The sequence below is a fragment of the Amblyomma mixtum genome, chromosome 7 (genome assembly GCF_055824585.1).
Source record: "Amblyomma mixtum isolate Tamu chromosome 7, ASM5582458v1, whole genome shotgun sequence".
Taxonomy (NCBI): Eukaryota; Metazoa; Arthropoda; class Arachnida; order Ixodida; family Ixodidae; genus Amblyomma; species Amblyomma mixtum.
This window is the reverse complement of record NC_143018.1, coordinates 89,389,586-89,453,720: the sequence shown is the minus strand read 5'-3', so window position 1 is coordinate 89,453,720 and position 64,135 is coordinate 89,389,586. Positions and strand designations below refer to the sequence as shown.

Genomic DNA, 64,135 nt, shown 5'->3' with positions numbered 1-64,135 from the left:
GAGTTTAGGAGAGCAGTACACGTTGAGTATATGCAACGGCGGGTCCCTGCGGTGGAGTGGCAGGATAGTCACCATTACACAGAAATACTCGAGGTAGAGGTCGAGAACCATTAAGTTTGCTGTGTAGGCTTTGTGAACGAGAAGTCAAGACGCGGGATCCTGTTGGAATGTCGTGTAATTTGAAAGTGTGGCGCCCAGGCCTGGCTCCTGGATTGCAACCACGGCTCTTAGGGACTCGAAGGTTTCAAGGTAGAGGCGGAAATTGACCCGCTTAGTGCGGTTTTTATTAACTGGACAGTTTCATTGTGTTATTGAAGTTGACATGGCCGAATTGGAGATGACGGAATGCTTTTAATTAAGGTGCATCGCCATGATTGAAACTTTTTACAGGGGAAGTGTAGGGAGTGGCTGCCCAAGATCCAGCTAATTACGCCATCAAGGGGGTGATGACGGAAGGAGCGGGGCAGCTGTCCTCATTGTCCGAATCAATAATCAGACGGTTGAATTTTGAAGGACGGAATAACTCTATAAGGTGGGGTACCAGGTGGGCCACATGGTCCGCCGGGTTTCCGACAAACGCAGGGAGGTTACGAAGTAAGAATGACTTGCGACTGGCAAACGCCTTTGTAACCAGTCGAATTTTTTATTAAGGCGGAAGCCTTTAATGCCTCATCGTTGTAAGCAGGAGTTGTCAGCAGAAATGTCACGCTTTTCAATTGGTCGAGATAGTCGTGACGTCACAGTGCGCGAATATCAAACGGGCCATTGTACTTTGGCTAGTGACCATGCAACCAATTAAAGGGATGGTATAGTGATGCTCCAAGTAAGAGGGACTGAGGTTAGTTAATTGCTTAATTGACCAAGTAGCCTATTAACCTTTCTAGTCAGACCAGATAAATAAATAAAACCGAGTATGAAATTGGTCGAGTTGGGGAATCGAACCAGGGCTTCCAGAGTGCAAGACGAGCACGCTACCACTCCGCCATGCCAGCTCGATGGTTTGGAATGAACAAAGGCGCGTCTAGTAAATACGGTGTCTTCGTTCACTCCTTTCTTCCTCCCTTCCCGTTACGGCGAGGTTCAGGGGTCCATCGAGGTATGCGAGACAGATACATTTCCTTTCCTCAAAAACCAATTTAGGACGAGCAAGGCGTACAGCCGAACGGGCGATGACGTTCTGTGGACTCCCTGGCAGCGTTGCAAGACGCTGTCGCCTTCCACTTTTAGAGGCGAAGCTTAACATCTTAACCACACATGAATGACACAAGCAGCACCACCGCGCTTAAGCGCCCCCCTGAATTTTTTCGACTCCTTATGTCCACCTACGGAAACAAGAGGAGGATGCCCTCGAGGTCATCCTTCGCAAAATTATTAAGCTTGCCCTTGACCTACCCATCACTACCTCAAACAGCTGGCGTATGGCCCTTGGAGTGGTGAATACTTTCCTGGAGCTTCCGGAGACGCACCTTACAAACCAGTAAACGTGCCTGTCGCTAACGAAGTCGGGTCGCCGCCTTCTTGCTCGACTCCATATCCAACACACCACTCCTATGGAAGACAGGTTTCACATCTCGGAACTGTGGAGACGCGCCCTCCATGTGCGACCTCTTCCAGCCAACATGCCACACACGAAGATCGTAATGGTGGGCGTCTTGCACGGACCGAGGCGCTAGCCCTAGATTATGACAATAAAACAGGTGTATACTATGTGGACGCCTCCCGCCTTCACCACAGGGGATGGCACACGGTCGCAGTAGTTCACAACAACAACACAGTGAGCGGCCTCCCTTTCAGAGCCCGCTGTGCAACACACGCAGAAGAGGTCGCGATTGTTCTCGCGGCCTCACATTCAGATTCAAAATACACAATCAACGACTAGCGAGGGGCCTGTCGGAATGTCGAACAAGGCTGCGCTCTTTTCCTAGCCTATCGAATCTACCAAAATCGCATACGGGATACGGACCACGCGCACGGTTACCTTATAAGGGCCCCTGCTCATCAGGGGTTGGCAGGAAACGAGGCAGCAGAGCCAGCGGCCGCGCGCTCTCTCTCCGGGCTTTTTTTATGCGTAGCATATTGCAATCACTCAGTTCAGCCCTTGGGCGCGGCCGGGCAGCCGCCAAACCACGGGACGTGACGTCACGACAGCCGGAGGAAAAGCTGGGCCCCAACTCGCGCGGTCGCGCGCGGCCGCAGCCACCACCTGACTCCCGCTAAAACAAAAAAAAAAGAAAACAAAAGAAAAAGAAAATAACAAAAAGAAGAGAAGAAAGAAAAAAGAAAGAAAGAAAACGGCTGAGCATGGTGGCGGTTGCCACCGCCCCGTTTCAAAGGGGGCGCTATATGCAGCGCATTCTTGGCTTAACCAAGCTAAGCCTGGGCATCTTTTTTTTTCCTCCCAACCCGATCAGGGGCCTGAATTTAACCCGTCTATACCTTCAAAAACGTTACAACTTACAATCAAGATAGACATCGCCTTTACCCTTGCCCATGTAAAGGCCTCAAGAAGGCGAATGAGCGACTCCTTCTCCACCTTCTCACCGATACATTGCTGTGCCCGGCAGCACTAAAACATTTTGACCCCTTCTTTAACGGCAGCTGGCCGCACTGTAGAGCGGTGTCTTCGTACACCTATCACATGGCGTGGGCCTGCCCCTCTAACCCGGCTATTCCCCCCATCCCCAACCCATTCCGGGAGGGCTGGGAGGCAATCCTGCTTGGCTGTCACGGCTTACAGGCCCAACAAACCTTAGTCGGGCGCGCCCGGGCGGCGGCCACCGCCACTGCGGTACTATACTGGGGACCTCCACCTAGTGCTTGTAAGGATCGGTCCCTTAAGGGCTGATCCAAACACACCTCCTGTCCCTTCCTAATAAATGTTTTCACCACCACTACCAGGTGCCCAAAAAATTTTGGTAGCTTTTATTTCCTTCGTTTATGTATTGGCCCTTACATGCCCCGGAAAAGTTTCACAGGAGCAGTGTCTCCATTAAAAGGTAAATCTTTTAGCCGACAACCCTTCGCCAATACCAAAAATGTTTGCAATTGGTGACCTCAGACTGTGCGCCGGTGATCGAGTGTGCTCGAATACTGGAGTGCTCGAGTGAGCACTAGTGCACTGGTGCTATGAGAAAACTAGGCATTCAATCACATGATTACTTTTAACAGGACCCAGCCAGGCCTTCTAGACATACAGTTTTAGCATCAAGCCAATCTTCGCCTGCACAAATTCCTCCCCAAAACAATGTCCGATTGGAATTCCTTGTCTAAATTTTCACCACTCGTTTCCCCAATGTCGGGAGAGCTTGCGTACATACCTAGCTTTATGGTCAGGTTTGTTATGAACAGGTTTAATGTTCCAAAGTGACCCAGGCTGTGTGGGATGCCGTTAGTGGACGGCTGTGGATAATTTTGACCACCTGGGGATCTTTAACGTGCACTAACATCGCACGGTACACAAGCATCTAGCACTTCGCTTCCATCGAAATGCGACCACCGCGGCCGGGACCGAACCCGCGTCTTTCGGGTCAGAAGCTGAGCACCATAGCCAGTGAGTCACCGCGGCGGCTAGAAATGATTATTAGCACAGCCATAGTCTAGTTAGTTTATTCGGCAGCCCCGCCGCGGTGTCTCAGTGGTTACGGCGCTCGGCTGCTGACCCGAAAGACGCGGGTTCGATCCCGGCCGCGGCGGCTGAATTTCTTGAAGGCGAAATTCTAGAGGCCCGTGTGCTGTGCGATGTCAGTGCACGTTAACGAACCCCGGGTGGTCGAAATTTCCGGAGTCCTTCACTACGGCGTCCCTCATAGTATCAGTCGCTTTGGACGTTAAACCCCAATAAACCAAACTAAACCAGTGTTTGTGACATGTAATTCCACACTTAGTAGTTTGTTTTGTAACTGTTTATCTGTGTCAGTGTATAATTTCTTGAGCAAACTTTTGCTTAACCACACTAATGTTGCTGATTCTAAGGCAGAGTACTTATTAACAAATGAATGTATCCTCTACTGGTTGGACCGATACGGTATGCAGTCTTTCGTCATTGAAGTAAAATAAAATAACACGAACTGAGATAGCTGTTCCTGTGACAACGTTTGCGAGATCTTGTTAGAAAGTGCTGATGATTTACAGCTACGAATTATATACAAACATCATACGTCGCAACGCTTTAACTTAATACTACACGCAAATGGTTTATTCTTCGTGCATGTTATCAGATGTAGTTTATGCACTAGGATGACTGGCATGTATTTTATAGCTATAGAGACTCCATATGTGCTATATTTTTGTGGCACTGATTCCCAAGCAGCACCAAACATTCTTTCCAGAACGCAGTTTCCTGGTCTTCACTAAAAAGGAAATGACTTAATTGTGTTGCGTTCTGACTGTGTGAAGTGTATGTTAACATAATAACAGCTTTTGTTTTCAAACATAAGTTTCGCTTCGAAGTCCAGCTTGCTGGTCGCAGCGAATCACACTCGTCCGATGGCTTGTCTTCGGAACTTCATAGCGGTGCTGAAAAAAAAAACAAGCCGGAAGCTAACACTTTTCATCAAAGAAATAATTGCCGGTATGCGATTTATTGGAGTGAACCACTATATTTGGCAACTACGTGAAACTTCCACATCTGTTGTGAGGAATGCAGGTCCTTAGTGGATTTACACTAATGCATTATCGAGCTCATTTAGTGCTATATATGGAACATAAAAAACCTTTCAGCTGGAAAAATCCCAAATGTTATAAGCATAAAGCATACCCTAATGAAATATAAGCGCTGTTAAACTTTTGTCATAAAACTAATCTCTGTCGGCCATGTTTACATGTTTTTACCACATCTCTCTGACGACTACTGTTCATTCACTTCAGACTCTATGTTGAATGGAGAAATCTTGAGATTATATTCAATTCTTTTTTTGCACAACAGCTTTGCTGCTTAAAAAGCCTAATGATTGAGCTCATCACGCAAGCTACGAGCCCTGTGAGCATCAGCATTAAAGAACTATTTTGTTTCCTTGAGTAGTCCCACTACGATTTAGTTTCCCTCTCCAGTAGGGACTACAGGCCTTTGGTGCCACTTACCTCCCTTTGGTTGGATGGCATCCATCCCAATCTGCGCCACAGCGGCCAGAGGAGGTCGCTCGTGAGCTTTTGTTGGCGACCTGCCGTTAGCTCATTGCCGCCTGCGTAAGAGATTGAGGATACATTGTCATAGCCTTGTCATAGCGTTGTCATAGACTTCTCATGCCTTGCCTGTGCTAGCATGGAAATGAACGACGTAAGCGTTCAAACGGCACAAGTGCTAAGCATACGCAACCTCAGCTAAGCACTGATGAAGCTCTAACCTTCAAAAATAAGAACCAAAAGGTTCTCAGAAAGCTTTTCGCGGACAATAATTACGTGCAATATTTTTGCCCATATCAATGTGTACTCAACATGCAGCGAAGTCTCTTGCATGAAGGCCTACCGGGATTTTGATTTAAAAACCCGTATCTTCTGCGACATAAGGAAAAGTCATTTTCCAAAAATGGAATGTGGCACATTCCCACTATTCTTTTTCCGCACGTGACAGAGAGCAAACTTGTTGCAGTTTTTTTAGCATGGAATGCTTTCTGGTCACATTCTCGGTTATCTCAGATGCATAATGCTCAGGAAATGCCGAAGCAATTGACACCTAAATAAAGAAAATACAGGGCTCATTTGACAGCTTTTCATGCGAGAAGTGGAGCTCTTCGTTCCAAAGTATTGGCGGAACGGACAAATTCATATGACGCAATGGCTTTCGACGCTGAGATGAAGTCGAAGCAACGCTATCGTGGAGTGAGCAGCTGGCCGGGCACCTTACTAGCCACAACTTGCGTGCAGCGCTTGTACTAGGTGCAGTCGCACATACTGCGCCGCTGGTTGGAGAATTTCGGTAGGGGGCATTGGTGACATATGAAGCTGCATACACCGTAGGATTCTGGTGGTCATAAGCGCAATAAAGCAAGAATTTAAGGTGAAATTATTCGTAGAATAAAAAAGGTGTTTTAGCTTGTAATCTTCCGCCGAATAGGATTACATCAGAGACCTTTCAGATGTATACTCTTCAAGCATTTATGTATTTTTCCATACAAATAAAGTATTTGATGAGAAACTGGGAAGTGCACAGATAGAAACTAATATAAAAAAATGAAAACTCATCTGTGGTGAAAGAGAGATCTCAGGCGATATAATTATTATTAATAGATTCAGGAATGTGGAAAAGAGCAGCCCAGCTTGGGTTAGAAAGGCTGTTGTATGATAAAAATACGGCACAAATTCAGTGTTTGCAATGAAGTGATGGGCAGTCAGTAGGCTTGCAAAATGGCGCATGGTAGCACGAATGATCTAACAATTTGTTTAGAGGGAAGTGGTCAACATTTTAATCATCGAAAGCGAAGAGCGAGCTTGAGTGCGGCGCTGAGACAAACGGAGAAGAAGCGATGGAAAGCGAAAGTTTTCAGGCAATAATACCGATTGACGGAGGAAAGCTGGATTGTTCGCGAATAAATACTGATGCAAAATACAGATGGCATCGGAGTCGGCGGAACACCGCTCTTATAATTAGTCACTTTGCCAATACATAAGATAAAGACTGGTTTTTAACGCACTGACGCTGGTGCGTCTCTTAATCTTTTAAAAAATTTTCTAATTTCTCAAAATAAACCGCAACGTTCCTGCAGGAAGCAAAGGTTATAACGACCTGAGCCATCACAAGTGGAAAATTATGTCGTGTAAATCTCGCTCCCAAAAATTAAATTGCTAAAATTATTCTTCATGTTCCCAAGAGTAATTGCGAAATAAATTGGTAAATTGGTTTTTGAGGATAGCAAATGGCGCAGTATCTGTCTCACATATCTCGGCGGACACCTGAACCGCGCCCCAAGGAAAGGGAGGGAGGTGGGAGTGAAAGAAGAGAGAGAGAAAGAGGTGCCGTAGTGGAGATGGATGGAAAACTTTATTGAGCAAGTGAGTTTGGACCGTACAAGGTCTCAGGGTCACCGCACAGCCCTCACATTACGCGCATGTGTCCAGGCCACGTAGGGCCATGGCACTGGCACCCCGGTTCACACAGCGAAGTTGCGCGTCCGGGTCCTGCGACGCAAGGAGGGCCTCCCATTCCTCCCATGTACCGATGGCGGGCTGTCCCTGCGGGGGAGGATCGGCAGGGCAGCCGAAGAGGATGTGGTCTAGGTCTCCGGAATAATTTCGACCACCTGGGCATATTTAACGTGCACTGACATCGCACAGCACACGGGCGCCTCTTGCGTTTCGCCTCCATCGAAACGCGGCCGCCGCGGTCGGGTTTGAACCCGGGTACTCCGGCTCGGTAGATGAGCGCCTTAGCACTGAACCACCGTAGCGGGCCGAAATAAATTATTGATCTTATGGCTCGCTGGGGAAGTGCAAGTTGTTTTCTTCAAGTGATTATTTGTGGAACAGAAATGTGCACAGATTGACGCGAATAAAAAAAGCAAGAAGAAATTAAACTGTAGTGAAACAGTATTTTGAGGCGATATAATTTTTAATAAGCGTTTCCGGATTGTGAAACGAAGCAGTCCGGCTTGCGCTTCACGCTTCATGGCATTGATTTTTTTTTTCAGAAATTAGGTACAATATATAAGGTGGTAATACGCGTTAGAACATAAGGCAGAAAGGAGGTCTATTTTTTCTGCAAGGGAAGTTAGAGCAGTCAGGGAGAACGCTTAAGCGGAAGCAAAGCTCCCTCATACTCAGTAAACCACACAAGAATAAGAAAAGTACCTAAGAGAAGGCTGACTGCGAGCCCTCCAAAGTACGTGGCACATGTGCTGAAGAAGCTGCTCCAGTGTGAGGACAGCCGGAATAATGGAAACACTTGGGCCGATCTGCGCAAAACAAAAAATAAAACTTGCACTTGCTCGCAGAGCATGTCTTGCGAGCACAAGGCAAGAATGTGCGGTACGAGTGTGTTACAAGCACATAAACTGTATTTTGGGCGAAACTAGGCACCTCAGCTCAATTGAATTCAAGTTTATTTGCATCTATACATGTACAGATGACGGGAGTACCGACAAAAATCCAAATGAATTCGGCTCGACGGGGTCTGTACCCCGTACAGAAATGGCACTATAGAACTGGCACTATGTACACCTCGAAGGTTTAATAGGTTTTTTATCAAAGTTAATTCCTCCAACACAATACTTCATGAAAGTTATTTACGACTCTTTATTTTGCGGATTATGCCCCACGCATCCGTACTGCATGGGCGCTGTTCCACAGACTAGCTTTTTGTATTACTTCTATGCAGTGAATGGTACAGATAAACACAGATAAACGGAGTGAAGTAGCAGAGTTAGTTACTTATTATCTTAGATACCTTTACACGGCTTCGTTAAAGTTAAGTTTAATGACGAAGATTTACTGACGCATCTATGAACACCGTTATATTTTTTCTCTCACCTAATAATATTGACACAAATTTCCAGCACTGTCGGAGACACACTTTACGCACCCAGCGGTAAGCCTTCTAGGCTTATCAAACTTAGCTATCCTGAAGTAAAACCTCTCGGTTTTCAATGAAGAGGGACTCCAGCGCAGTACATGACACACTTATCGGCAACAGCACTGGGACGACTACATCTTTCCAGTACCTTTCCGCGTGGGTGCTGAGGGTGGCATTTCTGTTTCCTGCAGCAACCGTTGTGGCGTTTTCTGCGCAGTACTCCAAGCTGACGGGCATTCTGTCTTCTGCGACGCCGACGTTAACCCTGACAAACATGTGAGCAAGCTGGTAGGCCGCCATGAGTAGCGTCACAAAGCCGGCACCCTGCGAAAGAGTTGAACACTCCTTCTACAAAAGGAAATGTTTTTTAATAGAAATAGCAGAAATCGCAGTTAACCTGCATCGTTAGATTACCACGTTCTAATGACAAATAAGCTATTCTCACTGAAAACCAGGCTATTAATAGAGAGAAAAGATGATCAAATAAAATGCAGTTGTCGCCACCACCAGTTGTGCTTGCAAGCAAATTATGGTGACTTGAAGGCCTTTTTCCGATCGCAGATGCCTGAGGCTAGACTACTTCTCCAAGCCCTTTCAAATAGCGATCTCAAGGTGCTTTTCAGCATTGACGTCACGCTTTTCTATCAAATGGCGAGATGGCGCGATCAGCTTTTAATAAAATTCGATATGTTATCCAAAATGCCACTTGAGCTGCCGAACAAACATGAACATAATCACAAGTTGCTGTGGACCAAAACTTTTGCTAGAAACAAAACTTGGATACTGCTTTCTTCACTGCACCATAAATGTAGTGACGTGTGCGATTGCTTTGAAGTTCGCAGCAAACGCTACTACTTGCATGTTTTTGACAGCTTATGCCGCTAAGCCTTTTGGTTAGTAGGTGTACCACATCTTCTGCCCCTTCCATTTGAATGTCACTCACTCTCAGACACACCCAGGCGTCAACAAGACCGCTAACAGAACACCTTCCACAGCTACCACTGGGCCACAAAACTCGGCGGATAAAAAGCGAGTTCTCAGAAGTCTGGAGAAAAATTCACAGGATGATTACCACCGCGGTTAACGAGAGATTCAGTTACAACTGTTAAGGTAGTGGTACTTTACGATATGTTGCGGTAGAGCACGTGAGAGTGACGTACCTCACATTTGTACCTCACATTTGTATGGTTCTAGGGCGCGCTGTTTAGTTTTCCACGCATGGTCGTTTTTCGTCTACGTCGGTTCTAATGTGCTGCCAGCTGTATATCTTTCTTTTCACACTTTGGTCTGGTGGCAAAGATGAGGTTGTTTGTGCCATACGCTGGATATTGACCTCCACGTCAAGCATTTTCTGTTTCATTCCCTCTGCGTACGGCAGTCGTGCCTCTGGACGTACCTTGCTGTTGGCGAACGGGACGGTGAGGCCGAGTACGAGAAGTCCCACAAATGGGCCGGTAATGGCCGCGTTAACGGCCATGAACATCTGCGACCATAAGATAGCACTGAGCACAGTCGAGCTTAACATAACCAGATGTTTATGTAGACAAGCGACATCTAGGTTATGAGGAAAATTGAGCATTGAAATATCAATGCAGGGACGTTCACAACTTTCGCACCCATGAGGTACGACCCCTTGACCAGGTGGCGAGCCTGAGGACAGTATGCTCATCCACAGGAAGCCATAGCTACCAATTTACGATTTTCAGCCAAATATTTAGCAGGTGTCTGCACTCATGTGTTTGCAACAGGCCACGAGTCGGCGGCCAAATACTGAGCTCTGAGACAGCACATAGAAAGGGGCTCAAATGCACGCTTCTTAGGCAGCAATGGCGCGCGGAACACCGGTTTAAGCGCACGTCCACTCCCATTAAATTGTGCATTAAAAGTGCGCATCGGCGCGCGCTCCGCTTCCTCGTATGACGCTACTTGCAGCCGCGTTTTTACCACAGTTACTACGCGTGCGGAGGGAGGGCTATATAACGCGCTTGCCTACACCGTTATCGTGGTGCTCCCAGTGCACTGCGCACGAACTGCGACAGCCATGACGTCAAACAAAGCATAACTGCAGCTTTTCGCTTGTATATCCATGCTTAACCAGAGCTAAGCCACTGCCAATTTTTTTGCATTGTTAACATCGGGATCACTGAGCCTCGAGAAGGAAGAGGGTACCACTTCCCTTTCCAACCTCCATAGAGCCCCTAATTTTTGTAGCGATAGCTACACTACGCCAGTAGCTTCGCGAGGTCAGCGTGGCTACGCGCTGAGCCGTGGCACTACCGCTACGCCAGCTGTGCGCATGGGCGGAGTGACGTCATAGCGCACAGCATTTCGAGCCTTCAGCGTGGCGGTGCCGTGGCTGGTCACGTGGTTGGTCACGTGGTGCGGAGCAGCTGCCGGTGGCGCGGCATGCCGGCGAAACCGAGTAGGGGAGTAATGGAGAGGAGGAGAGGGATCACAGGAGAGTGAATCCTCGTCCAGGCACGAAGGTGAAGAAGGAACACCCAGCGAAACGCAGCGTCGAAAGACTAACTTTGCAATTCGACTGAGAGAGTTCCACTCGGCCAGCTGTAGCTTATATAGCGTCACTCCAGGTTTAGCCAGAGCTAAACAACAGCCAATTTTTCCGGCAAGGTTTCAGCCTATTAAATGCAGATTAAAGACGAATTTAAAAAATACTGTCAGAAATCTTTGAACGTCGGCACTTGAGTCAACCACCGTGCGAAAATTTCCAGTAGACTTCGCAGAGCTGGAGTAAGCGTTGATATTATGGTCCAGGAATGTGCGCGGAAATCGTGTTGTCGCGAACGTTGTAACAAGAGTGAATAGATAAGCGCCCCAGGAATCCTGTAGATCATCCCGGCGAAAGGTGGAAATGTGCGCGTATGTTTTCAGTGAACAAGTTTCGGCATGTGTCAAACGCCAGGAGACAATAGATCCGGGAAGCGCTCTACATCACCGGCAACGATGACGTTTTCATAGGCCTACTTTCGCTATCAATGAGCACATATGAATTCAGTGTTATAGCAAGTGGTAACAGTTTAATGGATGTAGGATGCATATGCGCATACGAATCGATAGCATCATCCTAAAGGCTTCAATGATGTCTCAAGCAGTTGCGTTCAGGAAACATCGGTAGCGCTGGACAGTGCGATTTCGTTTTCCTGAAAGTGTAATTCCACAGCTTCCAGTCAAGCAGCGCCTCCTGGCTACGAAGAGCAGTTACTTTACAAAAATGGCAAATGCACAATTAATAGCTCTCATTTCCATCGGCTTTGTGAAACAATGCTTTAGCTCTGCGTTTCCAGGAGCGTAATAGAGCAGGTCGAATACACTTGTTCGAAAGAAATTTTGTTTTGTTTCTCTGCTTTTACACGAAGCTTTAGCACCCCACAAGCATTCGCCGCCTTTCCTGGGCGTGTGTTGCCTTCAAGGTTGTATTTTGGGATTATTGTGAGCCGAAATCACCGTTTCAGAAGTTGTCAACGAGCCAGTAGGCGAAACCTAAAGTGTGGGTAATGTAACGTTGAGAGATCAGAACTATGCTTCCTCAACAACTCGACACTGATAAAGCAGCCGAGGTGGTGAGAGCTCCGCTGTAATACTATTTACAACGTAACAACAAATACGGTGTCAGACGTGAATTCATCGACCACAGTTCTGCGCGCAACAGTTAGGTCAGCGCGAAGCCTGCATAACACGTGCCGCGGTTGAAGAGGCTCTTCAAACTACTCTGAAACTTTCTGAAGACTGCCGACCAAAATAATGCAATTCAGACCGGCCAGCATGAAATTTTGTTTTAGTGAAGACGAAGATTTTCTTGAACAAATTCTTTTTTAAGTGATTTTTTTTGTTTTTCTCATCGCGACAAGAATTATTAAGCAATAAAGTCGAACCACCTATAACAAACTGGAAGGGGCCCGGCGAATAATTCGCTATAGCCATAACTTCGTTATAGCCCGTGTCGACCGAGCTTCCAAGGGGAATCATCATTAATTCTTTATATAAATTGTTTCGTTCAAAAACCTTTTTGTTATAATGAGGTTTTTTTATGTAAGATTTTCATCGAGAACCACAGTGTCCACTCTAACCACATACGAGAGTGTTTTACAAAGCTCTTAATCTAAAATTCATAGGGTGCGAGATGTCTCGGCTTGGTGTGAAGGCGCCAGAACGCAGATAGGAATCCGCGATGGACACGTCCCAAAGAGATGCCGGGAGTCAACTGCGTCCTGAGTGGAAAGACAGCAAAGCAGACGTGTCCAATGTAACGTTGGCACTGCTGAGAAATCGGTTTGGCTTGAGCAACTGCGGATACTATCTAGTAGAGGACCGCAGGTGACAACTACGGGTATTAGTTCATACCGAAATGCCCCGATATCAGGCTAAATTTATGTTTCGTCGCCGTTGAATAACACCATATGCCGGGTAGTTGGTTGCGATCCATATGTATGAGCAGCGCGAACACGAAACAGGAAGAAGAAGGAGAACATAGTACTTCTGTATGAACAAAAACTTAACCCTGACTTATACACGGTGTGCATATAAGTGTGGGCTCAGTTTTGTTCAAATAAAAGTTGGAAGTTCAGCGCCCTATACTATCTTCTCCTCCTTCCTGTTTTGTGTTCGCGCTGCTCATACATATGGATCGCAACCAACTAGCCCCGCAGATGGTGTTATTCAAGTGGCGACGAAACATAATTTTAGCCTGATATCGGGGCATTTCGGTATGAACTAATACCCGTTGCCGTCACCTGCGGTCTCTACCTCGCACCTCATACCATACGCAATCTTTGAAATATATCACTCCCACATTACTCAATAGTTTAGAATCGTCGAATTTCAATCCAGCATACGAACCTAAACATAGCATCAGTCTGTTTTGTCGGCAAAAATTATTATAGTTTTCTTAGATCTTGTAATCTGAGGCGTTTTCTGTGCTGTAATTATTGTACACATGTCCGTTGTAGAAATTTACTGTTGCTTCAATTTGTTACATACTGTGTCCAGAATGTCCAACACATTGTACTTCATCTGTTTTTTTCTTTGTTTTTCTTTGGAGGAGAAATTTAGAGGCCCGTGTACTGTGCTATGTCAGTGCACGTTAAAGAACCCCAGGTGGTCAAAATTTCCGGAGCCCTCCACTACGGCGTCTCTCATAGCCTTAGTCGCTTTGGGACGTTAAACCCCATAAAACCAAACCAAACCAATCTTTGTTTTTCTTTTTTTTTCTTTTTCTGAAGCGTTACAAACTATTGTTGCCTTGCAAGGCTGAATTTTTATTTATTTCTTGCGCTTGAACTATGTTGCCTTTGTAATATGTATCTGTATTTATTTTTCCTTTGTTATGGTGATGTTGTTTCTGACACGCGGCAATGCCACCATGAAGGGGGCCGGGGCCCCTGTCAAGCTGTTTTTACAGCTTTTAGTCCCGGCTCCTACCTTTTCGAAAGGAAAGGAAATAAAGAGGAAATGAAATGAAATGAAATAATCTCAGCAGTTGCTCAAGCCAAACCGATTTCTCAGCACTGCCAACGCTACATTGGACCCGTCCGCTTTGCTGTCTTTCCACTTCGTACTATCTTCACCTCCTTCCTTTTTTGTGTTCGCGCTGCTGATATATAAAGATACATATTCGTCGCCACGCTTTACATTCCGTCTTATTTTACCCACATCTGTGCATTTCCTCGTCTTCTTCTTGACCTTAATGCAGAGGGCTTACTAACTCTTTGTACGTCTCAAGACCTGCAATCAGTAACTTCGTATGGTTTTTTTTTTTTTGTAACACGGAGGTGTTTAACGTGGGAAAAAAAAAAGAAAGTTGGTACCCTTACCGACATCACTGACCCGAGGTACGGAATCAGCACGCTGCAAGCCGTCATCACGGCCCCAACTGCAAAGGCTGTTCATTCGAATAAGGTTGAATTAACTTGCACTCCAAAAATGAAACTACACAGATACCGTTGCAGCATGTTACCTAGCGCCTTTATGGTGCAGTCCACGTGAACGCCGGCAATGTTGAAGAAAGGCGTCACGACGTCGAAGTACCACACGGCTGCCTGAGAATTCACCATCGAAGACACGGTGCTGCACATGAAATAAAAAGTAAAACCAATTGCAGCTAAAATTTGAGATAGTACGTATATGTGAGCAAATAACGTGAACTTACTCCTAGCGAGTTTTGCTCCGCTAAAAATGAAGAAGAGCATTCAAAACGCGGACGTGTTTTTTTAGCAATATTACTACTTCATTTCACACAGGTCACAGTAAAAAAGTAAGGCTAGGCGCTGTCATTTAAAAAAGGTCGGGTTTTTTGGCGAACATGCCTTCAAATTCTAGATTTTCGGAATTCGAGAATTTTGAGATTTTCAATTTGAGAGCAATTAAATGGTTGAATTATTTGAATGGTGTTACCTGACTGAAGCGCTTACAACACCGGCCAGGAAGACCCCAGAAAGGCCAGGAAATCCGGGAAAGTCTTGAGCAACGTAGAAGGGCAGCAACTGTCGAAATAAAAAGAGCGCTCGGATCACTACGCTCTGATTTCATGCTAAAATGCTGGGCACAGTTTTGCCTCAAATTTCTGAATTCTCGTCAAGAATCTGTCCTTCTATTTGTACCAGGCGCTAATTGGAAAGAACAGGCGAATGATTGGGTACTTCACTGTGGAACTGATGATGAACAGTCAAGGATAAAAAATTCCCAACATGCGGGTTCACGAAAATAATTTATTTCTGCGTGCTCAGAAAATGCAGTTAACAAAAAGCCTGAAATCACTGGGGAATATAAATGTTCAATCAGCTGGGAGGATCACTAGCTGACTTGTTAGAAAATAGAGGAATAAAAAATTTTCCGTCAGCCCATAGGCCGTAAACTTTTCCCCATGGTTGTACCTCGAGGTATGTCATCTTGGCATGAAAGCCACACTAGCATCTTTCTCTTCTCATGGTAGCTTCATTTACCTGGCATCGGGATAAAGTGCAATGTGAATACCTGTCGGATGCCCAAGCTGTTTTCCGTCCACAGCACAATCTGATTCCGCTTACGTTCCAGATAAAGTGAGTCGGCTATGTATTATGCGAAGCATATTACTAGAGGTACACTACAGCCCTTCGCCGTGGTTACGCGCCGTGCACACCACGTGGTACAGTGACGTCACACCACGTGACATACCACGTGACAATTGACGTCACGACAGAGGAAGCCGGAGGTACACTACAGCCCTTCGCCGTGGTTACGCGCCGTGCACACCACGTGGTACAGTGACGTCACACCACGTGACATTCCACGTGACACATGACGTCACGACAGATGAAGACGGAGGTACACTACAGCCCTTCGCCGTGGTTACACGCTGTGCACACCACGTGGTACAGTGACGTCCCACCACGTGACATACCACGTGACACATGACGTCACGACAGAGGAAGATGGGGGTCCACCTCGCGCCGTCGCTGTGGTTGCACGCCGTGCAGACCACGTGGTACAGTGACGTCACACCACGTGACATACCACGTGACACATGACGTCACGACAGATCGCCGTCACGCGCTGGGAGAGGGAGAACGATGCCATCGCACAGACACCGGAATGTCCTCGAGCGGCATTCCCGCGCATTTCGAACGCGCGTTCACACTCGGTGTAGGTGAAACGCTCGCTCCACCGGGCAGGCGGACGCGGCTTCCGTAGCAATCCAGGCGCCCACCCAACGCGCGTCTCGGGGTTAGTCGGCGTTCCGCTGTAGCCATGCCGTTGTCTTCCCCCGCGACGAAGGCTTCTAGTGGTTGTATTAAAATGACACAGTATTCAACCAAGGAAAGCCATGTATTACCAAGCCTAGCCATCAATATGCTTCGCATCTGACCAGGGTTAACCAAGTTAAGCCTCAGCCATTTTTTTTCGTGAAACCAAGGAAATTTTATGCAGATCATTCTGCAATACGTGGAATATGGAGTATTTTTATTTGCATTTTCAATGTGTTCTTCAATGAAGGGGGCTTTACGTTGCCGGTACGATCTGGTGCAGGAAGCAGGGATTATTCAGCTTACTTCTAGCTCGTGCTACTTAATCTTCTACGACATACTCCATTCCAGGTACTCGCTCTCGCCAACGCTCATTCACACAGTCGGTTTTAGCGTCATAATGGGTGAGTCTGACGGATCCACTGGTTCGCGTGGTGAGTGCGGTTTCTTTCGGCTATCGTTTTGTGTTGTATAATCTGCGGATTTGTGTCCTGGTCATACTGTCACGTAGTGGTGACTGCAGTCCGGCGAACAGAAACGCAGCGAGAATGTCTTCGAAACGGAACTCTTTATTTGGGCTGACTTGCTCCCGCAAAGAACTGAATCACTCGGCGGCGGCGTAGTAGCCAGCGTGTTCGGCGGTCGTCGAACAGAATGACCGCCGCTGTCGGCCATGCTCTTTTTAAAGCTGATAGCGAACATTCGAGATAAAGCTTTAGAAGTTACTAGAACATTCTGGCGCAAACTAGAATCGGCTCAGTCCGAATGCGATCAATCGAGATAAATCTAGGCGCGTCTTGCGTCGCAAACGAAGCGACTAAGCGGCGCGCCGGCAGCCTTGAAGCATGAACAAACAAACACTACAAACGAACGCTACAAAGATTCGCGGCAATATGACTGAGCTACAGAAGTGATGACATTTCTTGGCGTGTCGCAATACGCTGTGACGCGTCTGAGCTTCGCCTGCAGAGCTGGTTCGTCTTGATGCGTCTAGCCCCAGGCTCACGCCGACACGCTAGGAAATGACTCATTTTGTTATTGTGAGATGAGTGAGGCGCCACAAGATCATCTGTACTTCGTCTCACAGCTTGTTCACAGTAATATGGATGCTACGAGTACGAGACGGCAGTAACCTCTGGCGTATTCTCCTCTTGCGTTTGCGACCCATACACACAGCTCTTGAAGGCGCCTCCTCGCGCTCGTCTTTATTAAACGCTTTGAAGCCATGAGACAGAGTAAGTCGCCTGTTGCCGACTTTAAAACATCATTGGTTCTTATTTGGAACTGAATTGGACCAACTCAAGAAGGGATCGTAGGAGCTGTACTTTTTGCAGTGGCCCGTGACTAAATTTCTTCAAATATACATGGCGTTTCACGTAACTTGAACCAAGGATTTTAAAAAAGCGGTACACCGCAGCCCGCTGAAACCAACGACACATTGTTCGCCATCATGTGGTGCTCCTCAGAATATTTTTGTAATTGCGCTTAATTAGTTAATTAACTAAAATGAATTATGCAAATTTTCAAATATTCATTTTAGTGCCAAGACCGCTGCGTAAGGTTGCAGAGCAGGTTTAAAAACAACCGATCCAGCTTATTGCAGCATCGTGTCTCCTACGGGGTCCTTTTTTCCAGCATTTCAAAAAAGCCCGCGAAATATGAAAAAGTACCACGTGACTACGCTCGTGCGCTACGAAATTGCAGCGCTCTCAACGGCGTTTCGAGCAAACCGAGCGTGTCTGCGGACCGTGGCGAAGTGAACGGCCGCCGCGTCGCTGCGGAAGGTGCTGACGCACTATCAAGCCGCTGCTAAGGGAATATTTGAAAATTTGCATAATTAATCTTAGTTAATTAACTAATTAAGTGCAATTACGAAAATATTCTTAGGAGTGCCACATGATGGCTAACAATGTGTCGTTGGTTTCAGCGGGCTGCGGTTTACCGGTTTTTTTAAATCCTTGGTTCAAGTTACGTGAAACACCCTGTATATGATATGCTCGTACCTGCACAACGCTCTCCGCCATTTCCACATCGCAGTCCCATATAGTACATTGTAATAAGGGAGTAATTACTCATTGGCATCCACCCCAGCGCAGCCATACGGCTACAAAGGAAAGCTATACAGCTTTCTCAGAAACTTCGTAGTTAAACAAAAATTCTTCCTGGTCCGGGTTTCGAACCCCGGGGTTTCGAACCCGGGACCACCGCTTCACCGGAGCAGTCGCTCTACCAACTGAGCTAACCGGGACGGCAAGCTTATGGTAGGGCGAGAGCGAATTGATCAACAACTCGAAGTGGGAACAGCTTTCCTCTGTAGCCGTATGGCTGCGCTTGCGTGGTTGCCAATGAGTAATTACTCCTTTATTACAAATTTACTCCCCATTGGGGGTTTCCCCTAAACATTTTACCAACACTGTTCCCACTTCGAGTTATTGATCAATTCGCTCTCGCCCTACCATAAGCTTGCCGTCCCGGTTAGCTCAGTTGGTAGAGCGACTGCTCCGGTGAAGCGGTGGTCCGGGGTTCGAACCCCGGACCAGGAAGAATTTTTTCTTTCACTACGAAGTTTCTGAGAAAGCTGTATAGCTTTCCTCTGTAGCCGTATGGCTGCCCTCTGGTGGATGCCAATGAGTAATTACTCCCCTATTACAAATTTACGCCACCTTGGGGGATTCCTCTAAACGTTTGACCATATAGTACATTGCTTGCAGCTCAGAGCACTATTCGTGCCAGTGAAGAGACGTACTTACACTTCTTTCAAAAAAATCTGACTTGTATACAGTTGCTTGTTTTATTTTTTTCGCAGCCTAGAGAGGGTTAAGTTTATCTTGGAACCGGGTTAGGTCGATGCGTCGCTTCATAGCAGCTAAGACAACAGTGAGTTGACACTGTAATAGGTGCTTGAAAACGGGCCGAGAAAGAAGCTCTTATATGCTGCCTCACGTCACATCAAAGAATTGAAAAGAATTGTGTCTTTTGTTAACCAAAAAAAAATGTCCTCTTTCTTCTACTGTGCTTCAGCTGACATGACCTGCTAATATACCTTGTACAAAGAAGCCGAATATTCACCCGTACCGATAATAACTTGCATTCATGATGCAGTGTCGTTGTATACCGAATTTACTCGTTTAGTTTCTGCATCTGTCTCAAAGATATATCACCCTTACTTATTATCCTTTCTGCAATGTAAATGCGCCTTCGTGGAGAAAGAGAGCGTGGCAATGCCCAGTTCACTTCGTGAGCTCTAAGGAATAGGCAATTCATATAAAGCACTCACCCTCTTCTCACACTACAAGATTTATTGTTTGGCTAGTTGGTGGAGCATTGTTTAACAAAAAGTAAAAACAGCGTTAAATTTAACACACACCACACAGAAAGGTGGACAGTACAGCGCCCGTCCTGTCCGCCTTTCTGTGTGGTTTGTGTAAAATTTAGCAAGATTTATTTTCATTTCATAAAAGCGAAATTCTGCACACAGACTATAATTTGGTTTCTTTTAGTATTCAATATTACTATTCTAATCCATTATAAATAGGCATGCTGACAAAAAGTGCGAAGAACATAAAGCATAACTACCAGCAGTAAGGGATTCTAAGGAAGTGCTTAAATGTTTCACAGCCTTCATACTCTAACACAGAAACAAGAAGTGCATTTACTATTTAAGTAGCATGTAACCATCATGACCTAAAATAAGAGTGAAGTCAACCAGACAACCGATAATAGTTAAGCGAGGAAGCGGTGAAGAGAGGAGATAAACAAACAGCAACAGCTTCGAAAGCGCCTTCACAACACGCAATGGCGCATTTCTGCTCACCTGGTCGAATCTCTGAATTTTCCCAGCAAGGAGGGGATCGCAGCCTCGATATCTGCATGCAAGGGCTGCTCCGGCAAAAGCCGCAAGGGCGTAGAACACGCAGGCGAAGAGTGTGCCGATTATGACGGTCCTGCAGGTCACGCGTTGCATTATATAAACGTCTTTAAAACATTTTTTAAAACGTTTTTAAAAGTTATGGCCTCACACGAATACATCCGTGCACTACACGCAACGGCTGCACAAATGGGTTTGTAATCTGCAAGAAGTACTTGCAGCTGGGCTTGTTGGTGCATATGCGTGAACGACATGAGAGCGCAAAACGGCAACACGGACGAGTAGGGTAACAGGACGAGCGCTGCTAACAGCGCTAACAGCGCTCGTACTGTTCCCTTTTACGAATGCACTCTGTAAAACTGCTCAACCCTGCATAAAGAGCACGCTCCCCGTACCGTTCGCTAACTGTACCGTCATGTATGCCGCGATGTGAATTTTCTGCCATGACCAGAATTAAGATGCCTGACAGCGTTTGAAGCGTCCGTTGCCTCCTTCTTTTCGTAAGAGTTGATGATGATGATTTTTTATGACGCAGGGGCATCTGTGGCCAAAGGGCGCCATGGCACAAGGTATTTGCTTCTACTCAAGCTGGGGTCAAAGACCCATTTCCCAAGCATTTCTCCTAATTAAGCCAAGCACCATACCAGAGGAAAGCTTTTGCCCATTGTATCACCGATGGGTACCCGGCGACACTGGCGATTGAACCCCGCACCTTCCCCATGCGAGGCGGATGCCCAGACCCCTAGGCCACCTCTGGAGTACACAGTGTAGGAGTTAAGTAATGGCAACAAGCTATCTGATTGAATTCTTGACAGTCTATCAAACGTACTGACTGACACACTTTTCGCCCTTCGGTGATTAAAGCTAGTGTAGAAGAGAGCACTGTTTACTTGAACCAAATAGGAGCTTACCGCTTGGCCTCTCTCAAGGTCCTGGAAGCGAGGTATCTCTGGGCGGTACCCTGGTCCAAGCAAATACGGTTGAAGAATGTCGGCGATGTCGCTATGAAAACCGCCCAGAGGGTTTCGTCCCTCGTAAGGTCAAAGGCGCTACTGAAATGCAGAAAACGCGGAATGTGTCAAGTTGTTCGGAGCTGAAAGGGAAAAAAAAAATAGAGGACAATGTGTATAAAATCAACTTGAAAAGCCTGGCTTTTCTCCGTTTATATACGAGCTAAGTGGAACAAAAACAAATTACAGGTAAGTCCTTAAAGGAAGCGTGGCATGGACGAAAATTAATAGGACAACTGTCGTGTTCTGGAAGGTTTCGAAATCATGGCGCGACAATTTCTGTATTCACTATACAGCAAACTAGCGAAGACCTGCAAAATTTCACATCGTAGTAGTTACTCAAGTTTGAACAGTACGAAATGTGTGTCATTAGGCATGCCAAGCCACTACACTTAGCCTGCAGCATTGCAAGCGCCTTCGAGTGTAAGATTCCACTAGAATTCGTGGGCACACCGCGACCGGGGCGTACAGCTCGCTCCCAACTGCGCTAACGGCGGAGGAGCGAACTCTGCGGCGCCTGCAGACAGGAACTCTTCTCTGTCCTGCCATAGCAAAACACTTCGATCCGAACACAGATGGGCACGGCCCGCACTGTGGAGAGATCTGCGATATCTTTCACATGGTGTGGGCATGTACTCAGAATCCTCACCTTCCCCCTTCCCCCACCCCCACCCGAGAGGCATGGGAGACTGCCCTCCTCAACTGCTCCACACCGGAGTCCCAAAGGGCTCTAGCAAAGCGGGTGCGAGACGGGGCTTCGTCGTGCGGTGTCCCGGACTAAGGATACCGACCATGTAGCGGAGTCTTGTGATCCCCAAACTCTCTCTGAATATTAAAAAAGTTTTTCGTCGCCACCACCACCCGCTCCAACTCCTTCCGCACGCCTAACCATTAAGGCTCTGTGTGACCAGTGACGCGATATGAATTGGATTCTATGCGCTGCTTCTTCAAGCATTGTGGTTTTGCCACTCTAAGCGGTGAAGCGGAAAGCAGCGGGCACAATACACTACGGACAACTACTGACGTACGGACAACGCAGAAGCGCCTACTGGCCTTCTACAAAGCTTTATTCATTGAGGCCTGCACACACGCTACCGCACAGTTGTCCGTATAGCCTGCGATCACTGCGACGGATACAAGTATTTCTTGCGTCTCACCCTTCTCAGGTTTGGATTTCTTTGCAGATTACCAAAGTGCAAGTCAGGTAGAACGGTTCGTGGCCAGAAAGAGATTCTAATCTTTTTGGGTTAGTAGAGTGCTATAAGCCTGACTTTCTAGCATAGATTGAAGTGATGAAGAATGAACTGAAGAACACGAATCGTCCACTGGCAGGCAATGCAAACACACACGCTTCTTGAGGGCGCTCGTGACAGGGGTGCAATAGGGGGCGCTCGCGACACGTACTTGAGAAAGTACTTGCGAGGATCAAGTTCGCTGAGTGGCCGTGCTCTGGTTTCTCCGGCGTCGTAGGCGACTTTGGCCGCTATCAAGACGGGAACGGAGAGAGTGAGGAGCCCCTGAAGGCAGTCAGCCCATACGACGCTGCGAAGGCCGCCCTCATTTTGAAAGAAACAAGAACATATTGCGAGAGCTCTTTCAGTGCATTGCCACCAATAGCCATGGCTTAAGAGAAGGTCGCACAGTAGCTTTTTAAATAGATGTTGAAATTTTCGACTTTTCATTTATGAAAATTCGGCGAACTTTTCGCGGTGCCTGTATCAAAATATTTTCGATCTTTTTTCGGCGAATTTTATTTTCTGCAGGTTATTTACTGCTTCTTTTGTATGATATAACTTTGTATGCCTGAGCAGTCAAAAGTCACAGTGTATTTTCATCATTTCGTCATCCCGAATCGAGACACGGTACATTCAGACCAGATAGACCACTGACGCATCGCACGTTTTCAGCCCGAGCAGCCTTTATGTGGAGGCCCCAAAAAGACAAAAAAAAAACATGCCTCCGCCTGCACGAATAAAGTTTACCCGGCTATTTATTAATTCAGAAAGATGTAAGCAATGATGGGCACGCGGATCTGCGATATGGAGCTGTCCAGAGAGTGTGCCCAGTGTTCATGCGATCCGAATGGGCCTGCGAGATGGGATGTCGAAGGTAGGAGAGGAGCCAAGTACAGATGCAGTGCAACTGTTTCTCTCACTTCACACTCCTTCCTCGTCAAGGGGCGACGTGATGTCTGTGATTTTCTTTCACTTGCCTAATTCGCATCCTAATAACAACAGCATGAGACACAGTTCGGAAATGAAAATTTAGAGCACCAAATTCCTAAATCTAGCCTGAACAGACACGGCGCACAGAGGCTTGAATCTCTAGATCAGCACGGAACCAGAAGCTCAGCTAATGTATTCAGTACAGGTGCTGTCCTTGTAGCATAGGAAGTGATTGCCGGCGAGAAGGTGTCCACCAAAGTATTGAATAGCACGAACCGGCCGAGCCATCGTCGGCTTCAGTGTGGGCACACATCTGTTGAACTAAATGGGTGAGAGGGGGCAAAGTTATGGCCGTTATTTCTTCAGAACAAAGCGAAGTAGAGAATTTGTTCGCTCCATCCCATTAGTGACGGGTATGCTATGCTATATGTCGTTTATCGACCCGAATGTGCATGTGGGCTACGATGCACGGCGCAGTCGAAAGCTTCATTTAATTTTTACCGGCGGGTGTAGTTTGCTTCTCAGGGAGAGGCTCAATCCTAGATGAGGATGGTGGGCTAAGCAGGTTGCTGAATAGTGTGGCCACCACCACGCATTCAGTCCATTTAACGATAACAGATATGGCAGCGTAGATTGTTAGGAAATTTCGTCAAAACCGTCAAATAATCAAACAAATATTTCTAACTGTTTCTTGCGCCGTAATTCCGGCTGGCCGCTGAGAGGAAGTGACAGTTCATAGTGATTCACGTTAAGGTATATTCAGCCCCAGCCTACCTAATGAGCACCGGTGAACAATTTTACCTTCGTATAACCTTCGCATATTCACCATTGCTGTGTATCCTGTTGCTGTCATTCCAATGGCGACGGAGCACCACGTCGCCGAAACTTTGAACACTGGAAAGAAAAACAACAAGCCTTGCGAATTTTTCCTAAAACGTGTGGCGCTGGCTTGTTCGTTGCACGGCACTTGGTGAGGGCAGTTCTGCAGCCACGTATTGTTTAGCAAGCCCAGTTTCAACATCTTACAAGAGCCCAATGGGACCGCCTTGAATCCGTGAACCGAGAGGCTGTGAGGACCATTACATTCCTTCCACGCATCACACCGGTCATAGCTTTGCAAAGGATTGCACAGCTCAACGCCATTGATGAGCTGGTGCAGCAGCGCCGTGATGCTCGCAGCCTTAAGGCTAGTCTATCGCACTCCACGCACGCACTGAGGTCTTATGCAACGTCACACTTCATTCTTCAGCCGCCAACACCAGTTATTCCCCTATGGAAGTTTGTACAGCTCTGCGACAACAAGCCAACAGATAATCACCGACAACATCTGCTAATTCGGCGTCGTTGCTTCGCCAGAAATTTGAAGAGCAAGATGCTTGCCAGCCTGAAGGGTCCATTGTTTTCTTTGTATACTGAAGCATCCAAGCCTGTGAAGCAACAAAAACAATCTACTGCCCGTGGAGAGCTTGCCTAAATCGAACCTCTTGGTTTCAACTTACAGAACGTCCTACGTCCTTTTTTCCTTAGCTCGTTGCAGTTCACGAGGCCGCCACAGCTATGCTCCCTGCGGCCCGCGTTGTCACTTGCACTGATGCCCTTCAAACAGTGCGGTTGCTACGACTTGTTAGCCGTTGCCCAGCAATATGTAAGGTCATCCACCGCCTCGCGGCACGCATCCCGCAGCCAGTACGTATTGAGTGGGTCCCACGGGATCTGCTCACCTCTCAGAGCCAAGCAGATTTAGTGACCCGCCTCGTGACTCTAGGCTCATCGTTGCCTCGGCTCCTTCATTGGGCAACTTTACCCTCATTTTATCTAGAAGGAAACACCACCGGCGCCGCACGCATGCTCTGATATCCCTCCGTGTGCGGTAGCCCTGCCCAGCGGTTTTACCCCTGCAGAGGACGTTGCGCTTCGGGGGTTCCAGGTCGGTGTTCCCTTCACACCTGCCGATACTCGGAAGTAGCCTCAGTATCTAGATTTCTTTCCTGAGCCTGGGTCTTCGATATGTACACGCGAGGACTTTGAAGCCGACATTCACCGCTTACTGTGGGACTGACCTGCTCTCAAGCCTACAAGGATCCGGCATTTGAAGGTAGCGGGTCTTTCTCCGCACAACCCTGCTTCATGTATTGCCTAAACACAGGGGCCGTACCATCGCTCACTACTGGACTTCATAAAATCAGCAAACTTATTCCCATTGCTTTAATCATTACTAGGTCTTTCATCACACTTTCGCCCATTGATGCCCTGAGGCAATAAATCTGGTTTTTTAAAGAGAGTGTATTATTTGGCTCAGGTTTTCATGGCAACACAATGTAGTGATTGAGAGAGTTGATGTGCTCCCCTCGGAACGTATTTCAGAGCCCCTTTAATCCACTTCAATCTATCCAATCTATCCGCACCCAAGGAAGATCGTACAGTTGCCAGTGGTCAAGGGATTGGCGCCATCCTTACTCAACGCCACCGCAGGCGCCGCTGTGTGATTTCCTGTGCAAGCTTTCTCCTTTTTTCACTGGAGAAGAATCATTCCATTACAGAGCGGAATTGTGCTTGGCGCTCGTTTAGGGCATTCAGAAATTCCGACCTTGTTTGGCCAACCGTTCACTGTTATTACCGACCACAAGACTTTGTGTTGTGGCCTGGCTCTCTTCCCTCGAGCCTTGCCTTTACCTTTACTCTAATATACATTTTCCATCCGGCAACAAATTCCATCGGCTTCACCAAGATGCATACTCCTTGTCCCATCGTTCCGTCGATCCGCGTTCCTCTACACAATGTGACTTTGACGTCTCTGTCTTGTCTATCCCTGACTTTTCCTTAAGTTTACATCAACAGCGCATGGATCCAATCCTGCGCGTCCTCATCGAACGCCTCAACGCTGACCACTATGACTCTTCTCATGTCATGTTCGTCATCAACGGGAGTACGCTGTCCTATCGCAATATGCGCCCTGGTGGCGCTGAGCTCTTGCTTGTCAGCCCACAACGCCTGTGCTCATCCATCCTCGAACAACACCGTGATGCTCCGGCCGCTGGTCATATAGGTGTTTCTTTTGTCCTGGTCTCTATCGCTCCGTCCAAAGCGATATGGCCTCTTGAAAACGCTGTCAACGCCAAAAGAAACACTCGGTTCTGCCTCCCGGACTGCTGCAGCGGATTTCCATGCCTACTGAGCCATTTTCTCCTGTGGAGCTTGACTTGCTTTGGCCCTTTCCGATGCTTGCATTGAGGAACATATGATCGCCGTCGCCACCGATTATACTACACGGCACGCAACCACGTGCGTCCTCCCGACGAGCTGCGCCAGTGACTGTGCTGACTATTCTGCACCACGTTCCACTCCCTCACCCCGCTTCCCGTCGATTACTCGCCAGCCGTGGCCGCTGCTTCCTCTCCCGAGAGGCTGACGAAATCCTTCCTTCCTTCCTTCCTTCCTTCCTTCCTTCCTTCCTTCCTTCCTTCCTTCCTTCCTTCCTTCGTTCGTTCGTTCGTTCGTTCGTTCGTTCGTTCGTTCGTTCGTTCGTTCGTTCGTTCGTTCGTTCGTTCGTTCGTTCGTTCGTTCGTTCGTTCGTTCGTTCGTTCGTTCGTTCGTTCGTTCGTTCGTTCACCGTTCGACAGAATTCACCACGTCTTACTAACGCTCAGACGAGCGTTCTTATGGAACGGCTGAACCGAATGCTCACAAGCATGCCCTCCGTTTCCGATGATCACCAAGATTAGGATGTTAGCCTACTATTGCTGGCTTTTGGCAATAACTATCCTCACCGGAATACCGCTGGGTACTGGCCCTTCTATCTCCTCTGTGGCTGAGGCCCATTACTACCCTTTGATACCTTGCAGCCCGCTGCCAACTTAATCACTAAAAGCTCCCGATATTATCGCCTGAGCGGACGCCATCCGCCAGATTGCTCGTCACAGACAGTCTTCCTCCCAAGGTTCTCAAAAAGGCTCCTGCAACAGTCGCCACTGTGATGTATACTATTCTAAAGGGTTCCTCGTACTGTTTTGGCTCCCGTACCGCTGTGTACTTCTACCTTGTGGGACCCGTTACACAGGCCCTTACCGTGTTTTACGCCCAGTGACCGACATGACCTACGAGATTACACAGCTCCATCCCAATTCCCCGACCGCTACACCACCTCCTAAAATAGTGCATGCGACCCGCCTAAAGCCCTATGACTTCCACTCCACATCGTCCGCCTAGTACTCACCGGGACTGTGACTTTGCAGCGGGAAACTGTGTCACCAGTCGACGACGAACTCACTATCGGCGCTGTTGAAGTCGACGACGCTGAAAGCGGGTGCGCATGAGTGTACTGCAAACCTCAGGTCGTTGAGTTACTCCCAGCGCTGCAGTGACCTCCCCGTAACACCATGCGTCGTTTCTTTATTAGTGTCCTATCCTATTCTTAACTTGCATTCTCTCCTGTTCACCTTTGTTTTACTTTTGTGCACTTAATCAGTGAGTGCTGTGTTTGAACTTATCATTTTTTCTTATCTCATTAACTCTTTTCTGCTATGGTCTCAGACTATGACATTGCAGTACTGAAAATGATTAAACAAATAAAGAGCATCATGTTTTTTTCCTCCTATAGGGGTACGCGTAAAACTTTGAGACTATATTAAATTTCTTATCCGTATCAGCAATAACATTGCCCTTCTTGTTTCTCAGGGTGAATATGTGATTTCTGCCAATGACTTATTTCATCTTCACCGCTGTGACGTCACCGGCAGCCCTAGTTTCTTCATGCGCTCAGAGGCTTCCATACTTAGGTGTTTCTCCCTCTCAAGTACTGACCGAGCCCGGCTAGAAAGACCTGATTAAGAAACGTCAAATTGTTTACGGGATGTTAAAGCAGATAAACCACTTTGGAGTTTCTTAATCAGGTCTTTCTTCTCCAGAAGGAACTTTCCAGCACCCTGTGTAGCTACCCTACATCCCCTTTCTATTGCGCACTCTGCAATAATATTTGTGACAGCTTCATTATTCACCTGAACACTATGATCATCGTCCTCCGATTAAGCGGAATATCTGTTCTCCAGCAGGATGCAAATTTGCCAACCGTGCCTCTTACCAATAAATATGTGTTCCTTGCTTATCTGGTTTCCTCCCTTCCCTTTTCAAATGTACGCTCATTCGAGGTTTTACCATCCCTTGATCGCTACATACTACCTCGCCTAACGCCTCCACATCCTGCATGGTTTTATTTTAGTCTCGCCATTCGGGTCCTTCCCAATACACTTCTAGCTCACCCAATAAGAGAAGGAGGTATGAATGATGTGTAAAATATTTCATTCTGCGGACCCCACTAACAACTCAACCCTGTAGAACCTATGCCATAGTTCCCGCTGTATGTTCTCATGCCTGCTATTTGCCTACTTTGCCATTAAACTCGCCTATTACTACAGTATATACTTAGTTACTTTAGTTATTGGCGATTCCAGGTCTTCACAGAACTTTTCGAGTATTTCGACTTCATGATTGCATGTGAGTGCGTACACCTGTACAACATACAACTTGTACCTATTTTAATGCAACAGAATTGCGAGGGATATGAAAGTGAAAACTCTCCGGTTGTGTCGGCGTCTGTGTCAAATCTCGACCTGTCAACCGGCACAGGTGGTGTTTGGGAGGATTTTTTCTCTCCACCTGCCTTCTGCATGCCCTCCCCTCTCTACTTGTATCAGAGAGAAGGGACAAGCTAGGCGAGGAATGGCTCTGAAAAATGAAAGTGGCTAAGAAAATTACGGGTATAAAAGCAGGCCTACGCGCAAAACAGGCAGCGTCCCGAAGAACTAAGCGAGAAAAATGGGGCGCATTGCTCGGGAAAAGAAAACTGGGTCTGACAAGCCCCACCGGGGGCTGTGTTTGAAACAGCCATCTGCCGGGTGAGTGGCGCACTGCTTAGCAGCTTCGCCAATGCGCTTGTAGTGGTATAAGGACTCACGCGATCTCCATACGTGACAGATTTTGCGCCGTTACCTAGTCGGAGTTGTGATAGATTAGGGAGTGAACGACAATGGACTCAGAATTGGAATAGATTGGCGAGTGAAAGAAAAATGGCATCGCATTTATTCCGCATCAGTCCAACTTAACGCCGCTTCTTTCTTTAATCATAATAATTACAGATGTGAGCACCTCTTTAATGCTGACAGAAGCCAACAGCCACAGAAACCAAGGGGCACAGGGGATTTTTTTTTGTAATTTATTTATTTTGTGGTGTTGATCAATTGAGAATATTACTGAATATATTATCGCTTAAAGATAATTGATTAGAAAAGCAGAAGAACAACAACCACATGCCGCCGGTGGGATCCGAACCCACGACCTCCGAATTACGCGTCCGGTGCTCTACCTCTGAGCTACGGCGGCGGCTGTCAATTCTTCTGCTTTCGGGGGTATTTATGTTTTACAAGTAACCTAACCTTGAGAGTGTTCATCAGCGCCACCCACGTTCATAAGCGGCGGACGTAGAACGTCCTGAATTACCGCAGGTGTGACGTAGAACGTCATCGAACGGAGAGGGTGGAAGCTGCGTGAGAACCCTCTTATGCTTCCTAATTGGCGTCAAGGCTGCCAGAATCGAGGCCCTCGCTAAGCAATTAAGCAAACAAGGGAAGAGGAATGAGGGGCTCGTTATAAATATGACAGAAGCCAACAGCCTCAGAAACCAAGGGGCACAGGGGATTTTTTTTTTGTAGGAATTCGTGTTTGTTGCCAGCTCTATCCTGAATGATCAAGAATTCCACACGTCCCTCTAGCCGGTCGGCTAAACCAGCCCTTTAACCCTGTATGTGCTTAATAAATCTTCTTAACCTAACTGAGGCCTACACGCTCGTTCGTACTGTTAGGGTAGTGTCACTCTATAGCCTTCTAGCGTTTAACTTTTACTCGTTCATTTTCCAAAAACGCTAGAGATCACTGCAGCACCCGCACTGGAGAAATGCGTAGGCCTGACGTCACACGTAATGACGTCACACCTTATGGCGTCACACCAAGACGTCGACGTAACGCTTCCACTCTTTTCACGTCAACTGAAACTCGTCGGAGGAATTCAGAATGTCGCTGCAAAACAGATTTTCCGCTTTAACTGAAGAAGACGACCGTAGTGTTGATGCAATGAATGATAATCTTACAGCTATCGTTACAGAGTGCGCCGCAGAAGTAGGTGGTAGGATTGTTCGACAGGATACCAGCAAACTATCTCAGGAGACTAAAGATCTGATTAAGAAACGTCAAAGCATGAGGACGTCTAACTCCACAGACAGGATAGAACTAGCAGAGCTATCGAAGTTAATAAATAAGCGCAAGGTAGCCGACATAAGAAAGTTTAACATGGAGAAAATTGAGCATGCTCTAAGGAATGGAGGTAGCCTAAAATCAGTGAGGAGAAAGCTGGGCATAGGTAAAAACCAGATGTATGCGCTAAAAGACAAACAGGGCAATGTCATCAGCAATATGGATAAGATAGTTGAATTAGCCGAAGAGTTCTACACAAATCTATACAGTAGCGAATCTAGTCATCAAGTTACTGAGGGAGGCAGTCGAGCACAGCAATGGGACATCCTGCCAGTAACGAAGCATGAAGTAAAGAAAGCCTTAGGAGCAATGCAAAGAGGGAAAGCAGCTGGTGAGGATCAGGTAACAGCAGATTTGTTGAAGGACGGAGGAGAGATTGTGCTCGAAAAACTAGCCACCCTGTATACGCAATGCCTTGTGACCTCGAGAGTACCAGAAGCTTGGAAGAACGCTAACATTATCTTAATTCATAAGAAAGGAGACGGCAAGGACTTGAAGAATTACAGACCAATCAGCTTACTGTCCGTTGCCTACAAGGTATTTACTAAGGTAATCGCTAATAGAGTCAGGACAACCTTGGACTTTAGTCAACCAAATGATCAGGCAGGCTTTCGTAAAGTATACTCGACAATAGATCACATTCACACTATCAATCAGGTCATAGAGAAATTCGCAGAATATAACCAACCACTATATATAGCCTTCATTGATTACGAGAAAGCATTTGACTCAGTGGAAACCTCAGCTGTCATGCAGGCACTGCGGAATCAGGGTGTAGAAGAGTGCTATGTGAAAATATTGGAAGATATTTATAACGATTGCACAGCTACTATAGTTCTCCATAAAGTCAGCAGTAAAATTCCAATACGGAAAGGTGTCAGGCAGGGAGACACGATCTCGCCAATGCTCTTCACTGCCTGCTTACAGCAGGTATTCCGGGGACTGGAATGGGAACAGTTGGGGATAAGAGTTAATGGAGAATACCTGAGTAATTTGCGATTTGCTGATGATATTGCCTAGCTAAGCCACTCAGGGCAAGAACTGCAAAGCATGATCAATCAGCTAGACAGGCAGAGTAGAACGGTGGGACTAAGAGTTAACATGCAGAAAACCAAAGTAATGTTCAACAGCCTAGCAAGGGAACAGCAGTTCGCCATTGGTAGCGAGGTGCTGGAAGTAGTAAGAGAATATGTCTACTTAGGGCAGGTAGTGACCGCAGATCCGGATCATGAGAGGGAAATAACTAGAAGAATAAGAATGGGGTGGAGCGCATATGGCAGGTTCTCTCAGATCATGAATGGTAGCTAACCAATATCCCTGAAGAGAAAAGTATACAACAGCTGTATCCTACCGGTACTCACCTATGGGGCAGAAACGTGGAGGCTAACAAAGAGGGTTCAGCTTAAGTTAAGAACAACGCAGCGAGCTATGGAAAGGAAAATGATAGGTGTAACGTTAAGAGATCGAAAGCGGGCGGAGTGGGTGAGGGAACAAACGCGGGTTAATGACATCATAGTTGAAATCAAGAGGAAGAAATGGGCTTGGGCAGGGCATGTAATGCGAAGGCAAGATAACCGCTGGTCCTTAAGGGTAACGGAGTGGATTCCAAGCGAAAGCAAACGTAACAGGGGACGGCAAAAAGTTAGGTGGGCGGATGAGATTAAGAAGTTTGCGGGGATACAGTGGCCGCAACTGGCGAAGGACAGGGTTAATTGGAGAGACATGGGAGAGGCCTTTGCTTTGCAGTGGGTGTAGTCAGGCTGATGATGAAACTCGTCTACGAAAGTCTAGACCCTCAAACCGGAAGTCCATCACTTGTCGATCAGTTTTCGATTACTTATTGATCAGTTATAGGTCACTTATCGATCACCTATCGATACCTTATCGATACCACAATTAATTGTCTTGCTTAATCAAGTTCCATCTATTGCTCTCCTGAGTTTTCAAACTTCGCGCCACGCTTCAGTTTCAAATTTGGCGCCGCGCGTTGCTCCGCCCACACTTCCGGTCACATGGTGTCACACTTCCGGCGTTTTCAAATTTTGCGCCACTTTTGGAACGGCTCCGCCTACTTTTTAAACATTTTTGGCTGTAATTACCCAATTAACCCACCTTAACCATTTTGTCCCTGCACATCCTCTTTCGATGCTCTATCCGACGATACTATCCTTCTTCCAATATACCAACTAGTTCTTCCGTAATAGGACGGAGATTATCTAGTCCACGCCGAAACCGCCTACATAACCATGCAATGCTAACGCAATAATAATAGCCTGTCCATGTGCATAGATTCTTAGCGCCCTCCGCTGTGTCGCGCGTCAGGCCGCCCATTTGGTCAGTTGCTCCGCGGCAACTAGGTACTGAGTGCACGGCTGTTAATTGGTAAATCAAAGACTCAGTCGCGGCCAAGCACTACACTAGGGTGACGGGGTCCTGTTCTCATGAAAGGGCGCGTCGTCGGCACTATTTGCCATGACCAGGCCACATCCTATGCCTGGTTATTCAGTTCCATCGAAACTGATTTTCTTCTTATCCGGCTGAGAATTCTGGCGGCACCAGGAACCTATCCATGGTCCTCTTGCACGCTATTCAATTTCAATTTATTTATTTCCCATGTACACATGGAGAGGGTCGAAGGAAAAAAGCCAGGAATTGTGTCTTGACGTGCCCCTCAGCCCCTTAATGGATATACTCAAACATGTATGACCAAGCATTTGCCGTGACTTTTGGCCCTCACGTCAAAATTTTCAAAAAGTCCAAATTGCGAGTAAGTGCGTAATGAACCAGCGTTCACAATATGCTGTCTCCAGTGAACGGCCGTCACTGGATTACGAAGTGCCGGAAGGAAATTACTGCTGTCGATCTCCTCGCATGAACTGCATGGCTGGCGATTGTGTGCCTCGCCAGCTGGCGTTTCTGGACTTCACAGCGCATGGAAAAAAACATGCGCGCACAGACGGCGTCAGCATGGACGTAGTGGCTTTATGACCTGCGTTCTGCCTGCTGTTATATGATAAACGGCACAGTGTCAGCTTGCTGCTCAACTCGATAAGGCGGAATCAGCTGAAGCGGCTCAATTAACAACCCTGTCCGTCGTTGGTGTTTTCCTTTCACATCACCGGACACCAAAAAGGCTGCCTTGATAAAAAATGACACCAGCTAAAGTATTGTGATCTAGACCCGCCTCTGAACAGGGCTCTCGCCTTGGGCTATCGCGTGGTTACCGACATGTTTTGAAAGGCTTTTGTCTCGATATTTTCAAGCTGTATTCGGCTACAGTCTGCGGTCTTCAGTTAACTTTATTTGTTACCGCCGTTAAGACTGTCTTACTACATTTTACGCATTACGTTCATCTTACCGACTTTGTTTGAAAAGACGAACTATACTTCTCACCCTATTTTTTGATCAAAGATCCGAAGTGGTCGGAATTCATTTTCACTCTTCCTAACTGGAGCAAGCTCTTGTTATTTTATACATCAACAGTTATATGGCATATGAGCGAGTGTTTGTCAGAAATAGGGCTTTTTCTCAGTCCGCAAATTTGCAATGATAAAATATCGCCATTGGGTAAAGAGTAGCAAGAACTTGGTTTCAGCTAGTTGGTCGTTAGAGACTTAGATGAGGAAAAGCGAACTAGCGCAATAAGACGAGAACTAAATAATGGCTGGAAGACAAACTCCAACCGCCATCTTGGCTTATTTTTGAAAAGAACTGCTCTGGCTTCATTGCATTCCTGTGGTGGTTAAGAACGGTCTTGCCAAACATAATAAACTCATTTGGTAGTGCATGCTTCTCCTTTGCTTTGCATTTCCTCCTGGATTTATTGAACCATTTGTCTTTTGTTTAGCAATGTCTCGTAATTAGCAGCATCGGTTGGAGGACGCTACCATATCCTTATTTTCATTCTGGAAAGGAAGATGAAAATAAGCAGCTTGAAAAGTTTCCTGCTCTACTCAAAAGCTTTCAGTTGATGGGTAAACCCTTTTGGATGAATGTGCGAGTTGAGGTTCTTGCAGCTCGGTTGAAGTATGTTAAGAGGTTTATTTCATTTATTTCATATATTTACCGTCAGGACTTCCGCATTTGGAGAGGTGCAGGCACATGATTCAAACAACCAAACAATAACAAGACGATATTCAAAACGAATTGTGAAACATTAAAATATCTTCAAAAGCTGGAAGTACAAAACAAAAAAGGACAAAAGTGAAAAGAAAAATGCAAAAGAAAATCATCTGAATTGCTGCCAAAGATAGGGGAAGCAAAAGATAAAGTCCCGTCGTATCATAACAGCCTTCAGAAATTACTTTTGAAGTGCTCAGAATCGATGATAAATCTGGCTGACTTTGACAGATGATTCCACTCGGGGCAAGTTTAAGGCAGGAATCAATTCGACCATGGCTGCCCTAAAGAGAGGAGCAGGAAGTTTCTCATTCTGGTAGATGCCAGGTGACATTAAGGACGGTGGCCTTTACGCACATGGCTCTGAAAAGGCGGTTGTGTTAGTGTATTTTATGGAAAAGACAGAAACTTGAAATATACACGCGTAGAAAGTAGTAGAAGGTTCAGGATAGCACTAGCACAGGATAAGGGTAGCACTAGCTGTCCGGTGATAGTTACCTAAGTTGAAACGGCCACAGCTTTAAATTCATTTACTTTTGCGATGAAGTTGGCACCCCATAAGAATATGCATGTTTCATTTGCAGACCAATATATGTAGAGCGTGCAAGTAGAGGTGAAAAAAAGGACTGGCGTTACCAATATTTGTTAAACATGTCACTTTTACATTGATGCACTTTCCAATTTTGTCTTTGAATTTGATTTGAGATTTTTTCTCTCCACCTGCCTTCTGCACACCCTCCCCTCTCTACTTGTATGGGAGAGAAGGGACACACTAGGCGAGGAATGACTCTGAAAATTTAAAATGGCTAAGAAAATTACTCGTACAAAAACAGGCCTACGTGCAAAACAGACAGCCTCCCGAAGAAGTAAGTGTGAAAAATTGGGCGTACTGGATTTCTCCTGCCATTGCTCGGGAAGAGAAACGTGGGTCTCACAAGCCCCACCGTTGGCTGTGTTTAAAAGAGCCACCTGCCGGGTTGGTGGCGCACTGCTTAACGGCTTCGCCAATGCGCCTTTAGTGGTACAAGTACTCACCGCGATCTCACTATGTGACAGATTTTCCGCAATTACGTAGTCGTAGTTGTAGTAGATTGGTGAGTGAACGACAATAGACACAGAATTGGAGCAAATTGGCGAGTGAAAGAAGAATGCCATTCAACGCCCCTGCTTTTTTTAATCATAATAATGATATCTGCAAACTCCTCTGTAATGCTGAAGAATTCTTGTATGTTTCCAGCTCTATCCTCAATGAACAGGAATACCGCACGTCACTCTAGCCGGTCAGCTAAACCCGCCCTTTAACACTGTATGTGCTTCCTAAATCTTCTTATCCTCACTGAGGCCTACCCGCTCGTTCGTACGCTTAGGGTAGCGTCACCCTATAACCTTCTAGCGTTTAATTTGTACAAGTGCATTATAAAAAAAATTTAGAGATCACTGCGGCACCCGCATTGGAGAAATGCCTAAGCTTGACGTCACATCTTACGACGTCACGTAACACTTCCACTCTCTTTACGTCAACTGACACTCGTGACAGGAACCCTAGACCCACAAACCGGAAGCCGATCAATTATCGACCCGTTATCGATCACTTATTTATCAGTTATAAATCACTTATCGATCACTTATCGATACCACAATTAATTGTCTTCCTTAATCGAGTTATATCAATTGCCCATCTGAGTTTTCAAACTTAGGGCAGCACTTCGTTTTCAAATTTGGCGCCACCTGTTGCTCCGCCCCCACTTCCGGTCACTTAGTGCCACACTTTCGGCGTTTTCAAATTTGGCGCCACTTTTGCTCCGGCCCGGCATTTTTTTTACGTTTTTGGCTCTAATTAATTACCCAATTAACCAACCTCAACCATTTTGTCACCTGCACATCCTCTTTCGATGCTCTATCCAATGATACCATTCTTTTTCCGATATACCAAATAGTTCCTCCGAATTAAGATGGAGATAATTTAGTCCACGCCGAAACCGCCTACAGAGCTATACAATGCTTAAAGGGATACTGAGGCGGTTTTCGAATCAGCTAATTTTTTAGGGCTTTGAAGTAGTGTCATTGCTGATCACGTCTGTGAACTTATTTTTTCGATTTTGGCCAAAACAGTGCCGCAATCACCAATTAAAAACGCGATGTTTAAATCTCCCGCGCGACCGCAAGAGAGGAGAACAGCGGAGAGGGAAACCTCGTTCATGTCGGCCAACGTGACGTCATGTTGAGGAGCCGGGGATACTTCGGAGCACCCGAGAGAGCTTTCAGCGCGCGTTGTTTCTCGTGCTGCATGCGTTGTTCCTCGTACTGCATGCGTTGTTCCTCGTACTGCGTGCGTTGTGACGTACAAAGCGTGTCAGCCGACCTTGAGAATCATATTCAACACGAGGTACTACTCTGCTTTCGTGTCCACGAACAAATACGCCCGTGACTGTGTCGTCTTCCACTGTTTTCCGCAAGATCATACGCTCGCAGCGCAAGCGCTCACTGCTTTGACGAAGAATTCAAGCCGACCAAATCAAGCGTACTCTGCTCGAAGCACTTTCGTGAGACCGGCTACATGCAGAGCTTGTCCCTAATGTGATCTCTGGAGATTTCGGTCGCGGCTAAACCATGACGCAGTTCCTTTCATTACCTCGCGCATGAGAGGCATGTCACCATTTCGAAGAAGCGCCTCTTTTAAAAGCAGAAACATGCTCACTAGAAACATGCCCCTGCAGAAACCTAATAGAGGCTCAAGCATGTGTTGCTCTTCTCAGCTTAGGTGCAGACAGACCACCTGAGGCGTGCTCAGCAAGGCTCGGTTAGTGATTTTATACTCGGTTCGACGTGTCCAAGCAAGCAAGCAAAGCAAAACACAATAAAGAAAAGCAAGCAAGCATTGAAGCTCTTCATATGCGGCATCTCGTTTAATCTTATCTAAGCGATTAAAATGAAAGCGTTCTACGTTCTGATTTAGGATGCAAATTTACCAGAGAAATGAAAGCCAACCAAGTTTTTGCAAAAAAACACCATGTCTCGCAACCTTAGTCGGTTTCTTCATCAAGTTGTGGCAGCGAACGAGTTGCAGTTAGCTTGGCTTGTAAACACACATATAGTTGGCCACTACTTCACTGAACCTAAACTGCAAGTCTAGGAAGGGCGAACGTTTCCGAGGCAGCGATTAATATTTTCTGGCATCTGCTGAACACGCCACGAGTGAAGCAGCAGCCTTGTGCGCGTATTTAGCTTGGTTTCCAGCGCACAATGATTCCTTCAATATCCTGTGGTCACATGCCTCGCAGTGCTTGGCCACTGCGCTTCGCTAATTTTGACATCAGCTCTGTGCTGCTTCATCGTTTCCTTGAAATACTTTCTTGCCCCAACCTACGCCGGGTAGTGAGAATAGGATTTTTTTTACACAGCGCTTTGGGCCTTTTCTTTAGGATGACGCTCTTTCGGGCGAGCCAGGAGGCGTCCGGCGGTGGTAATTGACTTGAGTATCGTTCGCACCCCTTCCTTTCCGAGAATACCAGCCGAGGTTGTGCTGGCACCTTTTACGCATGGTCTGCATACGTCTTTCACGCTAGCGTATGCTTGTGCTAGGCGTAGAATTTTTTGCTCGTGCTTTTATGAGAAGCATATTACAATGCGTAACCCAAGCCCTTCGTGACGGTTACACGCCGTGCACACCACGTGACACAATGACGTCACGACAGATGAGAGACGGGGCAATACCTCCTAGAAAGACTTTCTAGGAGGTATTGGACGGGGCTCCAACTCATGCCGTCGCTGCAGTTGCACGCCGTGCAGACCACGTGCTATGGTGACGTCACACCACGTGACACAATGACGTCACAACAGATGAGAGACGGGGCTCCAACTTGTGCCGTCGCTGCGGTTGCACGCCGTGCAAACCACGTGTTATGGTGACGTCACACCACGTGACACAATGACGTCACGACAGATGAGAGACGGGGCTCCAACTTGTGCCGTCGCTGCGGTTGCACGCCGTGTGAATCACGTGGTATGGTGACGTCACACTCCCCCGCATTTCGAACGTGCGTTCACACTCGGTGTAGGTGAAACGCTCGCTCCACCGGGCAGGCGGACGCGGCTTCCGTGGCAATCCAGGCGCTCACCCAACGCGCGTCTCGGGGTTAGTCGGCGTTCCGCTGTAGCCATGCCGTTGTCTTCCCCCACGCCGAAGGCTAGTGGTTGTATTAAAATGACCAAGTATTCAACCAAGGAAAGCCATGTATTACCAAGCCTATGAAAATAACTAGAATAAGAACGGGGTGGAGCGCATTTGGCTGGTTCTCTCAGGTCATCAATGGCAGTTTACCAATATCCCTACTGGACTTTACCAAATCAGCTAACCTATTCGCCATCAATATGCTTCGCATCTGACTAGGCTTAACCTTAGCTAAGCCTCAGCCATTTTTTTGCTTTCAGGTGCTATGTGGAATGAAGGAACTGTAGTATCCTTTTCTTTGGAGGTCAGTAAAAAAATAGTCGCCATATTCGCTTTTACAACGTCACGGAAAGCTGCGATCTGCACTCAGCGCAGCGCCGTTTCCGCATCGGCATCTTCTCCAGTCCTCAAAGTGACGTGACGACCTCTCCTGACCAATCACGGGCGGCGGCGCGCCGCGCGGCGTGCCCCGCAGCACAGGCCGCATATTTCTGCTAAAAAGAGGTAATTCGCGCTTGTTTTTGCCTTATTTGGATGCGATATCCGAGCATGCAGCATGAAAAACTATAGGACGCCGCTGTCAGCCGGATTTTCAAAAAAAGTGCTTCTAAGCATTGATAAAAATTACGAGGAACTTTAGCGGCTAAAGTGCTGAAAGGCGAAAGCCTGAGTGCTGCATTCTGCTACGTGATTGTTCACTGCACATTTTGTTGGTGCATTAATTAACTGCCAATTAATGATGCTTAAGCTCCGCCTTTAGAAGTGGAACGCGACAGCGTGTTGTAGCGCTGCCACGGAGTCCAAGGAACGCCACCACCCGTTCGGCGCGATGCGTTGCCCTTTGAACGCAACGCTTTTTGAGGAAAGGAAATGGGGCTGTAATTCTCTGTCATCTCGGTGGACACCTGAGCCGCACCGTACAGGAAGGGAGGAAGTGTGAGTGAAAGAAGAAAGAGGGGCCGTAATGAAGAAAATGGAAATTGTATTTGAGGAAAGGAAATTACGCATTAACTGTCTCACATATCTGAGTAGACACTAGTCGAAAATTGTATTTGAGGAAAGGAAGTTGCGCAGTAACTGTCTCACATATTTCGGTGGACACCCGTCAAAATTCGCGCGCGGTGACATCACGACAATTTGGACCAATCTCAAACGCGGGCAATTACGCCTTGCTCGTCGGTAAATTGGTTTCTGAGGAAAGGAAATGTATCTGTCTCTCATATCTCAGTGGACACCTACTAAACCTCACCGTAACGGGAAGGGAGGAAGATGGGAGTGAACGAAGACACTGTATTCACTAGACGCACCTTTGTTCATTCCAAACCATCGTGCTGGCATGGCGGAGTGGAAGCGTGCTCGACTCGCACTCCGGAGACCGGGGTTCGATTCCCAAGCTCGGCAAATTTCTTACTTGGTTTTATTTATTTATCTGGTCGGACTAGAAAGGTTAATTAGACTAATTAGTTAAGTAAGCAATTAACTAAACTCAAACTTACTTGGAGCATCACTATACGACCCCTTTAATTGGTTGCATGGTTAGTAGCCAAAGTACAATTGGCCCCGATTGAAATTCGCGCGCTGTGACGTGACGACCGTTTCGACCAACTGAAAAGCGTGACATTCTCTGTCGACAGCTCCTGCTTACAACGATGAGGCATTAAAGGCTTCCGCCTTAATACCTGTCCTGTCCGTATACACAGATTCTTAGCGCCCTCCGCTGTGTTGCGCGTCTGAGCGCCGATTCGGTCAGTTTCTCCGCAGCAACTCGGGACTGAGCTCAGGTGGGTTAATTGGCAAATTAAAAAAATTCAGGGGGGCACTTTGTTGACCTAAACAGCGGTGAGGCGAAACCCTTAAGCGCGGTGTTGCGGCTTGTATCACTGATGTGTGGATAAGATGTTAAGCTTCGCCTCTGTGGAACGCAGCAGCGTTTTGCAACGCTGCCAGGGAGTCCACAGAACGCCATCGTCCGTTCGCATCTACGCCTTGGTCGACGATAAATGGGTTTTTGAGGAAAGGAAATGTATCTGTCTCGCATATCTCGGTGTACACCTGAACCTCGCCGTAACGGGAAGGGAGGAAAACGGGATTGAACGAAGACACCGTATTCACTAGACGCGCCTTTGTTCATTCCAAACCATCGAGCTGGCATTGCGGAGTGGTTAGCGTGCTCGTGTCGCACTCCGGAGACCCTGGTTCAATTCTCCAACTCGACCAATTTCCTACTCGGTTTTATTAATTTATGTTGTCTGACTAGAAAGGTAGTTGGGCTATTTGGTTAATTGAATAAACACAGTCCCACTTACATGGATCACTATACCATTCCGTTAATTGGCTGCATGGTTGCAAAGTACAATTGGCCCCGTTTGAAATTCGCGCACTGTGACGTCACGACCGTTTCGACCAATTGAAAAGCGTGACATTTCTGTCGACAACTCCTGCTTACAACGATGAGGCATTATAAAGGTTTCCGCTTTAATACTCAGCGGTGGCCAAGCACTACACTAGGGTGACCGAATCCTGTTCTCATGAAGGGGTGCGCCGTCGGCATTGTTTACCATGATCAGGCCGCATCCCAGGCCTGGTTATTCAGTTACATCGAAACTGGTTTTATTTTGATCCGGTTGAAAATTATGGCGGCACCAGGAACCGAACCACTGTCCTCTTGCACGCTATTCAATTTCAATTTTCAATTTATTTATTTCCCATGTACACATGAAGAGGGTCGAAGGAAAAAACCAGGAATTGTGGCTTGGCATGCCCCTCGGCCCCTTAATGCATATAATCAAACATGTATGACCAAGCATTTGCCGTGACTTTAGGCCCTCAGGACAAAATTTTCAAAAAGTCCAAATTGCGAGTAAGCGCGTAATGAACCAGCGTTCACAATATGCTGTCTCCAGTGAACGGCCGTCACTGGATTACGAAGTGCCGGAAGGAGATTACTGCTGTCGATCTCCTCGCATGAACTGCATGGCTGGCGATTGTGTGCCTCGCCAGCTGGCGTTTTTGAACTTCACAGCGCATGGAAAAAAAACATGCGCGCACAGACGGCGTCAGTATGGACGTAGTGGCTTTATGACCTGCGTTCTGCCTGCTGTTATATGATAAACGGCACAGTGTCAGCTTGCTGATCAACTCGATAAGGCGGAATCAGCTGAAGCGGCTCAATTAACAACCCTGTCCGTCGTTGGTGTTTTCCTTTCACATCACCGGACACCAAAAAGGCTGCCTTGATAAAAAATGACAGCAGCTAAAATATTGTGAACTAGACCCGCCTCTGAACGGGGCTCTCGCCTTGGGCTGTCGCGTGGTTACCGACATGTTTTGAAAGGCTTTTGTCTCAGTGTTTTCAAGCTGTATTCGGCTACAGTCGATGGTCTTCAGTTAACTTTATTTGTTACCGCCGTTAAGACTGTCTTACTATCTTTTACGCATTACGTTCATCTTACCGATTTTCTTTGGAAAGACGAGCTATGCTTCTCACCCTTTTCGTTCACCAAAGATCCCAAGTTATCGGAATTAATTTTAATTCTTTCTAACTGGACCAAATCCTCGTTCTTTCATACTTCGTCAGTTACATGATATATGAGCGAGAATTTGTCTGGAAGAGGGCTTTTATTCTGTCCGCAAATTTGCAACGATAAAATATCGCTATTCAGAAAAGAGTAGCAAGAACTTGGTTTGAGCTAGTCGGTCGTTCGAGACTTAGGTGAGGAAAAGCGAACTATCGTAATAAGACTAGAACTAAATACTGGATGAAAGACAAACTCCAACCACTAACTGAGCTTACTTTTTAAAAGAACTGCTTTTGCCTTCGGCGCATTCCTGTGGTCGTTAAGAACTCTCTTGCGAAAAATGAATTCAGCTGGTAGTGCATGCTTGTCCTGTGCTTTGTATTTCCGCTTTGGTTTATTTAGCCACTTCTCTTTTATTTAGCAATGGCTCGTAATTAGCAGCTTCTGTTGAAAGATGCTACCATATCCTTATTTTTATTCTGAAATGGAAGATGAAAATATGCAGCGCGAAAAGTTTCCTCCTCTACTTAAAAGTTTTAAGTTGATGGGTGCACCCTAGTGGATGACTTTGCGAGCTGAGGTTCTTGCAGCTCGGTTGGAGCATGTTAAGAATTGTATTTCATTTATCTCACATATTTTACCTTGAGGACATTAGCACTTCGAGTTGCGCAGTCACGTGATTGAAACAACCAAACAAGAACAAGACGATATTTAAAACGAACTGTGACATATGAGAATATCTTCAAAAGCCGGGAAGTACAAAAGAAAGCAACTACAAAAATGAAAAGAAAAACGCAAGAGAAAATAATCTGAATTGCTACCAAGGTGAGGAAAAGCCATGGTTAATGTTCAGTCCTGTAATAACAGCGTCGAGAAATCTATTTTCGCACGCTCAGAATGGATGATAAATCTGACGACTGACATTAAGAGATGTTTCCACTCAGGGCAGGAATTAATTCAACCATGGCTGCCCTAAAAAGAGAAGCATGAAGTTTCTCAGTCTGGTCGATACCCGGTCAGATTAAGGATGGTGGCCTTTGTGTACGTAGCTCTGAAAAGGTGGTTGTGAAGATGTATTTTATGGAAAAGTCAGAAACATGAAATAGGACGCCGAGTAATAAGCAGCGGAAGGTTCGGGGTAGCCTTGATATGGATAACACTAGCTGCCCGGTGATAGTTACCTAAGATGAAGCGACCACAGCTGCTAATTCATTTAGTAGTAACTGCGATGAAGCTGGCACCCCATATAAAAAATGCATGTTTAGTTTGCAGACGAATATATGTAGTATGTGCAAGTGGAGGTGAAAGAAAGGACTGGCGTTATTAGTATTTGTTGAACATTTCACTTTTACATTGATCACCTTCTCATTTTGTCTTTGAATTTCATTTCGATTGATTTCGCATCGCTTTTTAGTTCCGCTCCACATGGTCTTCTGCAAGGTCAAAGCTTTACTGGCACTGGCTTCGCATGCCGGTGGCTGCAAGCTTCACACGGAACTAATACTGTCGTACATAGTGCGAACGCAGTAAACATATTTGAGGAGGTACCAAGCATGAGATTGACCTTCGAGGTGTTAAACTTGTGTAAAGACTCAACGAGACGTTATAACATATTTCCGCTGGGGTACTTGTATGATGGCCTACTACGAGATGAATAGTGATACATGCATTCGAAGAGACAGAAGTAGTGCATGCACTAGAAGAGGAAGAAGTTAGTTGGCTCTCGCGCGCGCGCTCGAACCACTGGGGGACCGCCGCAGGTTTTTCGTCTCTGCGCTGGTGTTCTTTTCGGTGTTGCACGCTACAGTTTGGTGGAGGTGCTGGGTACGCTTCCAGTCCAACACACACCGTACAGCGTCACCACGGACCTCACACCGGATCACCAGCGACCCAGCCGCCGTCTCCGCGGAGAGTCGCCTGAATTTGGGCCCCTTCCCCCGCCAACAAGGACGACGCAGCCTCGACCGCCGAGTCCAACTGACATGGCCACTGACACAAGGACCCCGCCGCCGATCCAGCCTCTACCGTCGAGTCCAACTGCCATGGCCGCTGACACCAGGCCCCTGGCGCCCATCCTTTGCCACCCACCGCGAACACCGCCATCTTTTAACGGTGACGTGTTCGAAGACGCTGAGGACTGGCTGGAGACCTTCGAGCGGGTCTCACGCTACAACAGCTGGTGCGACGAGCGCAAGCTGAATAACGTCTACTTTGCCCTGGAAGAGTCTGCTCGGACGTGGTTTGAAAACCACAAGGCTGCCCCCCCCCCCCCCGTTTTCTTATCCTTAATAATATTCTTAATAAAAATCTTAATAACAATTCTTAACAATATTCCTAATAAAACATTCCAAGGGTGTTTGCTAGTTACAGGACACAATCATGCATTTACATTCAAATATTTCAAATTCAATCTTCTACGAATGGCAAAAGCATTCCTTTGCAAGTGAGTAAAGATGCCCCACCCACCGTATCTTCTCGCGCTCAGATCATCCCATCGAAATACAACTCATATTCGCCACTACCGAACTTCAGAGTCCTTCTCCAGTACTTCCTCGCTGTCCATCATTTGAATAACATACAAAGAGACATTGTTCCACACTAACCCATGTTACATTTTTCTCAAAACTTTGTGCTTCTTTCACATATTTTCCGGCAGTAGACAGACTGCACTTGTACGCACGTTTGTTTTTGCATTGCTTTTTATTGCAGTTAACCTTAGTTTCAGTTCGTGCATCAATTAGATTTCTCCTTTTGCATTTTCAATGTTCATTTTAAATTGCAATTTTCGCCTTCTGTGTAACCGATACAACCACCCGTCCAACCTCCTATATGTCCCATGTAACGCCCGAAAAGTGGTTGAAGCTGCGTGAATATAAAACATGCAGGCGGAAATCCCTCAAGATGCAAGATTCCAATCACGTCAGTAATTAATAATAAGCAGCTACCCATATTCATAAAGTTGACGTACCGACATGATTTCTCGAAGTCTCTAATAATGGAAGAGCATTGGCCAAACTTAGGTCAAAAAGAGCAAGTTAAAATAGCTTTTCCGTTTAGCTCTTTATTAGGGCCTCCGATGGAAAGAAATAGAATGTGAGCAATTGCAACAACAGCCGAAATTAGAATTAAGGGGCGGGGGGTATGCTGTCAATAGATAGTTTTTACTCCCACCTTACTGATCTTGTACTACAAGATGACCGAATAAACATTTTTATCAACTATATTAAATTCAATTCCTCGTGACAATTGCCGCTCACAGTATGCGAATGCTAGGCCTGACAGCGGCTTCATAATAAATGGCAACACCGCTCACAGTGCCGTGGGAAGCAGGTTGTCCCTGATATATTTCTGAAACTGTATACTTAAATGCACAAACAAAAAAAACCTGCGCAGCCTCATTCTCATGTCAGTGTCATTGCAATCCAATGTTTCTTTTTCTCGCCTTCACATAACGCAGAAGAGTGCCACAACAAGTTTTGTATATTTCGCGTACTCCCGTTCGCCGCAGAAAGGGCACCTGGAGTTCTTCCAGCGTATGCTATGATACGGTCAATGTATCCGGTAAGCACCTGTCATGGTTGGAATTAGACCCCTCGGTTACATATAATAACTGTCAAGTGAAGTGGTACGTACTTCGTGCTGTACTAGAGAGACGTTGATAAAGTTAGCAAAAATCATTGCGGCACCAGCTTACCCGTCGACACAGCCACCGATGATGCGTAAATGGCTATTCCTCCAACCATTTGCTGCGAAATAAAAGGACATTAATTGAGAAGACAATAGGAAAGGGAAAAAATCACTGCATTGGACAGCACCTGGCGCGCGCTCTCTGCACGCTATGCGAAAGTCTTGGGCACTTACCGACAACAGAATGTATGTGATGGCAGCTATCACAGAGATGGCCGTGTTGTAGCGCATCCGGACGTACTGAAACAAAAAGAAACAAGTTGTCATTCAAATATATCGGTTATGTTAGGATTATCATAAATAGCTTTATTAACGGTGACATAGAAAGTCCAATAATATAAACGTGGACTACTTTTTTTCTTGGAGGCTCTTTGAGTGATCCCTCCAAGTAACTCAAGCGTGAGCGGCCGCCATAGTGTGCACTGGTTACGTGAGGTTTTGTAAAAACGTGGAAAGTAGTTCGCCATTAAAACTGGTCTAGCTTACACGTCCAAATATAGGAAAGAAGCGTCCAGTGAATAAACAGGAAGCAACTTTCTCTTCCCAAATGGACTTCAGAAAACCGCACATAATTCAAAGCCCTAAAAATCGGCGCCTAAAGAGAGAAAGCCGTCCATAGAAATATTACAAAAGGACTATTTTTGCTATGTTCCTAGCACCTAGCATAGTAATAGACGTGCTGATGCCTACAGTGGCACTCGAGAGACATAGTTACCGTCTCGGAATAATTGTAACACTCGGATGGAGCAATTTACAATCTGACTAAAGTATATTCCAGATTAACCCCGAACGAACACCTTCTTCTCGAAAATAGTACCAAGATGTTTATTTAGTACCTGTACTGCCATCTATCAGGAAGCAAAAAAAAACGGACGCAGGGTGCCAGCAAACGCATGATAATATGGACTTGTGAAGAGCAAGGCATGACAAGCTGCATGTGACGAGTCTGGTGCGTCCAAGTCCGCTAGGGTATTACACAGCTTGAACTCACTGAAACGGTGTAAAAAGTCGCATTCCGGGCTTTTATCATTCTAAGCAGTAAAAGAACAGACAGCAAGTTGCGTAGTGACCAGAAATGCGCCCTGGTGCTTTGACCCTTCTGCCGGGAACTGCGTCTTCTCGGGAGACGGCAACTTCATTCAGTGTATGTCACTCTGGCGCCGATATGACCTGCTCATTGAGCTGTTCATTCCTGCCGGTAATGCCACATGCTTATCACACTACTTCACATGCGCACTGAGTTAAAGGCGAAAACCCCGAGCGCATACAAAATCCCCATTTTCATAAATTCATGCGAATCGCATAATTTTCTCAACTTTATTGAGTTGAGAACTGCGAATATACTATCCCAGACGATGCGTATATTATACGACAAGTTGCTTAAAATGTCGCTTGCAGTTAAAAATACCAGTCGGCCGTGTACGTATTATGCTGAACTAAAACGATCTAGAATTTCAAGAAACAGGTCTACAGTGTTTGTAAACTTCATGCTGTAGGTCATCTTATTCGCCAGTATGCCCTCGGGACTTCGTATTGAATAGATCAATGAGACCGAAAGTTCAACTCTACTATTTCTGTGTGCGTCCACAGGTACTTCTGCGGTTGTAAGAAGCTTCATGATTTCGGAAAGCGGAGCAGTCTGTCTTGCCCATGCGCAAAGAAAGCATGAGGCGCCGTGCCAGGTAAGCGAATGAGAAGGTTGATTCCAGCCCTTTGAAGTAATGTACTACGTTGTTCTCCACCTTCGTATGAGCAGATGAAAGGCGTCTTCCTCAAGTGCCCAAAGCTATGTGAGACAGGGAACAAAATAAAAATTCAGAGGACACTTTGGCTCTCTTAAGGGCTAAAAGGCGGAAGCCTTTCCTGGCGCACTGTTTGGCATTCAGTACGAGACTGTTTGTGCTGTACTAGTGCTTTATTTGGCTACACCCTTTGGCTACACATTACAAGTACACACTTTGACTGCCGACTTTGACTGCTTCTTTAGCACGATTCTCTCTCTGTTTCGATGAGTTTGGTTGGATCCATGGCTCTGTTCACAGTAATGAGTTATGTAATGTGGTCACCCACAGACGCTTTACGCCCCCTGTCGGAGCGGACGACAACTATTTTATTAGTTGTCGTCTGCTCCAAAAGAGGTCGTTAGGCATCCGTGGGTGACCTGATTACTTCGAATCAGCGCACTCTGACGTCATAACCATTTCAACCAACCGAAAAGCGTGGCACCTGAGCTGACAAACTTCTGTCGGCAACGGTGAGGCATTAAAGGGTTTCGTCCTATAAGATGACACCCATGCGGTAGTTAGTGTCGTATAGCTAGAAGTAGAAATATTGAACTAAATTGAGAACGAATCAGGCTATCTTGCAGAGCTCTGAGAACTGCGGCTCCGGAAAGAAGCTGGGGATGATGTAAGGGACTTGTCGGCCAGAGCAACCTCTTCAGAAGCTGGATAAATGCGAATCATCACTAAGCGACAGTTTTAATAGAGTACTCAGAACAAATTCCGAACATTAATAACGGCAAGCGATTCAGCGAGAACACGAGAACTAGGCGTGAGATTCCTTACCAGGGAGGATATACCTGGCAACACAAGAAATTTTACGGCATTAACGGAGGGTAGCAATTATATTATTCATTCTTACAGAGGTGCGCCAATTGAGAGTTTTACAGGCTTACGCGCCTACATCCAGTCAGGATGACTATAAAGTCGAGGAAATAGACAAGGGTATGTACATGAGGGGCTCGTTATGTCATGCATTTGAAAGACATGAGCAGTCACCAAAAACGCTGGAAATGGATTAGGCGTCGAAAAGACCACTTTTATATCCGTAATCCGTATAAGTCAAACGCCTCTATAACGAATGCGCAGGGCCACAAAATCGCTTCATTATAGAGATCATTACGCTATAACAATCACGCCCCCGTATGGGCTCCATTAAAATACGGCTAGCATCTTGACAAAGACCGTGTTCTATTCCGTATGCGTACCCTATATCGTTACGGGAAGAAGTAGTCAATATTTTTTAACGGTGTGCCTCACAGAATACGCAAATATGGATCATATAATTTCGCCAAGACCGACAGCATGTGGTATCGGAAGTTCGGGAAGTGACTCAAGAAACAATTCCAGAGAGTCAAATGTTTTTGTGCCTTCACGGGCCGTTACTAATCGGCTCTACGGCCAGCTCGTGCTCAGTGTCCGCTTGGCCATGTCAATGCTTCCTTGCGAGGCTCGTGCGAGGGGCTGCTACGTGTCCCTGGCACGCACCTTGCCAGCGGTGTGGTTGCTCTTGCTTCTGATATTACCGTAGCTAGTTGCAGTCTCTCGACACCCTGCCTACCGCCGAACCCCTCACCCTCTTCTAGCCAGCGCTCAATCAGGAGGCACTGGCCCCGCACACACTCACAAACATGTTCGCAAACCCAAAGCCTCCTCGCTGCTCTAGGATGATTCGCACGCACGCACACATGCACCCATGTACGCACATCTTTCCGGCGCTTCCTCCATGGCGCCAGATATGTCATTGACTACAGCCCTAATTGCCGCATGTGGCCTTCGCTTCGCACATGTAGGAGAGCGTCATTATTGTGCATCCTGCAGACGCGGGCTGCTTTTTTGTGAACCTGCGACGCCTCCTGGCGCTTCAGTAGTCGTGCCCTTTTAGCGGGAAAAAAATCCTACCGAAGAACCCGTCATGCCTAACAATGTTTGTTCGTTATAAGATGAAAAGCATGTGATTTTGAACGCGTCAACATTTCGTTAAGCCGACAAATTTTTTATAGCAGCTTTCCATTTAGGGGCGTTCAGAACACATTATGAATAAACAATCGGCCAGGCCAAGTTAGAGCCTTCGTTAAACACATCATCTGGAAGTAGCGACGTTCTTTGTGGAGCCCTTCAACTGCACTCAAGAATTCTCAGATATCTCACTCAGAATTACAAGCAAACATTTCAAAAGATTAAACTATTAGCGGTCCCGCTGGCGTTACGTAATCAAGGCATCCGAAACAAAAACTTAAGGAAAGAATACCTCTAAGCAGTGCTCAGCGACAACAGCTTACGCAAGAATACGAATATATCAATGAAAGGTATAATCAGACAGCGACACAATCTCTCCATTTTCACTCCCGCCGCCTCGGCCCGGAACATTCAGTTTTTAAGCAAGAGCGTTACTGCCAGGGAAAACGGTTGCTACTCCAACAACCTCCGTTTAGCTGATATGTTCCTATGCCGTAGGATACGAACCACGGCAACTGTCTGAAGTCCTCCGCAGACAAAGTGCAGCAGGAGGCTTCACAACTCGTATCACTAAAGGCAAAGTAACAGCCTGAAGTTCAACGAAAGAGGAACATTTTATGGAATCGGGCGGCCACGACAGGCTGAAGACAGAGACGGCTGGAAATTATTGCATAATATCGCCGTCCTTCTGCAAGTTTCCTAGCCTGATAACTATTAGCATCATCAAACACAGGCACAGAAGGTGTGTGAGTACCAACTTGCAGTATTTGCATTTTCGACAGATTCGATATCAGCCGCGGTGGTCACATTTCGATGAAGGCGAAATTCTGGAGGGCCGTGTACTGTGCGATGTGAGTGCATGTTAAAGAAAGTTGCACTATGGACTCCAACGTCCGCGTCTGCACACTGAATATTTTGTGGTTTCTTCGAGGCCGAAAATGCTGAGTTCCACTAACCTGAAAGACCGACGTGATGTTCAACTGGTACAAGACCGGCACGACGACGCTGACAGCAAAAGGAATCAAGATCATATTGGACAAGCCAAGCCATCCCAGGTGGAGTCCGTATGCGTACATGTGCGCAGGCATTCCGACTACGCCGGTCGCGGAGCCCAAGGTGGCCAGCACTGACGCAGCCAGGGGAAGCATCTGCAGCGACTTGCTCCCGAGGAAGAGCTCATCCGTAGTCTGTCCTGAGGCTGCCTTCTTCCTTCTGATGGAGAAGTAGCATCCCACGCCCAGACTGGCGCCCGTAAGCAGAGAAAAGACGGCATAGTCCACCACTTCAGTCATGTTTCCTTTCCGCGACTGTGGTGCTACGGACGCTGGGGATGGCTTTGATGGGGGCCCCACGTGTGCTCGGTACCTTTGTCCACACGTGCGGTCGGGCGTTCTAATCTTGATTGCACCGCCGAGCAGCTGCGCTCGATCTGCGACAGTCGTAGTGTAAAAAGAACCACTTTTGTGACAGCCGACACTTTCTCTTTGTTCTCGGACACATTCTCGGACACATTCAGGTGTGAGAGCAGTTTTATACGAGTAAACACCCGGACTTCGTGTACGCTTTTTCACCTATAGATATATGTGTGTAGTGCCTGCACGTCAAGGTGTAAGATAGACAGGGGTGCCGACTCTGACAGGCCACAATATATCCGACCGCCTCAGTTTTGCTCACGAAGGTACAATGCACGTCCACCGCTCACCGTAGCGCTGTACTCTTTCCCTCTGCTCTCCTTCGCTCGCAGACAGGGCGTGTTGTACGCCTACCCTCTTTCGCTTTCCTCCTTGCAGAAACAACTAGAGTAACTGGAAGCTTTGTCAGAGTACCGCATTCCATGACTCCGGAGCTGGAAGGTATACGGCAGCCGCTGCCTAGCGTATCCAGTATGACAATCACCTTTGTGGTGCTCCGCGTATCTGCCCTCCCGACATAATTATTTTTCATGATAATTTAAAACCCTGCGTAGTTGACACAGCTCAAATCGGCACTATGAAGACCTTCTAGAAGTGGCAAACGATAATTTTAACACGACATCATTAAGGAGCTCGTGTCTAAGAAAAGCAGGTATCGGCGTTGTTGGCGTTGGCGTTGTAACACGAGAACTTCCAAATAAAAACCTTAAAATCTTGTGGAGATACAGGGAATCGAACCATGGTATTTGAGGTTTTGCGGCAAGCACGCACAGAACACGCTACGTAGGGTATTTTTTTCTTTATTGCCTGTTTCGACAGTTTACAATAGGTCACACTGCACTGCACTCTCAAATCTCAGGAGAGGTCATGCGTTCCGCTCACATGAGACTCTCAGAACCCCTTCAACGAACACAAATGTCCCCTCAGACTGATAACTTCGTCTCCAAGAAATAGCAAGGTTTGGTTGCCTCCCACGTCAGACCTTCATGCAAAAAAGCCTGTTGAAAGCATCGACCAGGTTATTACTTCGTAATGTAAGGAAGGATTTATACGTCATAGAAAACGAAAACAGCGCAATATGCACCAGAAGGATAGTTTTTTCTAGTAAACGCGCAAATAAGAACGCTTGTTTTGTTCGTTCGAGCACAAGAGAAGGTGATGAGATGATTTGAGAGGTTCTTCCCCTCGGTTTCACTCGCGTATAATAATAAATAACCTTACCTAGTAAAATTCTCAATTAAGAGCATTTACGTATTTAAAGTATACCAAATAATTTCAGATGTAATTCACATATTCGAGACTAATAACTTAAATTTCCGCAACAGGGCACCGATTGCCATTATTCACCTATGTACACGCACAGCGTTCCATCTCATGAGAGAAAATATTTATAAAGCTGGGGGTTGTGCATATGGACTAATTGAGGATTGGAGAAAAACTTGTCGAGCGGTTTTATTATCGTCACTTACTAAACATTACTGAAGATACGCAATTGCATTTAGCTGGTGTAATGAACCGCATCGTGTTATTCAAGATGACAAAGGTCTTAAAGACGAACGGAGACGTCGAAACAGCGTTAAAATACAAAGCGCTCGAAACAACCGTCGCGTTTGCTGCTTGTTTTTTTTTTTTTTTTTTTGCGCGAGATAGCTATATTTGGTTTGTTGGCCGATAAGAAGCTTAGGCTATCAAGCGCCAAACATGTGGTTTAAATGTTGTTGGTCATGTTAAATAGACTACACTATAAGAAATCTAGAGTTTATCTCAAGCATTCATTTCGTTGGTAAACCTAAAAACATGCGAAAATTCAACAAAGGCGTTTTTTCTTAGCGCAACATTGCGTGAAAAGGGATGTGTTCATTGTTGAACAGAGAGAAATGTTTTTCCCAGTTGTTCAAGTTTTGTGCAGGCTAGGAGCTCGTATCCAGATTTATTTATTTTCTTTATACATACAGCGGCCTTAAATCCATGGCAGGTGGGTATACAAGCATTTCCACAGTAACAGAAAAAGAGAAAAACAAAAGAAATATAGCAGGAAAGCCGTCACACAAAATTACTATGCCAGTGTTAAAACATTAGAACTGTGCTAAAACATTAGAACTCGACAACACATTGGTGTCATCGTGCCCAAGCGCATATTAGAATATAGTTCAGCAATTGAGTGAAGAGCAACTATTGCAGAGGCGTCTAAACAGTGGCAATAAATTGAGTGTTAGTATATCAACACCTAGGTTGTTCCACTCTGCTGTTGTGCTAGGAAAATAAGAAAACTTATATCAGTGCTTGTTGACGGAGGCTTAACTGAAAGAGAATGTCGCATGCGTGTAGCACAGACGCTAGAATATGAAATAATTTGCGAGGTCAAGAATAATTTAATGCCCATTGATCAACTGAAAAAATAATTTCAAGCGCCAAACACGATTCCTATCACTGGAAGATGGTAAACCACGCTGTCTGAGCAGATCAGTAATAGAGGTGCGGTAATTATATACAAATCTCGCTGCTTTTTTCTTCTAGCACTGTCTAATTCGCGAATATTGCTTTTAGTACAGGAGTCCAAGATAATTACAGCATATTCAAAGACTGGTCGGGCAACAAGTTAAAAGCAAGGAAAATGTCCCAAACCACAACGTCCGCCTCAAAAAGTTTCAGCAGAGCATTAGCCGACGGACGCGTCCCTGTCATTTTTACGTCTACCGTCAATGTGTGTTTCGCGCTGTGAAAGTCAGTTTGAACGGTAACCAACTTGCCCAAATAAGAATTCTCATTCACTATCAATATGGTTTCCAATTGATCACGCTTTGCAATTCATCCCCTGTGTGACTTAGCAAGGCATTGTCATCAGTGAATCGCAAATTACTAAGATATTCTCCGTTAACTCCTATCCTTAAAGTTGCCCAATTCGGGCCTCTGAATACCTCCTGTAAACAGACGGTGATTAGCATAGGCGAGATCGTGTCTCGCTGCCTGACACCCATCCTTATTGAAATTTCATTGCTGACCTTATCGAGGACTATGGGGGCTGTGGAGCCGTTATAAATATCTTTCAGTATTTTTACATAAAGCTCATATACACCTTGAGCTTGTAATACCCTGCTGAGGTTTGAATCACTGAAATACTTTCGCGTAATCTCGTAATCGTTGCGGATACCATTATGAGGTGCCCCAACAAGTGATATGACTCCCTGCAAAGCATGTAATCTTTCAGTTTTTCTAGACAAGGAGGAAAAATTCAAATAATTATACCAAACGCTTTCTATTAATCTTCCTAGTTTAACTTAATCCGCATATTAAAAGGCACTTTAGTGGCATCACATATTGTGTAAGAACGAGAATAAGCAGAATATTGTGAAAGAGCAGAAGCGTGGTTAGAGTTCAAAGCAGTCCGGAGAAAGCAAAGTTGGGCTAGATAGCAGACGCGCGTAGGAAAAGACAACATAAATGTCTAATTTGTAGCATTGTATTCTTAATTGTAAAATAGACACGGTAATCAAAAAATATATAATGAGCTGGCAGTACCTTAGGCTTCCGTTCAAATTTGCGTTCTGTCCACGCGCTACCGGATGTGATCCGCTAAAGATAGCGTGCAACAAAAAACTTCCAAGGTCTTACTGCTCAGCCTCAGTGATTTGTGATACCGTAGTTATGTTGAGTAGACTTAATTAGACGAAAGGGCCTATGCGTTAACTCTCTGGCAAAGGAGCATGCACCGTTTAATGCGTCTTGCTCGTACGAACCGTGTTTATGAGATAAGCCGGCATGCAGCCGTAACAAAGTTGCGAGAGAACATCTGTACGCTTGCCTTATCAGGAAAAAAAAATTGTACGAAGCCGTAATAAAATTGCGAGAGAGCATCTGCAGGCTTGCCTTATCAGGAAAAAAAAATTGTATAAGTGACAGGTGTCTATTCCGGCATCAAAGTCAGACCCACACATATGGATGCGTATAAGCTCTTTGAGCATGCCCGCTCTAAAGGGGCATGCTGTTTTGGCCTTCGTTGCAATTTCTTAATTCGGCATTTTGCAGATGCTGATCTTCGCTTCCTTGATTCAGCTGAAAGTGAAAGTCTCTTCAAGCACTTGGGTGTGCTGTTAACAGGAGTCACATTATATGGACGTGCCCCAACTTGCCCAACATCAGACTCTAATTGGCTGCAATTGGTTCGACCCTGTTTAGCAGCAGAGGCAATATTATCGGCGCTACTCAATAACCTTCGGTCGGACGGTTTGTATCGTGTCTTCACACTCACTTGCGAGAAAAAAAATATATGGGTAGCCGTAAATTAAAGCACAATACCGCAAGTTCAACGACAAGAAACATCCTAGCATGAGTCAACCGGTAGCATGAAAATGACGAGTTTATCGATCACCATACAGCTCGAAGCCGCACGTCACTGCCAGTCACACTATTAAAACTTTGGCAAGTAGTTTCTGAAGTCCGACTGTTTAGGTACACCCGAAAGAGCTCACCACGCTCAAAAAGCAAAAATTTGAAGACTTGGACTATTTTTAAAATGAGGTCCACCTGTCAGTGATACCGATACATCCAAAGATATCATTTCAAGTATAGGAAGCATAGCTAGAAAGAGCATGAAAAGTACTAAGTTATAACTTGTTGCTGGGCTAGCTGGTCAGGCATTTTCATGTTGCTCTCTCGTAAACGTTGTTTTATGTTGCACTATACCTCTTTCGAAACAGAGAACATCGAAAGGAACACGATGCTAGAATGCAGTATCAAAAACCAATTTACAAATTTTATGGCTTGGTTGGTTTGGATAGGGTTTAACGTCCTTAAGCGAATCAGGCTATGAAGGTTCCGCAGCGGAAGGCTCCGGATAATTGCAACCACCTGGGGTTCTTTAATGTTCGCTGGCATCGCACAGCCTACGGCCTCTAGCATTTCGCCTCTGTAGCAATGCGACCGACCCGACCGCGATCGAACCCGCGTCTTTCGGGTAAGCAGCTGAGCGCCATGACGACTGAGCCACCGCAGCGGTTAGTAAGTGAGAATGCCTCATATATGTCCCAAACACTTAATATATCTTCTTCTTCAGTAGTGTTATAGATTCGGCATGTTTCATGCATTTTCAAGCTCTATGAACCAAAAATAGCGGGCTTCGTTCTTTAATGGTATTTAAGTTTATCTTTTCCTATTGCTGACACGCAATCATGGTCACGCTGAATTTATTTGTGCGGTGCTTAATTGATATTATTTTAATACTAATAATAGTTAATGCTCCTTACTTTAGTAACTTTAGTGCTCCTAACTCCTAACTAACTTTAGTGCTCCTTTTAAGCCGAGAATGAAGCTAATTGAACTGACCTGAAAGACCGACGTGCTGTTCAGCTAGTACAAGACTGACACGGCGACGCAGGCAGCTAGAAGAATAAAAAACACGTTGGGCAAGCAAAGCCAGGCGTACGCGTACATGTGCGCCGGCATTCCAACGACGCCGGTCGCGGGGCTCAACGTGGTCAGCACTGACGCGGCCAGGAGAAGCATCAGCAGCGACTTACTCCCAAGGGAGAGCTCGTCCGTGGTCTGTCCCAAGTCTGTCTTGCTTCTGTGTATGAAGAAGTAGCATCCCACGCCCAGACTGGCACCCGTCAGCAGAGAGAAGACAGCATAGTCCACCTATGGCCTCCGAGATCACCTGCCGCGAGCGCGAGCGCGGTTGGGTGATCTCGGAGGCCATGGTCCACCACTTTAGGCATGCTTCCTTTCCATAAGGGTGGCGCTGCGGTCGTTAGGGGCGCCAGGAGTGCTCGGCAGCTCGGTTAGTCAGCATGTGCGGTCCGATGCTCTATTCTTGATTCTACCGCCTAGCAGCTGCTCTTGATGTGCGGTAGCCGAAGGGGAAAGAACGGGTTAGTGATGTCAGACAGTTGGTCTCTGTCCGTCTTTGACGAAATTCAGTCGCGACAGCTATGCGGTTCAGGTAAACACCCGGAGTTCGTGCACCCCCTTAAGGTAAGGGGGGGTGGGGGGGGGGGGGGCAGCTGAATATACAGGGTGTTTCACCTAAGAATTTACATAGTTTTAAAGACACGCTTTTCGAGTTAGAAGACCGCTTTTTTTCGTCATAGCATTGTCAGCGGTGTATTACATCAGAAAACTAAAACGTGCTAATTAGCGGGATGGTTAACTAATACTGAATAGTTATCTTTTTAACTATTACAGTTGAGCTCCTTAACTACTGGGAGTCGTGAAGCCCCCCGTAAGTAATGTTCATATCAGTTCTTTAGAATTTCGAAAACGCGGTTACCGCCGGCGCTGTGACCCAACAAATTTCGGCTATTTTGACTAGTTACGTGACCTGGAGAGGTTGCTTTGCCGGGAAGCTTCTCGAAAGCAGATGTATTTTGGCGCGATGTAGCCAAAATTGTAGCCAAGAACAAGCTATTTCCGTTGCACAATGTAGGGTGAGAGGTCCATTTCTCAAGCATATCCCTCCAGGAAAGCCGAGCAAAAGGCCAGGGGAAAGCTGGTGCCCCGGTGTATCATATATCTGCAACATTCTTGGGCAAAAATTTCGAATATGAGAATATTGTAAGGTATTGTTAAGAAAATAATGAAGATAATGGTCCGCTCATCCGATAAGTAGCAAGATCCTTCTTTTAAAGTGATTCTATCGCTCGCATTGAGTAGTTAATATTGTCAAAGGAAAGCAATATATAACTTTTTGACGGCATCAAAAACGTTAATAACACAAAACTGCAAGCCTGTCGAGGTCAGATCTGCATATCTGACCTTACTGGAAATCAAAGAAAAGCTAATTGAAAACATAGAAAGTAAACTGCTAACAGTTGGCATATTCCTTGATATGAGGAAAGCGTTTGACTCGGTTAACCATAAGATATTGCTTGAAAAAATGCAGTGTTATGGAATACGCGGCGTTCCTTTAACCTTATTTGCTAGCTACCTTGACAACCGATCTCAAACAACTATCATTAACGGTATTTCATCTGGGATCGGTCGGATTGTGTCTGGTGTGCCACAGGGCTCTGTTCTAGGACCAACGTTGTTCTTATTATATATTAATGATATCGTCAACCTTCGTCCAGCAGACAACATTATAATCTATGCAGACGATACTAACATATTTTTTTTTCAGGGCAAGATAGTAATATTTTGCAAGCAGCCTCCAATAGTTGGTTATCCCAATTGTCTGTTTGGTTAAAATCAAATAGGTTAGAGCTTAATGTCAGGAAAACAAAGTACATACTGTTTAGAGCCAAAAATAAGGAAGTTCCGAACAACTTCCAAATTCACTTCGAACAAGCTCCTATAACTCATGTCAGCTCTACAATGTTCCTTGGAGTCATTTTTGAAGAACATTTACTCTGGACAGATCATGTAAACTACGTTTGCACTAAAATGGCTCGCTCTGTTGGTATCCTAAATAAATTTCGCACAATACTGCCTCGAAAATTCAAACTACAAATTTATTTCTCTCTAGTCTTTTCGCATGTACAATATTGTTTGTTGATCTGGGGAACGACTACCTCAACCAATCTTGTGAAAGTACTTACTTTACAAAAAAGAGCTGTACGAGCGATTGATAATTTACATTACAGTGAGAGCACAGGTCCTTCCTTCCTCAACCATAGACTGCTAACCATCACGGCGGCTTACCACAAGAAGCTTGCTGTTTATATCAGAAACCTTATGAAAGGAAACTGGCAGACTTTCGAGAGCACATATTTAATTGCCCAAACAGCATACAGTCTTAGGCACCCTCAATACCATGCATCAAAATCCCGTACAAACTATGGGTTCCAAAAACTAACTCACATAATTCCTCATACATTAAACACCTATCCATATTTAACAGAATTGTCACTACAAAATATGTCCGAGGTCAGATTTAGGAAAACTGTTCATGAATATTTTTGTTATAGCTAGTTGTGGTGTGTTTCTACCTAATCAGTTTTTGTCTTTGTTATGTTTTGATCTTAGTTTGTTGTGCTTAGCTCTATGCATGCCTGATCTCTGTTTCGTTGTCAATATATCCGCTGTTTTTCTAGTTTCTGTTACTTACGGAAACTTTGTACCATTGCCAAGTGCCACTTTGTTTTGTTTTTTTTACATGGGGAGGGCAGGCCTCTGTCAGGCGCTACTAGGCGCCTTTAGCTTGCTCTCCCTTGTTTGCAGTCTCTGTACTGGCCAAACAAAACCAATAAATGAAATATATATTGAATGTTATAGTGAAAGTTTACAATATATTGCAAAATTGCGTTCATAAACAATTTCGCGTTGAAAAATGATTTTGGCCGGAGTTGCTGGGTATGGATTAGTACCCCGCGGCACTGGGGATCGAACTCTGCACCTCCAGCATACGAGACGGATGCTCAAAAGAAATAAAAAGAGCCGAATCTATAGCTTTTTTCAAGTTTTTTTTTTATTTATGATTTCAGAGTGCAAAGCTATAATGCGTGATTGAAGGCCGTGAAGTAAGCGCTGTTTTTAAATTTTCTTATTCGCAATGCGGTTGGAAACATGGAGCGTCAGAAATGTGCATTTGAATGCTCGTTCAAGTGGCTTCGAGCCTCATTGCCGATTGACAAAAATTGAGATCCACGATATTCCCGGTCGATGGCTGATGGGGTGGACATGGATGGGACCGAGCTGCGCGTCAGACCACTATCAACCTTTTTACGGGTGCTAATAAATGTCATTTCTCTCTCTTTCTAACACAGAGCTCACTTTTGATGTTGACGGCTGTCAATTTCATAATAGAGCCTTACCCTGCAAAATCAGGAATAAAACCTTGCTTAGTTCATTTTAGAATATAATGACCTAAGTTAATATTCATGTCAGGTAACTAACAATCCACCTGCACAGGTGGCCCCTACTTATCTCTAACATTTTTTAAAATAAATAAATATCTAAACAAAAAAGCCCCCCGTATAGGATACGTTTAGTGATGATTGATCGTGAGAGATGAGCGCTCATTCTTATCTCCAACGGTTTCTCAAAATTAAAAATATCTACACAATAAAAAGTCCCCTGTGTAGGATACGTTCACTGATGATTGATCGTGGGAGATTTGGTATGAATTATTAGTCACACCTACTGATATATAGAAAAACCGGGATAGTAAAGGTTGTGTATGATTCAAAATTTGAACAACACAATCGTGCACTTTCAAATTTTTGATGGGAAGAAAAATGAACAGTGGAATTCACAGCAAAACGTGCCCGGAAAACTGAAAACAAGTCAAAATGTAATTATTTTTTTCGCGTGGCTACCCGTGCCCGCAGCAAACTACAGCGACCATCCGCCCTTAATGCAGTGGACACAGCTGGTAGAGAAAGCGTTCGACCTGACAAGATACTTTTTATTCTTTCTATTTATTTTGTACTAGAAGACCAGACGCGTCGTCAATACGCTTCACGTAGCCTCGAAGCACACACCCGCGCACGAGAACTGACAGCAAAGAAATGGCAGCCTTAGTTCATTAATGGCTTTATTTTCGAACCTTGTGCCACCCGCTGTGGGGTTCAAATAGGGGAAATAATACGTTCTCCCCGCTTAACCGCGACTGACACCAATCAAAGCTGTCCTCCCCCCCCCCCCCCCCCCCACCCTCTGATTGCGCGTGCAACCGAGCGCACGTCGAACACGGAGAGCCCTGCTCTGCAGGAACCAAAGGAACGCACTCTTGACACAAACACAAAGATCGGACAGGCCGCTGCTGCAACTGCCCCATGTCCACAAGTAATGTTCGTGACCTTCTATGAATGTGTTTACGTGATTCTGGCACTTCTACTCTGCTATGCAGTCACTGAACTCAACCTCTGCCCAGCCACGTTGCCCTCCAATCGTTCAAAGTCTAAAAAGGAAAGGTGATCCTGAAGGGACCAACGTTATGTTAGCAATGCCCACGAGCATCAAAGGCTGGATTTTGAAGCGAAAAGCTTCACTACGAGGGTCGGAGCCGAGCTTCGCGTATGCCGTGAAACCGAATGGCGAGTTCTGCGCATGCGCGAAACCTAGTGACGTCACGTGCGGCGCAGGTGGCCGCAGCCGTCGCCGCCGCCGCCTGACATTTGTGCGCCGCCTCCTCACCGCCGCTACTACTGCGTGCTCGCCTCCTCGCCACCGTTTGACCTTTCGTTGCAGCCGGGTGTTTATCACAGTTACTACGCATGCGGAAGGAGGACTATATAACCCGCTTGCCTCCACCGTTATCGTGGTGCTCCCAGTGCATTGTGAGCGAACTGCGACAGCCATGACGTCATACAAAGCATAACTGCAGCTTTTCGCTTGTATATCCAGGCTTAACCAGAGCTATGCCACTGCCAATTTTTTTTGGTAAATAAAGGCTAGACCCAGCTTTAGGCAGACGTTAAGATCATCAAAAAAAATTCAAGCACCTTTTCAAAATAAAATTTTAGACGCATTAAACCAGCTCGAAACTCTGGAATCGAAAACTCATATTCTAAATACTATTGAGCTGGCCTCAGTTCAGGGAGCTGCTAAACGCTTGGCATCGCACCAAGCAGCACTACACTCTAGCTGAGCTGGAAGACGAGTCCAGAAGAAATAGATTCATTCCAGGAAGCAATCCTGACACACGCGAAACATAGAATCACAGATCCGCGTCGCCAGACGAACTCGGCTACGAATCCGGGCGAATAGGTGCTTAACGCGCCCATCGACTTCGCACTTTTTAATCACGGAAGTGTCGCCCAATGTCATCTCTTCTTTCTATTTCAAATACAAGGTGAAGGAGTTAGTCCTCGGCACAAAATTATGTAGAACATTTCTGCATAAGATTTTCCCCCGCCACCCGTCTAACATAATTCGCGAAAGGCAATCTTTAATCCTGAAACTAATAGCATTAAGGAACTGCGCGCACAACCTTCTGCCAAAGGTGCGCAGACCTGCCCCCTTCACTTGGACGAAATGAATATATTGGGGAGAGAAGAAGCAGGGGACCCGTACCATGACTCCAGAAAAAGTGGACTTCCTTTATACTTTCACACAACTCCAATCCGCTAGCTAATGCCAGAAGCATTCTTAGCAAGCGCTAATCACCCAACTCCACTGTCGACACATGCGAGGCTGACATCATCAGAGTAACAGAAACCTGGCTTTATTCTAACACTACATAACAGTGAGACATTTGACGATCCATTCCGGTTCAGTTTACCTATGCGGTCGCTCCTTCTGGCCAGCCGGCGGCGTCATACTAGCCGTATCTGAAAGCACACAGTCATATCTTATTACAGTCAGAACTAACCTTGAATTTGCGCATGCGTAGAATTTAGCCATCAGATATACGTGTTTGGTGCATGCCATCGACCTCCAAATTACTCTTCAACCTTCATATCCCTACTGCATGATGTGCTACACTTTGTTGTCACACGACAGCCTGCAGCAACATTATTACTAGGCGACTGTAATTTCCTTGATCTTACTTTACCTTCGAAATTAACTACTAAATCATTACCTTTGTCGCAAAGGAACGAGTTCTTGAACCTGTGTGCATTTTCTCCCTTTTCTCAGCTGGTGACCTGACATACCTAGCTAGTTACATTTTACATGTTACATTTAGTATTAACCACCTATCCTGATCTCATTTAAAACACGACCTATATGCCAGTACCTACATGTCGGTACACGACCTAAGCAACCGTTTGTTACTCTCGTTTAACTTCAGGATTACAAATAATAACCCTAGAAGAGTTATTGATCAACGCGCTCTCACCCTACGATCTGTTAGCCGTCCCGGTTAGGTCAGTTGGTAGAGCTACTACTCCACTGAAGTGGTGGTCTCGGGTTTGAACCCCGGACCAGGACGAATTTTTCTTTAACTAGGAAGCTTCCCTGGAAGTTGTAGCTTTCCTTTGTAGCTGCGTATGGCTGCATTTTCTTTTCTTCAGAATTAAAAAGCGCAAACTTTTCGACCAGTACACAGATAGACATGACAGGACTACATGACTGTGTCGATGACTGTCATGTCTATCTGTGTACTGGTCGAAAAGTTTGCGCTTTTTAATTCTGAAGAAAAGAAAATGCATCACCAACTAGCCCTGCAACCTGTTTTACTAAGCGTGTGGCTGCGCTTGAGTGGATGCCGATGAGTAATTACTCTCTTATTACCTGATGAAAAAAGTCAAGCGTATCAGTGACCGTCATGCCATGAGTGAGTTCATTCCTCGGTCTGTTCCTAAAAATTTTGAGAGCCGAGACACTAAAACCAGCTGGAGTGTTTTAATTGCTAATAAGTTAATCAATTAGTTAATTAGCAATCACTACGTGGAATGCTATTTACTTGCGCACTATTAAAATTGGTGCCACAAAAGCTCTCTGACCCGACGCGCACAAAAAGAGGCTAACAGAAAAAAAAATGTTTTTTTTTTTCATGTGAAAAATTCAGTCCACTTTCAAACGGGAAGCTTGTCACGCCTCGAATAGCGCGTATCATTGATAAAAATTTAGGACAAGCGCGTGCAGTTCCCTCCACTGCAACAGCGTGGCGCATGGCTTTTAGCATTCTAAACTAGCGCGTTGGCATTATCCGTGACGTAACAAAGAAAGAGAGCGACCAAATGGCTTCAGAACAGAGCGCGATACTAAGGTAATGGCGGCGCAAGTAAGACCGCACAACAAAGAGCTAGACGCATTTCTTGTGCTGTCTTATTTTCGCCGCCGTTCTCTTACATCATGCACCAACTCTCCCAACAGTCCGTTATCCAGAAGATGATGGGCAGTTTTCTTGGGATGGCGTAGCGCACACGAACAAACATACACAGGAAGAGTAAAAGCAAAATAGCCCGCGAACTTTTAGAAGCATTCTACATCAGAGAAAAAGGCGACAACTGTATTAGCGATACCTCGGTCACCTTATATGATAAGGAAAGGAATTTTATCCGTCGCTTTTCCTGACCTA

At 46.0% G+C, this 64,135-nt stretch overlaps 1 protein-coding gene and 1 non-coding gene across 2 annotated transcripts; both read right to left on the bottom strand.

Annotated features, from left to right (window-relative positions):
• Nucleotides 1-4,102: 4,102 nt before the first annotated feature.
• LOC149336784 (sodium-coupled monocarboxylate transporter 1-like) lies at nucleotides 4,103-56,831 on the bottom strand. The gene is made up of 16 exons (XM_089554772.1): nucleotides 56,751-56,831; nucleotides 50,779-51,251; nucleotides 46,257-46,322; nucleotides 46,090-46,141; nucleotides 24,112-24,179; nucleotides 22,525-22,676; nucleotides 21,022-21,162; nucleotides 20,057-20,186; nucleotides 14,915-15,003; nucleotides 14,478-14,587; nucleotides 14,335-14,402; nucleotides 9,900-9,986; nucleotides 8,652-8,827; nucleotides 7,783-7,886; nucleotides 5,080-5,180; nucleotides 4,103-4,515 (listed from the first exon to the last, which is right to left on the bottom strand). Exons 2-16 carry the CDS (start codon nucleotides 51,112-51,114, stop codon nucleotides 4,426-4,428), a joined length of 1,770 nt encoding a protein of 589 aa, XP_089410898.1. The 5' UTR covers nucleotides 51,115-51,251; nucleotides 56,751-56,831; the 3' UTR covers nucleotides 4,103-4,425.
• On the bottom strand, nucleotides 29,589-29,660 carry TRNAT-CGU (transfer RNA threonine (anticodon CGU)). Its single transcript has one exon. It is a non-coding gene; the product is annotated as a tRNA-Thr (tRNA).
• Nucleotides 56,832-64,135: the final 7,304 nt, after the last annotated feature.

What these genes read in the sequence shown, in the direction of transcription:
- LOC149336784 (XM_089554772.1), bottom strand. Translation starts at nt 51,114, where the DNA reads ATGACTGAAGTGGTGGACTATGCCGTCTTTTCTCTGCTTACGGGCGCC. An exon ending in AAATTCAGAGATTCGACCAG is followed by an intron (nt 15,004 to 20,056) that starts GTGAGCAGAAAT and finishes TTATTTCGACAG; the next exon opens with TTGCTGCCCTTCTACGTTGC. An exon ending in ACCTCGGGTCAGTGATGTCG is followed by an intron (nt 9,987 to 14,334) that starts GTAAGGGTACCA and finishes TTATGGTCGCAG; the next exon opens with ATGTTCATGGCCGTTAACGC.